General features: G+C 38.5%; 1 protein-coding gene across 1 annotated transcript; it reads right to left on the bottom strand.

Moving 5' to 3' along the window:
• Positions 1-10,655: 10,655 nt before the first annotated feature.
• On the bottom strand, positions 10,656-53,552 carry LOC139691286 (facilitated trehalose transporter Tret1-2 homolog). The gene is made up of 6 exons (XM_071589045.1): positions 52,980-53,552; positions 18,989-19,161; positions 17,213-17,577; positions 15,927-16,496; positions 13,608-13,832; positions 10,656-11,961 (listed from the first exon to the last, which is right to left on the bottom strand). Exons 2-6 carry the CDS (start codon positions 19,092-19,094, stop codon positions 11,794-11,796), a joined length of 1,434 nt encoding a protein of 477 aa, XP_071445146.1. The 5' UTR covers positions 19,095-19,161; positions 52,980-53,552; the 3' UTR covers positions 10,656-11,793.
• Between the last annotated feature and the right edge of the window lie 13,478 nt (positions 53,553-67,030).

The following is a 67,030-nucleotide window of genomic DNA, read 5'->3' on the forward strand; positions in this document are numbered from 1 at the left end:
GTTATACAGGTTTTTCCTGGTGTTAATCTGTTGACTTTAACACTGAGAAATATGATATCGATCTTTTAACTTAAATATTTTTATACAATCAGGGGAAAAACTTAAAATAATTACTTTTAATCAGATGTGCACAATCGGCGTATCTATTTAGGAGGGCATATGGGATATATAAATTTAGTCTAACGCGAGCAATGTAGGAGTGCGTTCGCACGTATAACGACGATTACTTGAGGACACCTTGGGTTATCGTCCGGTACCTGAGAAGCCTGGGGATGTAGTTAACATATAGTTTTATGCTTCTTATCTTGACTCCAATGCATCAGTAATTTTGAAAGTTATTTTTATTTAACAGGTACATTGCGTTGAATTATTTTATCTACAAAAGCACTCGCAGTCGTGAGATTTGCAGGGTTTTTGGAATTATCAATATTGTTAATGAATGGACCAGCATATCGCGGCCTTTAAATTATACGTTGAAATGTCATTTTTAATATTCTACAGGTCATTTACAACCAGGTTGTCAAAAAGAAACCTCATTACAATAATTATCTTGCATTATATGAGGTCCAGATGGGTGTAAGCTTATAAACAGAAAAGTAAAATATAAAACAAACAAATGAAAAGCTTGTGCTCCAGCATACGTTTAAGTATTACCGTAACAGTACAAGGTCCTGGAAAAAGAAAGAAACTACTACCACAGAAAAAATATGCGACTGCTCCCGATTACATCACTGTTGATTATTCATTATTAAATTAGGATATTTAAAACCCCCGAAAGAAGACACCAATGCTTAACATAATCGTGTTTTATGTTCGGGCGCAAAGATTAGTAAAAAGAATTAGTTATTAAATATAAACGGTATATACGAAACTCCTTTCACATCCTATACGACCGTAACCCGTAATTGGCATGTATTTCCCCGTTCGAGTTATGGTACCAAATGACGAAATACTGCACCTAACACTGCTTTCCAAACGCTGGTGAGAGACTCATTAGAAAACATAGTACATTAAAAGAACTTTGGCATTGGGTTCAAAATTACTCCCACATGAGGGAACAAATGGCCGAACGTTACAATAAAACTTGTCATTGGGTATGTTTTTACCTATTACGCCAATGTTTTATTCTTCTCGAATAAAATGAACATGCTAATGCGCACATTTCTTTCAACTAAACATAGTTTGACGGTGGGAATATTGACGATCCCATTGAAAAAACCAAAAAAATCTATAAATGAAAGTACCCACAAGTCGGGTCATCTTAAAAAAAACCGCAAGGTTCGTTGTCATTTTAACTTTTTGTGCCACCCTTAGAGGTAACTCGTAATTTTGTTCGATAATTATACAAATATCGTATATTGACTCGCAATTACGGCTAATATTTTTGAGGAAGTCCAGTGTACAAAAACATCGGAGATAGAGACTCTCTGAACGCAGGCGAGAGCTTCGGAAGCGCTCTAACCAGCTTAAAATGGGATTTACTAACAGGCCCGTATAACGTGCTAAGAGGTGTTCTCGCAGAAGGTATCCATGTAGAACGTTCCACTTGACTTCTCCTCCTCCAGCAGCCACGGATAACAGTTTCCTCTCCTCAAGACTTCGAAGTCGTACGTCATTGGTCGAAGCATCCAGTGGGAGGAGCAACGTAAGTAAAATTAAACCCCTTAAGCCCCGCCCCTCTGGGAGAAGTCAAGTAGGACCTTCTCCAAGAATACCTTATGGCTTCATACCTCCTCACAGGTTATGCGCGCCGGATACCATCCACCGAAAAACTCGGATTTTTAGCTTTCTGGAACGCGTCGCGCTACTGTCACCGGCGGGGTGTGTGATTACGCGTCTGTTTTTGTTCAATTTGTTCGTTATACAGGTTTTTCCTGGTGTTAATCTGTTGACTTTAACACTGAGAAATATGATATCGATCTTTTAACTTAAATATTTTTATACAATCACGGGAAAAACTTAAAATAATTACTTGTAATCAGATGTGCACAATCGGCGTATCTATTTAGGAGGGCATATGGGATATATAAATTTAGTCTAACGCGAGCAATGTAGGAGTGCGATCGCACGTATAACGACGATTACTTGAGGACACCTTGGGTTATCGTCCGGTACCTGAGAAGCCTGGGGATGTAGTTAACATATAGTTTTATGCTTCTTATCTTGACTCCAATGCATTAGTTATTTTGAAAGTTATTTTTATTTAACAGGTACATTGCGTTGAATTATTTTATCTACAAAAGTACTCGCAGTCGTGAGATTTGCAGGGATTTTTGGAATCATCAACATTGTTAATGAATGGACCAGCATATCGCGGCCTTTAAATTATACGTTGAAATGTCATTTTTAATATTCTACAGGTCATTTACAACCAGGTTGTCAAAAAGAAACCTCATTACAATAATTATCTTGCATTATATGAGGTCCAGTCGGGTGTAAGCTTATAAACAGAAAAGTAAAATATAAAACAAACAAATGAAAAGCTTGTGCTCCAGCATACGTTTAAGTATTATCGTAACAGTACAAGGTCCTGGAAAAAGAAAGAAACTACTACCACAGAAAAAATATGCGACTGCTCCCGATTACATCACTGTTGATTATTCATTATTAAATTAGGATATTTAAAACCCCCGAAAGAAGACACCAATGCTTAACATAATCGTGTTTTGTTTCCGGGCGCAAAGATTAGTAAAAAGAATTAGTTATTAAATATAAACGGTATATACGAAACTCCTTTCACATCCTATACGACCGTAACCCGTAATTGGCATGTATTTCCCCGTTCGAGTTATGGTACCAAATGACGAAATACTGCACCTAACACTGCTTTCCAAACGCTGGTGAGAGACTCATTAGAAAACATAGTACATTTAAAGAACTTTGGCATTGGGTTCAAAATTACTCCCACATGAGGGAACAAATGGCCGAACGTTACAATAAAACTTGTCATTGGGTACGTTTTTACCTATTACGCCAATGTTTTATTCTTCTCGAATAAAATGTACATGCTAATGCGCACATTTCTTTCAACTAAACATAGTTTGACGGTGGGAATATTGACGATCCCATTGAAAAAAGCAAAAAAATCTATAAATGAAAGTACCCACAAGTCGGGTCATCTTAAAAAAAACCGCAAGGTTCGTTGTCATTTTAACTTTTTGTGCCACCCTTAGAGGTAACTCGTAATTTTGTTCGATAATTATACAAATATCGTATATTGACTCGCAATTACGGCTAATATTTTTGAGGAAGTCCAGTGTACAAAAACATCGGAGATAGTGACTCTCTGAACGCAGGCGAGAGCTTCGGAAGCGCTCTAACCAGCTTAAAATGGGATTTACTAACAGGCCCGTATAACGTGCTAAGAGGTGTTCTCGCAGAAGGTATCCATGTAGAACGTTCCACTTGACTTCTCCTCCTCCAGCAGCCGCGGATAACAGTTTCCTCTCCTCAAGACTTCGAAGTCGTACGTCATTGGTCGAGGCATCCAGTGGGAGGAGCAAGGTAAGTAAAATTAAACCCCTTAAGCCCCGCCCCTCTGGGAGAAGTCAAGTAGGACCTTCTCCAAGAATACCTCCTGGCTTCATACCTTCTCACAGGTTATGCGCGCCGGATACCATCCACCGAAAAACTCGGATTTTTAGCTTTCTGGAACGCGTCGCGCTACTGTCACCGGCGGGATGTGTGATTACGCGTCTGTTTTTGTTCAATTTGTTCGTTATACAGGTTTTTCCTGGTGTTAATCTGTTGACTTTAACACTGAGAAATATGATATCGATCTTTTAACTTAAATATTTTTATACAATCAGGGGAAAAACTTAAAATAATTACTTGTAATCAGATGTGCACAATCGGCGTATCTATTTAGGAGGGCAGATGGGATATATAAATTTAGTCTAACGCGAGCAATGTAGGAGTGCGTTCGCACGTATAACGACGATTACTTGAGGACACCTTGGGTTATCGTCCGGTACCTGAGAAGCCTGGGGATGTAGTTAACATATAGTTTTATGCTTCTTATCTTGACTCCAATGCATCAGTAATTTTGAAAGTTATTTTTATTTAACAGGTACATTGCGTTGAATTATTTTATCTACAAAATCACTCGCAGTCGTGAGATTTGCAGGGCTTTTTGGAATCATCAACATTGTTAATGAATGGACCAGCATATCACGGCCTTTAAATTATACGTTGAAATGTCATTTTTAATATTCTACAGGTCATTTACAACCAGGTTGTCAAAAAGAAACCTCATTACAATAATTATCTTGCATTATATGAGGTCCAGATGGGTGTAAGCTTATAAACAGAAAAGTAAAATATAAAACAAACAAATGAAAAGCTTGTGCTCCAGCATACGTTTAAGTATTATCGTAACAGTACAAGGTCCTGGAAAAAGAAAGAAACTACTACCACAGAAAAAATATGCGACTGCTCCCGATTACATCACTGTTGATTATTCATTATTAAATTAGGATATTTAAAACCCCCGAAAGAAGACACCAATGCTTAACATAATCGTGTTTTGTTTCCGGGCGCAAAGATTAGTAAAAAGAATTAGTTATTAAATATAAACGGTATATACGAAACTCCTTTCACATCCTATACGACCGTAACCCGTAATTGGCATGTATTTCCCCGTTCGAGTTATGGTACCAAATGACGAAATACTGCACCTAACACTGCTTTCCAAACGCTGGTGAGAGACTCATTAGAAAACATAGTACATTAAAAGAACTTTGGCATTGGGTTCAAAATTACTCCCACATGAGGGAACAAATGGCCGAACGTTACAATAAAACTTGTCATTGGGTATGTTTTTACCTATTACGCCAATGTTTTATTCTTCTCGAATAAAATGTACATGCTAATGCGCACATTTCTTTCAACTAAACATAGTTTGACGGTGGGAATATTGACGATCCCATTGAAAAAAGCAAAAAAATCTATAAATGAAAGTACCCACAAGTCGGGTCATCTTAAAAAAAACCGCAAGGTTCGTTGTCATTTTAACTTTTTGTGCCACCCTTAGAGGTAACTCGTAATTTTGTTCGATAATTATACAAATATCGTATATTGACTCGCAATTTCGGCTAATATTTTTGAGGAAGTCCAGTGTACAAAAACATCGGAGATAGTGACTCTCTGAACGCAGGCGAGAGCTTCGGAAGCGTTCTAACCAGCTTCAAATGGGATTTACTAACAGGCCCGTATAACGTGCTAAGAGGTGTTCTCGCAGAAGGTATCCATGTAGAACGTTCCACTTGACTTCTCCTCCTCCAGCAGCCGCGGATAACAGTTTCCTCTCCTCAAGACTTCGAAGTCGTACGTCATTGGTCGAGGCATCCAGTGGGAGGAGCAAGGTAAGTAAAATTAAACCCCTTAAGCCCCGCCCCTCTGGGAGAGGTCAAGTAGGACCTTCTCCAAGAATACCTCCTGGCTTCATACCTCCTCACAGGTTATGCGCGCCGGATACCATCCACCGAAAAACTCGGATTTTTAGCTTTCTGGAACGCGTCGCGCTACTGTCACCGGCGGGGTGTGTGATTACGCGTCTGTTTTTGTTCAATTTGTTCGTTATACAGGTTTTTCCTGGTGTTAATCTGTTGACTTTAACACTGAGAAATATGATATCGATCTTTTAACTTAAATATTTTTATACAATCAGGGGAAAAACTTAAAATAATTACTTGTAATCAGATGTGCACAATCGGCGTATCTATTTAGGAGGGCATATGGGATATATAAATTTAGTCTAACGCGAGCAATGTAGGAGTGCGATCGCACGTATAACGACGATTACTTGAGGACACCTTGGGTTATCGTCCGGTACCTGAGAAGCCTGGGGATGTAGTTAACATATAGTTTTATGCTTCTTATCTTGACTCCAATGCATTAGTTATTTTGAAAGTTATTTTTATTTAACAGGTACATTGCGTTGAATTATTTTATCTACAAAAGTACTCGCAGTCGTGAGATTTGCAGGGATTTTTGGAATCATCAACATTGTTAATGAATGGACCAGCATATCGCGGCCTTTAAATTATACGTTGAAATGTCATTTTTAATATTCTACAGGTCATTTACAACCAGGTTGTCAAAAAGAAACCTCATTACAATAATTATCTTGCATTATATGAGGTCCAGTCGGGTGTAAGCTTATAAACAGAAAAGTAAAATATAAAACAAACAAATGAAAAGCTTGTGCTCCAGCATACGTTTAAGTATTATCGTAACAGTACAAGGTCCTGGAAAAAGAAAGAAACTACTACCACAGAAAAAATATGCGACTGCTCCCGATTACATCACTGTTGATTATTCATTATTAAATTAGGATATTTAAAACCCCCGAAAGAAGACACCAATGCTTAACATAATCGTGTTTTGTTTCCGGGCGCAAAGATTAGTAAAAAGAATTAGTTATTAAATATAAACGGTATATACGAAACTCCTTTCACATCCTATACGACCGTAACCCGTAATTGGCATGTATTTCCCCGTTCGAGTTATGGTACCAAATGACGAAATACTGCACCTAACACTGCTTTCCAAACGCTGGTGAGAGACTCATTAGAAAACATAGTACATTTAAAGAACTTTGGCATTGGGTTCAAAATTACTCCCACATGAGGGAACAAATGGCCGAACGTTACAATAAAACTTGTCATTGGGTACGTTTTTACCTATTACGCCAATGTTTTATTCTTCTCGAATAAAATGTACATGCTAATGCGCACATTTCTTTCAACTAAACATAGTTTGACGGTGGGAATATTGACGATCCCATTGAAAAAAGCAAAAAAATCTATAAATGAAAGTACCCACAAGTCGGGTCATCTTAAAAAAAACCGCAAGGTTCGTTGTCATTTTAACTTTTTGTGCCACCCTTAGAGGTAACTCGTAATTTTGTTCGATAATTATACAAATATCGTATATTGACTCGCAATTACGGCTAATATTTTTGAGGAAGTCCAGTGTACAAAAACATCGGAGATAGTGACTCTCTGAACGCAGGCGAGAGCTTCGGAAGCGCTCTAACCAGCTTAAAATGGGATTTACAAACAGGCCCGTATAACGTGCTAAGAGGTGTTCTCGCAGAAGGTATCCATGTAGAACGTTCCACTTGACTTCTCCTCCTCCAGCAGCCGCGGATAACAGTTTCCTCTCCTCAAGACTTCGAAGTCGTACGTCATTGGTCGAGGCATCCAGTGGGAGGAGCAAGGTAAGTAAAATTAAACCCCTTAAGCCCCGCCCCTCTGGGAGAAGTCAAGTAGGACCTTCTCCAAGAGTACCTCCTGGCTTCATACCTTCTCACAGGTTATGCGCGCCGGATACCATCCACCGAAAAACTCGGATTTTTAGCTTTCTGGAACGCGTCGCGCTACTGTCACCGGCGGGATGTGTGATTACGCGTCTGTTTTTGTTCAATTTGTTCGTTATACAGGTTTTTCCTGGTGTTAATCTGTTGACTTTAACACTGAGAAATATGATATCGATCTTTTAACTTAAATATTTTTATACAATCAGGGGAAAAACTTAAAATAATTACTTGTAATCAGATGTGCACAATCGGCGTATCTATTTAGGAGGGCAGATGGGATATATAAATTTAGTCTAACGCGAGCAATGTAGGAGTGCGTTCGCACGTATAACGACGATTACTTGAGGACACCATGTGTTATCGTCCGGTACCTGAGAAGCCTGGGGATGTAGTTAACATATAGTTTTATGCTTCTTATCTTGACTCCAATGCATCAGTAATTTTGAAAGTTATTTTTATTTAACAGGTACATTGCGTTGAATTATTTTATCTACAAAATCACTCGCAGTCGTGAGATTTGCAGGGCTTTTTGGAATCATCAACATTGTTAATGAATGGACCAGCATATCACGGCCTTTAAATTATACGTTGATATGTCATTTTTAATATTCTACAGGTCATTTACAACCAGGTTGTCAAAAAGAAACCTCATTACAATAATTATCTTGCATTATATGAGGTCCAGATGGGTGTAAGCTTATAAACAGAAAAGTAAAATATAAAACAAACAAATGAAAAGCTTGTGCTCCAGCATACGTTTAAGTATTATCCTAACAGTACAAGGTCCTGGAAAAAGAAAGAAACTACTACCACAGAAAAAATATGCGACTGCTCCCGATTACATCACTGTTGATTATTCATTATTAAATTAGGATATTTAAAACCCCCGAAAGAAGACACCAATGCTTAACATAGTCATGTTTTATATTCGGGCGCAAAGATTGGTAAAAAGAATTAACTATTTAATATAAACGGTGTATACGAAACTCCTTTTACATCCTTAACGACCATAATCTCTAATTGGCATGTTATTCTCCTTTCTAGTTATGGTACCAAATGACGAAATACTGCACCTAATACTGCTTTCCAAACGCTGGTGGAAGACACATTAGAAAACATAGTACATTTAAAGAACATTGGCATATGGGCTGAAAATTACTTCCACATGAGGGAATAAATGCCCGAACGTTTCATTAAAACGTCTCATTGGCATCTTTTACCTACGACGCCATTGTTTAATTCTTCTCCAATAAAATGAAAATGCAAATGTCAATATTTCCTTCAACCTTACTATAGGAAATAAGGTTTTTTAAAAGAAAAGAAATTGTTCTCCAGCATCCGTTTAATTTTTATTGTAATACTACAAATTCCTGGAGATAAGGAAGAAAATATTGAATTTAATTTTGGCTAAACGAAATGCAGAATAATGGTATTGCACAACACCACCTCACAGTTGCCGGATGCATTTCAAAATAAGGCATTTAAAACGCAACCGAATGAAGAGTAAAAAGCTAGTAAAATTTATCATTTTTGTGCTTCTAGCTCTGGCATAGAGATCAGTACATATTGTATGTCAATAAATATCAACGTGCCAAATGTTAAAAGATCATTTTCGACACTAATTTTTTATTGGACATATTTCTCGTGTCGCGTTAATTGTCCAATAATCGAAGTTCTTCCTCTCAAACACTACTTTCCACCCCTTGCGTGGCAAGTATTAGAAAAAATAATACATCGAAATAACAATGGTAGATAGGTGCGAGAATACTGTGGAAAAGTTCAAGTTTTCTTTTTAGAATCCATTGAAAGTGTTACTCATTAAATTCTTACCTGAAAATCCTACTGCCATATATGGTCCTCTCCTGTACCAGAAAATTACGTATTTTATGGTGAAATTTAATATATTTTACCAGTGTTAATGATGGGGTGGGCATGATATTTCACTGCTTAAGATGATATTTTGAAGATTTAATCAATTAGTTGAGAAAAATAATGAGAATATGCCACCATTCATTTTTAACCTTGAATTCACAGCATCTGCAAAGCATTCAATACATACTTGTACATATATTTATGCAAAAAATTGTGGAAATGAATTTTTTTAATTGAAACTGATATTCCTGTGCTTAATTTTAAAATGATAGTTGCCCAAGTTGACACCATGCATGCTCTTCTTATGCCGTGGTGTTTTGGTACTGAAAGTTGTACTGAAAATTAACTAAAATATACACAAATATAACAATTAATTTGTGAATCCAAAATCCCATGATCCTATCCCATGATCAAAGGTACAAAGAAGACAAAAAATTTTAGATTTCTAAGATACAGGAGCATTTATGAAAAAAATGCATAAATGCAGTATGGAGGAAAGAGATAGGGAATGAGAAATGGAAGGATAGGGAAAGTGAAGAATATTACTAAAAATAAGTTAATCAAAGTCATAAACTAAAATCATGAGTTATTCTTACTGAGTCTTTCCTGAATGGGAAGGTTTTCATGAATAATTTGTCTGGAAAGTAACATCCACCCCAAGTAATTGTACTGAATTGGTGAAAAATGGTTATAACCAATATACTTAGCCCAAAGTTCATATTGACAGAGAGGGTGGAATTAATGAAATTCATACATTTAGGATAGGGGATTACTCATTACCTAGTGCTTATCCTATTCTGACCATACGTTCCAAGAAATCAAACCATCGGTTTGGCTGATTTAATTATAGAATTGTTATGACTGGCAAAAATTACAGAGTGCTTTTCAAAAGAAAAATATTCTCTACTTCAAGTACTTTTCTATTCTGGAATCTCATTGTAGCCCTCATGTTTATTTTTTTACTATTTTTCAGGCAAAGAGTGCTTTCCAAATGCAAAAACATCTGTGACAATGCTCATTTTTCGAATCAGTTGGTCATCCATGGACATTGACTGGGAATATAAATTTTTCTTATGCTCACAAATTAAGTGATTCAAAACTATCATGAATTATCTCCTGGGAATTAAAATATTTTTTTACTATTTCTCAATGGCCAGGTAGTTAAATGTTTATCATATGATCACTATTGCTTCCCATACTGAGATTACCCATTGTAGAAAAGGTAACAATAACAAATCTCAGGATTCAGCTTTGATGTATCATGGAAGGAAGCATGGTTTCAGAAATCATACTTTGTTGATTACCATACTTAAAACTGTAAATGATAATGATAGCAGTTTTTTTTTACTAATTACATTTAAAATAATAACTCATGTGTTTTTGTAATGGAAATCCATTATTGCCCTCCAAATCATCTTATTTGATGATGCTCCTGATTTTTCTCCACAGTTAGTCTTTAAAAAAAAGTGTTCAAAGGTGAGAGAAGATTTGCTACTTTTTGTTGCTGTTTTAAAATACCACACAATTTTCTCATAGCTTCTAAGTCTTTTCCATGAAAAAAGCATAGTGAGTTAGGATGTGCATACATCAAATTAGAAAATGTTAATTTTATGGTGTACCCTTGACTTTTCATGAAAGTTAATAGAAATTCCTAGAATTTTTCCAGCACCCTTCCATGCTATGTAAAATACTATGAAAAATGGCATCATCCGATCCCAATGCAAGAAACAGCATGAAAGGGAATATGAATATATGAACAGAAAAATGAGCAATGAAGAAAAATGAGAGAAAATATTTAAACAATTCGTATCTAAGACTTTAAAATTACTTTAAATATTTTTTTCTTTAAACAGGTGTTTTCTTTATCCCAATATTGTGAAAAAAATAGAAAAAGTGTAAAACAATAGAAAATACTACATAGCATTCCAAACATCCTACTCCTCAATATCCTCAGCCAACCCAAAACTGTATGCACACACCTGTAAGTACGTAGGTAGATACCCACTTTTAGCAAACATGGTATGTCGCTGTTTTAACAAGATCTTTCACTGGGTACAGACAAAAATACTTTTACAAGCCCTCACAGAATCTTACACTAAGCTTTAAATAAAATTGACACCAGTAGGAATAGTTTAAAATAGCTAGAAAATTAGTATGTTTTATTCAACATGGAAAATTCCCCTATTAATGCCCCAACTACTGGAGAGCCATGAGCATAATAAAACTCATTGAAGGTGGAGTTACATACTTACCTAATCAATCATCTGCAACAATATATGATTTGAATGCCCCTTTTAAGCCTCCTCTTGGTCCCAGAAATACTCCATTCTGATAAATGGAGAAAGATATGCACCAACAATGACTAAAAAATCTTAATCTCCTTGCATACCAATAACAACTTGGTCCCAAAAATACAGTCATAGCTAAATTCAGTCAGGAATGGGTTCTTTAAGCCTTGAAGGTTTTCTTGATAAATGTGCATAGGACTTTAGTGATTGGCACTTTATAAATATTTTAGCATTGTCTTCCCATTGGATTTAACAAAATAGTCCACATATCATCAAATAAGAACACAATTGGTGAGGTGTCTTCCTTTTTTGTCAACTTGAGGATCTGACTCGAAATCCCAATGCAAGTTGGCTCTGTATCTGCTCAAGAGATTTCCCTTTAGTCTCTGGTAGGAGGAAGAATACAAACACTGCCCCAAGAAAACTGAAGCCAGCAAAGAGGAAAAATGCAGCGGCGGTTCCCAAAGCTTCAACAAGGTCCTGCAAGGAGACAATCCAGGCAATATTAAACCGCATATTCTAAATTGAAATCATCAAAATAAAATTACATTTGAAGTAACTATTCCAGAAGGCCTATTTACATGGGAGGATCTCATAAAGACTTGAATAAATATCTCCCTAAATAAAAATATCTCGTATATATATTGTACTATTGTAGCTGCCATGTCAAAAATCATGGAAAGGTTTATGGCAGACAAATTACTGAATTTCGTGTATAAGAATGAAACAATATCAAAATTTCAATTTGGTTTCTAAAGAAATAAAGGAGCCACACAAGCCTTTGTATCAGAGATGGAATGGATCTTTTGTAGATCTTAGTATAGCTTTTGACACTGTAGATCACAATTTATTGTTAAAAAATTATACTGTATTGGAGTTCGTGGATCCAGCTATCATTTCTGCAAGTTGATATTGTATGCTGATGAGGTAGTACTCATATCGAAGCATATGGAACTAAAAACAGCTATTCAGGGCATGAAACTTGACTTAAATAATATCAATAAATGGGCATATGATAATAATCTTGTTATCCATGACATTTTTCTCATTGATAACAAGTCATGTTTGTGAAACACAAAACCTCTGACATCATAAACATTCAATTACAGATTCATTCACATTACTGCCTACATTACCCCACCAATAACTGTAAATGCCCAATGATAGAACAAGCAAATAAATATTATTATTTTGGGGTACTCATTGACCAAAATATTAACTTTGGTGAACATATTTAAAAAATAAATGATGAATTAAAGTACATCCATTGTCAAGTTCACTACATTTCTAGTTTTGTAAGTTTGAATGCCATAAAAAAAGTGTATTTTGCACTGGTAGTAATAGTATTTAGGGGAGGCGACCGACAGCTGAGGTCATTTGCGTTGCACTGGTTGATAGTATTTTAAGATAATCATAACTGTCTTGAGGATTTACTCATTCTACAAAAATTAATATACTAAAAAATAAACAGCAAAAAATCCTAGAGAAAATGTCTGAGGGTAGATAAAAAAAATACGAATATTCTAGATGGAAGAAATATCTTTCAAAAATTAGGAATTCTGCCTGTAGACAGGCTGTATAGATATGCCATCATAATAGGAAACTATTTCAGTAAACGCTGTGAATGGGAGAATAAAAAACTAACAATTATACAGAAAGGATGAGGGCTTGGAACAAAACGCGACAAAATATATGTAGCTTATAATTGCATAAACTTTAAGCTCTCATTTTTGTTTACATGGCACCTGCTGTCAAGCAAGAACTGACTGGCCTAGCAGGATCGGAATAATAGTATTTAATATTTTTAATATATACTACTCTTATACATTATGAAGATCATATCACTATAGTATGTGATAAAGATTGTCTGTAATTGTAAGTTGTATTGATGGTCTGAATTCTTTGTATATCATAGATAGTGAAAATTTTACCACAATTGTACATTGTACATAAATAGCAATAAAAAAACTTTGTGCTTAAAAAGAAACAGGTTATCCAAATGACGGCAGACTAAAAATTTCAACTTTTTTAAAAATTCACTTAGAACTCTAGAAACTATTTAATTAGATGGTCGAATTCATTTTAGTAGTATCAGATACAAAAGAGAAGATAAGTTTTTGTCTTACCTGGAAGCACTTGGTGGCAATAAAGGACAATATCCAGCATGCCGATGCCACTATAGCCCCTGCAGGTCCCTTTGCAGTAGGTGGCAACACTTCAGCCATCACAGCCCATGGAAGGGGACCAAAGCCAAGAAGGTATGCACACAGATATGCAATGACAGTTGTGAGTGGAAGCCAAGTAAGAGAGGCTAAATGGTCATTGCCCTCAGAAGGAGGCGACTCCTTGGCCTATAAAATAATGAGGGAACAATCAATCCAAATTTCCTTTGTTACGATTTAGTCGAGTTTGATATTTACTTCATGTTGTGCAATACCATTTCATATTCCAAGCTAATTCATATAATGTATTAATTTGAAAAAGCAATGTTTACTTTCATTCTCTTGATAATTCATGAATTATAACACTGCTATGAGTAAGAAGTCAATATAGAGTATGTTAATCTCCACTAAATTAAATTACTTATTTATCAGCTAGCTATATGCATTTCTTTCATCAAAATAATGACCAAGAGTCAAATAAAATAGAGGAAGGATGTTTTTTTCTTTCCCTATGACCTCTAAGGCATGCTTTGCAGTGGAATTTTCTTTTACGATATAATCTTATCACAGTGTATTTTCATGCAAAGTGGAGTTACCATAGTCTACATACAATCACAGCAGGATGCGTACTGAGTGTAGGGACGTTTAAACACCAAGATGGTGGCTCTTGCCCCACGAGGCCAAAAGTAAGTTACTTTCTTGACAGCCCTCGTATACTTGTGCAAATGAGCATCACAAGACCATCGTTGACCATTGTTGGCAGAGCCACTGAAGCTACTGGTTGTTTGCTATTGTTGGTAGAGCTACTGGAGGCTACTGATCGGTGAGCCCAGGTTCATTGTGATTGACTTTATGCAACCTCAACTTCAACCAAGCTATGTGATTTTTTTGGTGTACTATAATTTCCTGGGAAATGTCATGTTGTACATAGTAAGGACCTGAGCCCCTACCCTGAATGTGCAAATGTGCCATTTTAGCACAAGATGAGCTTTCTCCCTAGATGAGCAAAAAAGCAATGAGAGGTGTTCGGGTAATCTTGGAGGGGAAAGTAAGGTGCTCACAGCTAGGATGGCCAACAGTGCCTGACTTAAGTTTTATTTGTTCATCTATTGACAAGTGTCATGGGCTTGAAAGGAATTTTCAAGAATGCAAATCCATTATAATGAGCTATGACGTATCCAAAATAGGGACATTTTCTATGACTTTAGCATTGACGATGAAATCATGCTGAACATGTGCTCCACATTCCAAAAAACCCCACTGACAAATGCAGGAAGTGCCCATTTTTAGAAAGGATTTGAAGACTTTAAAATGATTGAAAATATTTTTCCTTTTTTCCAAATGTTTAGCAAAACAATTAAAATGTGACAGAAATTACAAATTTAATCTTGAACATTTTTGGCACATACCAGTTAGATGGGAATTGATAAAGTCAAAAATGATTAATATGAAAAAACTAAAAGAACCCTACTAGAAGTACATCAAGGATAAATATAGTATGCATCCAGTATAAACAAATACAACACATAAACTGAGTTAATAATTCATTTCTATATATTTATGAAAAATGTCATAAAATCAGGAAGCACAAATTCTTTAACTGATAATACCTTGATCAATGTTTGAGATTCTCCCTTTCTTCATATAATCTCCATTTTGAAAAAAATTAAGGCAGTACAATGTCAAATATCACATAAATATTAATATTTTCCTGTTTTCTTTCATTTCAATACTTATGTTTGTATTTTGATATTTACTTTGCTTCATTTACAATGTTGATTTTGTCTGAATTCTTTTTTAAAATTTGTATGTTCTTAATTTTTATATTTATCTTGTACCAATTGATTTGATGAAATTTTGACACAAAAAGTGTTTCACTTAATATATTTAATAATTACTATGGAATCACATTCAATTTTTTTTATTTTGCCCCATAGATTTTCCCTGTAGATTGTGGGGTTTCTATTGTAAAAAAATAGTGGCTCGCATGCAAAATATAATTGGCCAGACCGCAATTACCCTGTTCTAGACTTACAACATGAGTTTTCATTTTACAGGAAAGGAAGAACTACTAAATCAGATCTGAATATTATGGTAACTGAAATTTCTAGCAGGTTTGATGGATAATGTATTTCTCCTAAACTCAACTTTGATGATCCTAAATATAACTACCAGCTAAATGAAATCAATCCTCATATCAGGAATTTAAAAACATAAAAGCTCTGAGACAGATTATTATGTACATCAGACCTCCATCAGGTTAAATTTAAGTGATAGTTTTACCTGAAAATAACCTCCAAGGGATGCCAGAGAAATTGACATGGCAATGGCTGAAGTCAAGAGAAGGATCCTTCTTCCAGCCTTATCAGATAAGGGTGCAGCAATCTGTGAAAACAGCAACATCACCACGGCCACCACTATGGAGCATGTAGATGGGGTCATGGAGCTGCCAGCATCTTTGAATATGCGTTGTGTGTAGAGGAACACTACATTGATCCCCGACAGCTGCTGAATGACCACAAGTCCAATGGAAATGATGAGAGCCCTCTTCATGGCTGGCATTGAGACAAGTTCCCGGAAGGATGATGCCCTCTGCTCCTCTCTCTCCCTTTCTACAACTTCAGTCATATTTGCCAATTCCTGTGTGACCTGTGGAGTTCCCCTCAGCCACTGGAGTGACAGCTGGGCCTCATCCAGCTTGCCACGGGCAAGCAGGCACCTTGGACTCTCCGGCATGAGCAAAATGAGACCCAAGGCAGCAACAGCGAGAGCAGCTGATGACCAAGCGAGGGCTGCATAGTTTTTAGCTGCACCTACTGCATTGGCAAAGAGGATTCCCACGTTGAACATGACCTACAGAATGGGTGGGTATGGTGATTAGTTTCTTTTAGTTTTTCTATATAAGTGAGTCAAATGGTCATTAATAGCAACATGGAGAATATCAATTGAAATTTCTTCCAAGTAGCGAAACAAAATATAACTCAAAGAATATGACTTATTCTATCATTCTTATGGTCTCTTCATCTACCCCAAATAACTAATCCTGAATTTACTTATAAAATGCTGTCCACCAGATTATTAAAATAATTCTGAGTCACTTTGCAAGGAGAAAATTCCTATTGAAAGAATTACGATGCATAAAACTATTTAAACTTAAACCATGGTAGATTTCCACAAAAATTTAAATTTGCAAAAAAAGGCCTACTTGTCATTAGTTTTAACTTTTTTAAGAGAAATAATCCTTCCGTCTTAGAAGCATTTGAGCTTTTTTGCTAATGTGCTGTAGGTTACAGTAATTTTGCAATGCTTACACAATGGAGAAAACCAAAATATTATAGTATATCATCTATTCAGGTTTGTATTACATATGTCACTTAGAATGATAGAGGGAACAGAAAGCATTGCATGCTTTCTACAAATCATTCCTACCATTGTTTACCTCTGATGGTGATGAGCTGGATTAACTGGAACGGTGGAAGAATTCTTTCCATCACAATAATCACACTGCTGGCAATGTCATGCTGATGCATGGATTGGGTCCCTCAAGAATGAAATTTGGGTATAGCTACCTGCAGTATTGATCCTAATGTCCCCCTGACAGAGTCTTCAGCTATCTCAGCCACGTAAATTGGCACAGCAACCACAACACCACCGAGGGCAAGGCCTGCTATGATACGGGCTGCATAGATAGCCCACAGATCTTGCACGGAGGCAATGATGATGTATGAGATGAGAAAGGGGACCGCAAGCGCTGCAATGGCTGGTTTAGGGCCGATGGCATGCGTCAGTGTGCCAGCCATGGCGGCCCCTGGGATTGCTCCCAGTGACAAGAGTGACCCCACCCACGAGCCCTGCTGGTTGTTGAATGGGAGCATGGGCAAGGCCGGTGAGGTCCATGCAAGACACGTCCCACCAACTGCAGCCGAAAGAGTGGCTGAAAAAAGGGGATGAGATTGATTCATGACCCACATTTTAAGTAGCTCAGTAATAAAAAAGGCACAATATTGATTGAACCAAAAGTCATTTGGTAAATAAAGAGTATACCAGGATTGCAAATAGATGATCAATGTCAGCAAATGATGGCGTATTGAAGATTTCTCAGTGTATTTGATAGTTTGTCAATTATTTTGACATACATATCCCTGAAATTCTTGCAATAAGCTGTAGCATTTTAATATTAAGTTAAAAATGGTTATTTGTGGAAATAGTTGTCTCTATTAATGCTGAGGGTAAAAAGAAACTTAACATTTCCACCAAAAAGATTTAATATTTCACGACCATGGTTTCGATACTGTGCATCATTGAAACCATGGTCGTGAAATATTAAATCTTTTTGGTGGAAATGTTAAGTTTATTTTTACCCTCATAATGAAGGAATTCCACAAAGTTAAACCTGAAACTGTTTTGTCTATTAATGTTGTATCTTGTACATCTTATGTGGATATATAGTGTATTTTAAACATTTTTGTCATATTAAAATACATTGTCATTTACCTATTTCATATTTTCAATTTAATATGATGACTGTGGTAAACATGTTAATCTTAAATAGAGAAATTAATGTTAAATGTATACAGCTAAATGAATATATGCAAAACTCTTTGTTGCATTCATGCAAGTTCATTTTAATGGTAGTTTCTGAATTGTTCAAGAGAATAGTGTATTTCAGTTTATGTTAAAGAATGACTTCTGCTAAGAATTACGAAGGCAAAATATGGCTAGTGTAATGCCACCACTGTCATTCAGACTACCTATAAAATATAAACCACCTTCAGGATTCAAACCTTTGAAAAGCATGAGAATTCAGCACAAAAACTACAGCACAAATATGTTTCATAATTTTACACGTAAAATTTCAAAGCAATTAACATATTTCCTTTTTCACATTGCTCAGTTGAGTTTATAATCACAGGGAAGCATACATTCTAACTGTTTATTCAACTTACTTGTACATTCTTGCTTCTGCTTATTAAGTCATTAGTTCTTTTGCTATGTAAAGATCAAAATTCCTGCACTTTTCTAATTTGCCATTATCTAGTTTTGTTTGAAAATTTTTTTCCTTCCATCAGTTTTGTTTTACATCACCTTACTCTGAGGTTCCCCTTTTCAAGAACATTTGTATTCCATAAAAAAAACCATCATCATAGCTATTGCCATCTTACTTCCAACTCTCATTGACTGACAATTAGTTGTAACTATAATTATTTATAACCCATCCACAGTGAACTTGAAATAATGCACTTCATAGCAAAGCCCCAAGGTTATCATATTTTGAGAATTAGTTTTTTCCGGAATTAGGTGAAAATCAACGCTAAGAGATAATTTAATATCACAATTTAACCTACCTGAGATGGCAGCAACATACTGAGGCCACTTCTTCCCTGGGTGTACTTGGGTATCCTCAGGGGCAAGAGCAGCTCTCTCAGTAGAAGGGTCAAAGTCCTTCTCCATGGCACGTGAAGTAAGTTAATTCAAATAAGCTGGCTGGTATTACGCCCAATGATCATTGACAGCATAACTGAAATCAGATTGAAGGAAAACATGGAATTACTCATCACTTGAGGGAGTTGGAAGATGGTAAGTTTTGGGTAATAAGAGTAATAATAATGATAAAACATCTTTAATTGGGTGAGATTGTTGGCATAAAAAAATTTTAGAATCATTACAAAAAAGTATTTATAATGATAGTAAAAAAAATAAGGAAGAGAAAAGAAAAACTAAAAATGCACTAGCATATTGAAGATAATTGGGTTCAAGAGAACAGAGATATATACATTTTTGGGGAAAACGTTGGGATTGTGGACTAATGATCTTAATGAAAATCCCACCTCAAGAAAACACTCATACTGGAAATATGGGTATGAAAAATTTGGGGAAATCTTACTGAGACATAGCCAAATGTGTGGATGTTTAATAATAATGCTAGTGCAATGTTAATAGATTACATTGGATAAAGCCTAGTAGATACAGAAAATATTGAACATAGAGGTAGTAAAAAGCAGAACATCGGAGGAAATTTCCATTATTATAGCAAAAATTTACACTCATGAACAAATAAAATATATAGTCAAAGGAATAATAATAAAAAATACATAAACATAGCATAAAAGATAAATTGGAATTAATAGATACAAATGCTTATGATTTATTTAAATATACACATTGAACTATTACAAATTTCAGTGCATACTTGTAAAAGAATGACCCTGAATAAGACAAAAGCTGTTGGATATGGGCAAAATTGATGATAATTGTTCAAGGTCAATGATGTTGATAAATGATTGATAACTGTGAATTGAGGATGAAATGGAAGATGCAAATTATTTGAAAAGTATTAGTCATTTAAGATTGCTTTTAATACTCATTCAATTCATTAATTTATTCATTCCAAAAACTTTCATCATCATTGTCTGAATAATTTTTAGAGTAAAATATATTCATGAATTTTATATCTTCATTCCTGATTCTTTACCATCCATTTCACATCTATTCAAAAGAGTGTAGAATGGAGCAGTTTATGAGTTACCCATTAAAAAATGATTAATCTAATTATGAGCAATGAAGGCAATAAAATTTGAAATACTGTAGAGTTTAAAAATTATCCTAAACTCTACAGACAATTTGGTTGAGCAATTGACATTTCAGAGAATCATCATAAAAGAAATGACATTATCGAAATTTTGACAATTCTTGTTCCTTCTAAGTCTTATTTTTATGACAGAGCATTAACTTCAGATTCTCTTAAGAAATAGGTGCAAAAGGAGAACAATACATGAGGAATACATATCACTCATTATTTCAATACTTAATGAAGATCTACTCCTACTCAGTGTTTGTTTTGTTATAAAAATAAGCACACAATCATAGGAAAATATTGTCTCATTTGCACACCTGTTACTCAAGATTGGAACTGATGGCATTTTAAAATCTACAAATACTTCGTAGATATAGACAATCTAAAAAAAAACTATTTATTAAATAAAGACCCGAGGCCTTTTTCCAGACCCCATCCCTGGTGCTAATTGTAAAATGTTACTCAACCAAAGACCATATTATAATAAAACAGGATTATACCACTAATACCCCAGTAAAATAGGTGTGCCACACAAAAATCATGCATTAATTTTCGAAATAATAGTTTGGGCTTCAGTTAGGGTGGAAAACAGATTTACATATTCTTCTGGCATAAGTTCCCCAATTTAATATGAATTACTGGTCAATAGATGAGTACTCGTTAGGCCACCATATAGTGAACTCAAATCAACATATTAAAAAATATTTAACTTTTAGAACTCTTAATTCCAAGAATGACAGATTGGTTGGCTGTGACTTTTTTATACAGGCACACCAGCTCACACTTAAGAGATTGCTGATACCTGACCATTAAGTAATATAGAAACGTCACTTTTAAGGACAACTGTTAACAGCATCATACTGCATTAGGGTAGGTTCTCAATGGCTGTGGCACTATGCACACATTACATACTCCTAGGCCCTGATTGATTGATTGCCTAATATGACAATATTTCATTAATACTTATATATTTGTAATAGCTCATCAATATCTCACATCAATTTGTTCTTTATCAGTGGATAAAGTATATCAAATAAGGTGAACCAATTAGAATAAGAATTAAAGATGGACTAAAAATCAGAAGAACCCTAATTCTAGATGAATATATCATAATTTATTTCGAATTCCAATCATCTAAAAAGGCAAAAACTATAAAGGGTGAATGAAACATCTCCTACGTACTGCTCCGTAGATCTGCCTAAGAACTTCAGACTCTCATAAGAAATATCTCAGTCTAGAATCTCAAGAATCAGATTCTCATAAGAGAGCCAGGCTGTCCGTCTTCAGAGATGAATACAACATCCAACTACGACATACTTTGCCATCAAAAAAGAAAGGTCCCTTACAAAAAAACAACGTTTGAGACAACCATTATTGAGGACCCTCCTATAGCTGGTCGGGGATTACGTGAGCCACCAAACTCTCTTCAGTTGCCGAAGTAAGGCCTATATTATAAATCGAAAACAGCCCATACCATTGGCGGCACATGATTTCCACGCGACCGTGGCGTCCGACAGAAAAAAACACAGATTTCGAAGCAAAGAAATTCTTTGGTGTGAAATGTACCGCTTTTTGAAGCCGGGAAAAAAGCAGTTCATGACCGGATAAGCATCCCTTCCCTCCATGGGAAGCGGCATCAGCCGGCCAATATCTGACCGGACGTGATTAGGGCCGTGCCGTCCACAGTTCTTCATCGCTTTCTGGCCAAATATTTAGAACGATTCTGGAATCTGTAACGTGAAGCTACAGGGTGCGTCAACATAACTTCCTTTTTTACAAATCAAAACCCCTTTAAAAAAAGGAAGTTATGTTGCTGCACCCTGTATTTGCCTTTAACTAAACTCCGCAATAACTCGCCAGTTGTAGTGGAAAATATCTCAGGTAAAGCAGGGGCTGCTACATCGAACCTCAAATACCCGTCGGAAAAATTGACTAAAAGAACCCGATGTCGTGTAAAATAATTATGACAATCAACACCTTACTGAGGTTAAAAGGATATATAGAGTATATTATGATTTGAATTGAATGTTTTTGTTGCCGACCAGTATATTTTTTCTGAGAGGTAAGTCATCAACCAACGAAAATACGCGTCTTTTTTTTACCGATGGTAAGAATAAAATTTTTCTAATGACTCTGTGCCTAAAATTTTAATCTTCCATCCCTCTCTCAACCCGCCTTCTCTGTAAGTAGCCCCTGAACTGTCATAATATTGAACTATTTTCTTTCAAAAATTGACTCATAGCCACAAAGCGGTCCCGTAAAATGAAATGAAAAAAGCTGGTCTACTTAGGAGCAACTAAAATACCTAAAGAGAGCTGGTGACTCAATAGTCAATAATAATCATCCCTTGATTGATTTAAACCCTTCCAAAATAATGTCAGGTTTGTTTTAGTCTTACCCTGAGTTTCCCCAGAGGCTTGTAGAAAGATTTCCTCAGAAAAAAATCAATCCTAGCAGGTAGATGAGTACAAACTCTATTTCACTTGTTACATTGAAATGATTTTAACAACAGTCATAGGGCAATGGGATCAGTTTTTTTTACGACGGAAAGTCATCTTTTGACCGTATCGATAACATGAATTGTTTTAAAGTGCATCTTCTCGACTTGAGCTCTTCGCATTTTTGTAATCCCGATCTGCTCGATGTAATTCAACGTTTTTACTTACAAAGAGACGGGAAATGCTTTCCAAATCCACTTTAAAGGTATCAGGCAATTGAGGATATACAGTAGGATTTTTATACTCATCTCGGGATTAAATTTTCACTGACATTTCTCTACACCTTAGATTTTTACAAGAGTAATTTTCTCCCAAGCCCATTTCAGCAAACGGGTATTTTTTTAAAGTAAAGTAACTATTTTTGTGAATTTATGTTTTCACGCTCTCATTTCTTCGTATATCTGCTCTGCTCTCTTGCATTCTTTAGAAACGATGGACTGAATGAAAACGGGGAGATCTGGCACGCTCAATTGCTTCCAAATTAATTAAACCTTCAGGTGCGTTTAGCCGCACTAACTTCGTTACAACCGTCATTATCATACCACGTCCATTGGCGTAGAGCGGTCAGACGATGCCACAAACATCTCCGATGAGTTCAGGGTGACGAACACCGCAGCCCAACGTTACGCGAGCCGTTTCAGGGCTGCGAGTGACACCTTTGAATGAGTCTGCTTTTCACGGAGTACGGAACGAACAGCCCAAGGCTGGGAGTGGATAATACGTTTAATGTGTTGTTTCCATCCTGCTCGGAAGCGATAAACATGTGATCGATAACAAATCCGCTCGTGCTCAACGCCGCCGTTCCTGACCGCGAGAGGAAAGGGAGAAGATAAAAGCGGAGAAAGAGATGGCGAGAGAGAGAGGAAGGAGGGTGGGGGAAGGGAATGATCATGCAATCGAGGGCGACTCATTAATCGGATCTCCATTCGCGAGTCGGTCAGTTGCCCTACACTGCTCGGCATGTATTACTTCATCTTTATGTGTTACGTTAGGTGAGGATGAAGTAGCGCACCGAGACCGGTCGTGGTTAAAATAAATATTAGTGGAAGAGTGCAACTATTTGTTCATCACTATGTTCGAAATTCCATAACATCACGCCTGAGACTAAGCAATTCGTGCGTTATTCTATTCTTTATTTTTTCATTTTATTTTTCAATAGTAATATTGTATATGACAACGTAGTGAATCGCTACCAATTCAATAAAACGCTAAAACGATTTATTTGTCATATTATTCTGTGTCTATAAAGATTTTAACATCTGTACATGATGGGAACTTTTCCGTGAAGGGAAATGCAATTTACAATTCAACTCGAGGCAGTTTTCATTGCACATCCATGACGTAGGAAGGAAAAACATACTTTTCTGCCAAGTTTTTTTGGCCCGACCGTTACACCCTGAAACGGAAACACCAATCATGGCATGTTGCACTGAGACGCGTCGTGCACATAAAAATTCTGACGGAACGCGTATTATATTCCTTTATATGTTGTGGAGTATTCTTTCTGGGTTATATTTATAATTTGCGTCCAGTTTAATGAAAATCCCTAAGCATTTTGATAATTCGCTTTCCGCGTTATCCGCACCGCCATGGCAATCTCATTCCTTAAGATTCTTGTGATTCTCTTCCACAGAAAAATTATTTAGCATCCAAATTCTTTTTCTACCATTAAATCAATCCCCTGCACTTTATATCACATCTTTCTGGAAACAATATAATTTTATTTTGTTATCTAACACTTAATCTTATCACAACAACAAAGATTTTTTTCATTCCTTCCACTTATTCCTCACACCATCATCCCGAACCTCTCCAGACAATTAAATTTTCTCTACCCTACTCAGCGGCCATTTATCTAAACATCCAAAATACTTTTTCCCCATGGTATGTTTCCGCATCTCGAAACGCTGCACGCTAACATAATAGCATTTTATATTCTACATTATCCTCCAGGCAATACGTGCCCACTCGTATTTGCTACCACGTCATTGCGTGACGTCTTAATTTTTGTTAATATAAATGGGAGGAAATTGTTGGCACTGAAATGATTAAAGAAATACGTCACCTGACAACAGAATCCGGTTTCCTAAACAGCTTTTTATTGCCGCTATGATGACTTTATTTCGAGCAGTGAACTGAAGAGAAAATATTCAAATTAAGACACGACTTTCATGAGTCGATTTTGTTTTTTAAATGAGGAATATTTTGCATGACGTTCTCACTTGGGTAGAGGTGTCTTTCTGGAAGTGGTACTCTTGCTAAATAACACATACGATTGAAAAAACAAACTGCTGAGGCCATGTGCGTGACTTGATGACACAGACTGATATTAACGACCCATTAATGCCGATATTTTTTGCATGCAGAGAGATAAGCGTACGTACATCAGACCATTTCCCAGCACAAGAATACTTTCAGGAAATTTATTCTAGAAATCTGTCGACAAAATAAATCTCCCTAGCCAAATGTCAGCAAATTAATTTATTTTGTTTTTCAATGTAAAAACAAAATAGCTATAGACCCCTGAGTGGACTTGAATTCCCGAAATAATAGTATTAATGACGTTTAATTACGGAAAAACATAAGGGCGGAACTTGGCCACACTTTCTATTACCTTAATATCTGCATTTCTATACAAATGTGGATCGCAATGTGATGATATTTTGTTTCCTCCCTACAGGTTTATTTATTTTAATCTTCATTTTTTGATGATTTTATCTCTTGTACTACATTCCTAAATAATTTCATGCAGTAAAGTGCGATAAAACAATGAAGAATGAATGTTCAAGAAAGACTGGGCTCACTGGATCTCTAATTAACTAAGTGGGACTTTACAACAGAACCATAGATGGACTGATACTGAGAGTCGCGTGAGTAAACCCTGGGGACGATTTTCCTGAGGATGGAGGGGCAATGCAAAAACGAATGCAACTCTGTAACGATGTCCATTCTTCCGGTGCCCATTAACTCGATCTTACATACAACTGCCGTCCACGAATGAAATAATAATTACCTATGTCAATATTTGATTTAGGTCCATGTGGTTTTGTAATATCGAAACATTTAGGAGTTCTCGGCAATTGGTAATAAGCGCCGCGACGGTCCTGGTCGTAGGAGTTCCATATTCAGCAATGGGGAATAACTGAGTAGAAGTGACTGATTACTTTTTAGGGTATTTTTTATTTGCAGTAGCTACGAAACGAAAAGGAAACGAAATTATTAATCCTATTTTGCTTGTGGTACTCGGATATTAATCATTAAATTTACGAGTAATTAATTAATCGACAATCCTTTTTATCCATACTAAAAAGAAAGACGTACTTTTCCACAGATTTAATCCGTGGAAAAGTACGGGTCTTTCTTTTTAGTATGGATATTAAATACTTCCACGAAGTGAAGCCTGAAACAATAGAATATATTGACAATCCTTTTTATTTATACCGCACGCTTCATTCAAATTCTGTTTGAGCACACCTCTTTTCTGCTTTTGGAGGTCTAGAACTATCTATACCGCGTTCAAAGCCAGCTTTCCTCAAAACCTTAAAGGACCATAACCTGTTTATTGCTAGTGAATAGTGCCTTAATTTGTGACCTTCTGCATGCATGCTTAATTTATCACTCAACAAAATTTTTGGTACTCCGCATTCGATTTAAATTAATCTCTTTTGAAATAGTTTTTGATGTGTAAAAATAGCAGAGCAGAGCAATGCCCTTCAGCATTACATTCATCACGTGTCCGATGTTAACATTTCACCGAAATTAACCGACCGTATTCCTATTGTAACTGCACCAGTAGTTAAAAAAGTGTAACTGATTCAAAGCCTAAGATGGAGTAAGATTAACAGACCCCAGTTACACCACTTCACAACTTGGACTATATCATTGTAAATCTTTCTCCTCCAACTGACAGGGACTGAAGAACCAGACGTAATTAACTTTATTAAACTCGGGATTATAATGAACACCGGTGATAACCTATAAAAGGTGAAACGGAGAACTTGTTTTCTTACATATGACACGTTTCTTCGTCACACTTGAGTGTTTAGACCGACCGATTGCTTCTCACAGCCGTTTTACATGATCGCGACACACGTGTTTTCATTCTTAAACGCTACTAATTCTCCATTAAACCCTGAACTGCGGTAGAACTTAGGGAAACCCCATGGTTGATAAAAGGCGGATCTAAGGTGAGTGAGTTCCCGGGACACACGCCACAGGCACAAAGATTTCACGAGAAACTGAGTCCAGAGTTCAAGACCGTGGAGGAGACACTCGATGAACCAAATCCAATATCTTTTTAATTCTCAGCCTGCGGACGCCACTCAACAGAAGAATTATCATACAATTATCAGTTTATTAATGAGTTGAAAGCCGGAAATAGTCAAATGTGTCAATTAAAAATGCTGTGATAAATATGTGCAAGGCGGAGTTACAGTATAAAGGTTTTCGGATGAGATGCTAACTTATCAAAATGAGTTGAAAGCCGGAAATAGTCCTACGTGTCAATTAAAAATTCTGTGACAAATATGTGGAAGGCATGTTAACAGTATAAAAGTTTTCGGATGAAATGCTAACTTATCAAACTGTCAACGTCTTCATTACTTTTGATGAAAACTAATGGAAATATTTTTACCCGCAATCGTGAATTTGAATTTTGCGAAGACCGTCAGTCTTCCGCAAAAGAGAAATGAGCTATATTCAAAGGCCAACGAAACGTTAACAACATTGACTCCGTAGTCACTAGTAAGATACGTTTATTTGCCGACGATGCAAAGTTTTACCGCGATGTCCGTAATCTTGAGGCACAGCAGCTTAATCAGATGACCTTAACACTATGCATTGCTGGCGTGACACTTGGAAATTAGAGTTAAACTTTAAAAAGTGCGCAGTGATGAATTTAAAAAAAAAGAGCAATTCCCTCCAGAACGCCTACTGCATCGGGAACACCGGAATAGAATGCGTAGATTCGATTAAATGCTTGGACATTACCCTCACTCACGACCTCTCCTGGGTGAAACACATTCGGGGAATTTGTGGACAAGCTAACAAAAATTTAGGATTTTTTAGAAAAGTACTGGGTAAATGCGATGAAAAGGTCAAGAAGAAATGTTATCTACCGCTGGTTAGGCCTCATTTAGAATATGCTGCCCATGAATATGGGATCCTCATGAAGTTGAATTGATTGCCAAATTGGATTGCGCACAGCATAGATGAGCTAGATTTGTGAAACATTTTTATGATAAACTTAGTAGCATATTAAAATTACTAGAGAAGCTAGGCTGGGAATCAATCACGGAGCGAAGGTTAAATAATAGATTGAAGCTGTTGCATAAATGGAAGGAGGTCTCTTTAGTAGTGATGTTGAAAATGTATCCCCCATATAGTACTCTGGTATGAGAGATCATATCAATAAAATTAGAGAGATTAAGTGTAGAACAGATAGTTTTAAGATGTCATTTTTTCTGCGAATGATATGGAATTAGAATAACATTGTCCGATCGCTGTAGGGGTCATATTCGGGTCACAATTAGTCTGGTGTGTATTCACCCCATGCCACACCCAAGCGGTGGCTTGCAGGGTACTAAAATATTTAAACGAGACTTTGCCAAGTTGTTTAACTCCCACCTCGTTAAATCAGCTCAACTAAGTGACGGACACCCGAAATTTTAATTGAAGCAGTTTCAAGAGTAGGCGATGCAATTCCAAGTTTTTATTGAGTAACAAGGAGTCAAAAGCATATCTAGGTATGAAAGCCGGAGGAAGCGAAAACATGAGAAAAGCTTTCATCACAGATAAAGGATTTTCAATACTTTTTAACTCTGAATATATATACACGTACGTACTAGCCAGAACGTCCGGATTTTAACAGAAAAAGGTTCATTCTTTGAGTTTCGCATATTCAACTCCATTGATACATAAGAATGCGAATCTGATCGGAACGTTACAAATCTCTAAAGGACAAGACTGAAATGTTTCGAGCGGAATAAATTTTTATTTGGAGAAATCGTTCATCAAATGCAAAAGCATTAAAATATCCATGGATTTAGTAATTAGGTAAGTGCACAAAACAGCCCTACTTATGCACACTAAATTAATATTGGACGTGCTATACATTTTATGAATTTAAAAGTAAAGTTGACGGTACAAAACCACCATTTTAGTCTGACGTTGTTTGGAAAATTTGGTTTAAAAATAAATAATTATTTATAAGTGTTTAACTTCATCGGGAGAAGAGTTACGTACGTCGGTGAAAGGAGTATTCGCAAAGAGAGAGGTAACTCATAATATGTACGCTAGGAAACATCTCATAGAAAAGGATATAAAAGACTTAAAATATGGGGCTTGGCAATGTATAGATCCGAAACCTAGGCTTTAAGAGAATGTGCATATACTAAATACTTCTAAGATGTAAGAATGAAGATGAATAGAGAAAATAAAGTAGACAAAGAGGAAGAGTAAAGAAGAAGTTTTAAATGCAATGCGAGAAGAAAGAAAGTCTGTCGCTAAAATTTGAATGCAAAAAATGTGGGCTAGCCATATCTTGAGGAGTAGAGAGACATGAAACTTCACCAGAGAAGGAAGAATCTTATGCAAGCAGGGACGAAGAAGGAAATATACGCTTTTTGGACACGTGAAAGCAGGAAGAAAGTATTATCAAAAGAAGAGGGAAATAATAGGAAAACATAAGGATGTCTACGCGAGAAATAATAATTAATTGCCTTACAAAACCGACCATCAATCGGTAATTACCATTGATGATAAGTATGTTACAACTTTAGTGAACAATAACGTTGCTCTTTTGATTTCTTTTTTTCGTGCCAATTTATCTATTGCATCTTCATACACTTTTGCTTTCAATTCTCACGACCAACAGTAGCTATTTTGTGAGAGTTTCCTGGATACTTGATCCATAGTATCCACGGTAGGCTACGGGAGAGACCCTTTCAAACCTTTCTCTGACTAGAAATGATGATTAGGTACTCGATACGAACACCTAACCAACATGTCAGTGGTTTGATGTCTGCTATTGATAGCAAGTGTCGATAAATTAATTAGCAGCATTACTTATGTTATCATTTAGCTTTCAAGTGAATTTATTGAACACATCAGCTTGGTAGAAAATAGGCTGAAAATTTTATCTGATATTTACGAGGGTCATCCGGAAAGTAGTACCCGTTCGTGAAATAAAGACACAAAAGTAAATATTAACAAACATAAAAAATTTTATTTGAAAGAGGATACTTTAAACTACTTCTCAACATAATCTCCAAGCAAATTAAGGCATTTGTCATAACGTGTGACAAGTTTCTGTATTCCTGCTGCATAGTCCTTCGCCGCCAGCTCATTGAGATACGCGAGGGACCCATCTTGCACAAATTTTTGCATAATGCAGATGGTGTTTAACAATTTCATGAACAATTGTTCGAGAAACATTGGGAAAATGCTCACAGATGTCATCAATTGTGACGCGCCGATCGTTCCTCACGAATTCGTCAACTGAGCTCACCAGTTGGTCTGTAATGACAGACGGTCTCTCCGAACGCTCATCGTCGTGTGTGTTCCCCCTCCCCATGTTGAAGTTGCGACACCACCGCCGAACAGACGACTCGTCCATTACATTGTCTCCATACACCTCCTTTAATTGGCGATGAATATCACATGGGCGAACGTTTCTTGCATTGAGGAATTTAATCACTGCCCTCACTTCACAACTGGCGGCGTTCTCAATTTTTTTAAACATTGTAAACAATCACAGAAACAACACAGGCAATGCTAGCGTCACGCAACTTGGCTCAGAGAAGGCAGACAAGCCACTGAAGCTATCTGACCTCGTCCAGCGGCTACTCGCGTCGTCAGCACTTCATGCGGCACGAACGGGTACTACTTTCCGGATGACCCTCGTATTTCTCCGCCATCGAGAGGTAAGATTCCATGATATTACATAGCACTCGCATACGATTCTCAATCATTGTGAACACTTCCCAAGAAATCACAAATACTTCGTTACAAATCCATGACCTTGCTGTTTCTTATAAGAATCAACAAAAAAAAAGGCTCATCAAGATGAGATAATTTTTTTAATTGACTTCGAAAATAAGTCAAGGGCATAATTAAAGTGAGAAACATTAAGTGAGATAAAGCAAAGACAAAATATGATGAGGAAAGATAAAAGGAATGAAATCAATGAAAAATTTCCAGGTATGCCGTGGAGGGATGAAAATCTTTACAGGTGAGCTGACGTCTTTTCATCCGAGTACATTCCGATTGGACGGGAACAAGGGGAGGGACAATTGATATGCGGTTGGCGCCGCGGCGAAGAGCTTTGGGCGACGCGCCGTCCTAAGTACTTCGCCGCGGGGTCGGCCAAAATCTTCATTTTTTTTGTTACTTAAAATGATTCAATTATTTTAAATTAGCTTTCAATTAAAATAAAACTCCATGGCGATAAAATATACATAGATGTAGATGTTCACACTGTGTTTTCGATTGACCGGCCATTGTTTCGATAAACAGTGTTAAAATTATGATAATAATGTGAATATTTAATATAATTAGTGAATAATGAATATTAAAAAAGTGACACTTGTAATTCATGTTACATCCACCACACAGGACAATTCATTTCGTTGACATGGATGCTGGAAATTTTCACCTAGTGTGCACGGACGTAGTATCTTACGTTACAAAATGGAATTTTACAAAAAGAGCCGGAGAAATAAGTTTCCAACGACTTTCGATTTGAGTTTTTCCACCTTTTGAGTCCCTAAAATAGTAGAATAAAGAGATTCCCCAAAACCCGTGACTCTTTTCACGAGAAATGCTTTTTTCCTCTTCCTCTCTCTGTAATGCAACGTTTGTCTTCTTTTTTTGCGTCTGCCATTTTCGTTTCTTTCGCCCAATCGCCAAATGACCTTAGCCGTCGGATCCCCGAGAAACCCACCTCTCAAATTCACTGTAAACATTTCATTGGTGTGACTAACTCTAATCATTATTTATTTCGTTTTCAACATTATTACCACTGTTATTTATCTATTTTAATATTATTTAATTTATCCTTCATCGTGGACTACAACCTTGATGAGGTGGAAGGGCTCATGTGTTCTGATGACTGCTAGAATTTCAGTGGCGGGAGTAATAATATTTGCTTCTGTTGGGGCCACCCGTCTCAGATAGGTCGAAGGACAGGAGTCAGATGAAAGGTGGTCAGCGCAGCGTCTGTTGGTAGGCGGCTGCAAAAGGTATCGGTCCCCAGTGGCGAGGCCACTTTAGTGATGTGATAGTTATGGGAAGAGAATCAATGTAAAAATGCGAAGGTTATGAGTTTTACGAGATGAAGGATAAGTTAACGTTAAAATTGGACGGCAAAAACTGGGGCAGGTAGGCTAGCAGTTTACCTATCTTGGAAGTGTTCTAGACTAAGATGTTCAAAGAAGTAAGGGCATAATAGGAAGAATTTCGTAAGGCAAAGATGTTTTCACAAGATGGAGGGAGTTGATGACAGGAATGTTGGGTGAGGATGCAAAGAAAAGATTAGTGAAAACTTCTTTGAGATGGAGGGTGATGTTGTACGGATCGGAAATTTGGTTATTGAAGCAAAAGAATAGGCATAGAATGGAGGCTTTTAAAATATGGGTGTGGAGAAGGATGGACCCCGAAAAATGGATAGAAAGGAAAATAAAAGAAGAGGTATCACGTAAGGTAGGGGGGGAGAGAAGATTGTTGGGAGAAATTCAAATGAGATAGGATGAGTGGGTGGGGAGCATTTTAATAGGCAATGGAATGTAAAAGACTAAGATAAAGAACGCTAGGCAGGCACGGTAGAGGGAGGAAAAAGATACACATTTAGGGCGAAATGAAGGGCTGTAGAATTAATGCGGAATTAAAGGACAGTTTCATGTAGCATGGGGTGTCAGGTTGTGTCTTGTCGGTCGATGCTTAAAAACGTAGCAATGTTAGATCTTAAACGGTAGACTGCCAAATTATAATAATTTAATTAATATATAATTTATATTTACTATTTGGGATAATGTAATTGGTTCTGTGCTGTAATTGGAAAACATTATTAATTAATTGATAAAATGCTTGTGATTTTCGTCCTCAACCACGTCTATAACCACGGGTAAAGAGCCAAGCATCGTAGATACAACTTGGCCAGATTTCACCTTCGTCACACCAGGCCGGCTAACCACTGAGGAAGGGTGAAGAAGGCGCAACGAAGATGGAATGCCTAGAGTTTTCACCCGCGCTGCTTGGACGCCGAAAGTGTTTTGTCAGCTTCACTCAGTGCTTACAAATGTTCATTGACTGCCCAAGCGGGCAAGTATAAGGCGTCACGGTGAGTGAAGTCCCACCTTTACCGGTCATTGTACATACGAAATGCATGGCATTGAAGAAAGAAACATGGCTGAGGTGGAAGTGTGGTTTGCGAGAAGGAGAAACTTAAAACTAGGAATAAAATATGAATTCTTAACCAAAAAAGAAAGGAAAGCCGACAGGGAACGGATTTTTACAAAAAAAGAACCAACTAGAGTAAGGCACGGTAGCCACATGGGAGGCGTGAACTTTTAATTTAATTTTAGCCCAACGCAACTTGAGGAGTTCATTTAAATTACGTATAAACGCAACGAAAATCCCAGGAACTTCATAGGAAATAAATGGTAATGGGTATGAACGGGAGACGCCCAAATTATTCTTGTTCTTGGCAAAACAATTTTTTGGAGCGCGCCAGAGCAAAACATGTATTCATATTCTCCACATGAGACAGACATCCTTGCTACCATAGTGGTGGAGATAGAGCATCAGGATCCTCTTACTCGGTTATGTGGTCAAGAAAAGCCCTCAGAAGCTCAGTAGGTCGGTTAGGTGTTTCTACGGCGATATTTTTCATATTCAGTGTTGACGAGTCAAAAGTACAAATCATTACGCATTCAAAAACAAAATGCGACAATTTTTGCGAAAGAAATAATAACCGTTTTTCCTTAACATTATATGAAGTTATCCATGGCCTCATCACAGATTTGTCTCTGGGTGGCGATTGATCTGAAAGAATATAATTGAATATTTAATTCAAAAGCACTCTCATGATTAATTAACGACTCAGACCAAACTTATCCTAAACCTACTCATGGGACTAGTAGTGAACCGTCCATGATCCAAGAACGATGCAGTTAGAGCAGTTCACTGGGAGGCATCGGTTCGAAAATATATCGTAGGTAGGCATAAGTCGCTAAAGTCTGGCATAAAAACTGCTATCCTTGAAAGCGCCGGCTAAAATTAGGGACTCCCATCGTTTAATTTTTACTCGCAAGCTATTGCTCGACCTTCAAAAGAGAGTACCTTTCATGAGAATGATTATAATTAAGATCTAATTTTGAACGGCCTAGTCCATAGATAAATAACATGCGGGAATCTCATTACGATGGTGTGCCGTCACCGCGATGGAATGTTTTCCTCCAGAAAAATGTTATTTGGGTTATTGTAAACAGAACCCTCGAGCAAAGGGGCAGACGTGAGGACCATGCGCGCCAACGTAGCGCAAACGAAGGCACGATCAAAATGAACCTGGATCCTGGGTCGATCGTAATGACTTCGATAGAAAAACAACAGGAAGTATTGCAAAGCACCAAACAGTTACTAAAATCCAATCCGAGCCCCGGAAGTTGCCTTCAATCCCAGACGACAGTGAACGAATAGGAGGGCACGACCTTCGACTTCAGACAAGAGGCGACTTCACCCGACGTCAGAGAGATATTCCTTGAACAAAAACTTGGCACGAACCCCTTCTGCAACTATTGCCGATTTATATTCATTTGAAGGCGCCGTGGTATGCCTGGTAGTGTCACCCATGCCACATTAGCTCTAAGAGTAGGGGGCAGACGAAACGAAGTCCGCGCAGCGTCTGTTCCTTAGTGAAGCGTCTCACCTAAGCCATTTAAATTCCAGTTAGGCCACTGAAAGTGATGGCGTCAAATAAAAAAACACTATTGAGGAGTTGAATTGAAAACCATTGCTCATGATAATACGAGCGCTATTAATTGGATATGTAGCTTAGGACCTTCCGTGACACATTTTTAATCGTTGTACGAGTTGTATTACCAATGATGAGGTGGCAGACGGGAAGATAGTGCGTTCCGTTTCCTCGAAATTATGAGTTTCAAACACTGTAGGACTTAATGAAATTTATAGTTTCACGCGTAACTTTGTGGAATCCCAAGCGAGTTGGAGTGTATCGGCAATCTGTCTAGAACCATTTTGGATTTCGACAACCTAACCTATTGGAAACCGACCTTTGGAATTAAGAACGTGATTAATATTATCTCGACATTTTTACTTAGTGATAGCGAGGAATCGCTGGGGTTTATCTTGACATTTTCACAGGTTACAAATGGGTTTATGCGATATAAACCGTTACATTTAGTCATAAAACATCAATGTTCCATAATTATTCATTATGTGAGCTCTAGCATCTCCGATCGAATTGACCGTTAGGATTACCTGTGGTATTGAGAACCAAATAATAACACTTTTAACTACAGTTATCCCCCCGAAGGTTGGTTCCATAGATGAGGCTAGGAGAGGATAGGAGAGCCCTTCCAATAATAAGCCGAACGGTGCGTGGAATTCACACATCATGGAAGGGGGGGGGGCAGTTCTTTCCCAGTGCCGCCTATGGTTTCCCAGGAAGATCTAGTTCCCGAAAAATCACAAAGCTTTGGATGAAGCCAAGGGTGTGCAGTGACTTATCCGGGAATTGAACCCGAGCCTAAATGTCAGTAGCCCAATGCACTGCCCATTACACTACCAATTCCATCCCAGAACTTCACCGCTAGTTAAAATTTATTGTCGACCAGGTTTCGACGAATTTCACCATCTTTAGGCGCTGCTTCAGCTTTAAGTCTGAAGATGAAGCAGTACCTCGAAAACTAGTCGATAATATATTTTTCACTGGAGGAAAAATGCCAAATTTGGTCATTATTATTCAATTCCATCATGTCAAACCGGAAACTGCGCAATTATTGGTGGTTTTTTGTCTGTTAAGGGATGTGGTAGGAAAGAAAAAAAAATAGAAATTTCAGATGGAACTAAGGAAGGCAGAAAGTATGTTGAGTATGTTAAGGAAGAAATAGTCATTGCAATATGTATTTACGGATATAAGGATATGTTTTGCCATGTAATTTAAGTATTAAGATTACAGTCGGGTGCAGCGCCAGAGTTCACGAAAAACCTATCATAACTCGGTAGACTACTACTAATGATAAATTTGAGGATCTCATGGCGGGTTACCAGCGGCAAAGACCATTCTGCCCATAATTACTTAAGGGAAGCAAGAATTCGGAGAGCAGAGAAATGATAGGGAGATGCACAGAGCAGGAATTTTTCTTCGACTACTTTGAGCGATTGACCCAATGAGTTTAAAGTTGAACGTCCTTTCCGGCAGACAGTGAAGTACTCTCCACACTTAAGGGATCTCCACGCTAATGATAAGAATGCTACAGAAAAATCATCACTGCCGGATTTCGAATCAGGACCCTCGACGTGGGAAGTCAGTGAAATGGCCACCGCACCATTTCAAACAGCCCCTCTCCCGCCGCCCATTCCCGTTGCACTCCTTCTTTAGGGGTGGCGGCCAGCGATGTTCATCCATTCACATGGACGTTCTCGTACCTGCACCGCATGCAGTTTTCCCGCGGCCTATTTGCGCTGCCGCCGCGCGATCTCACGCAGCGGGAGAAGAGCAAAGGCTCAGCGAATGGCACGTTGCCTGAACTGAGCATGACTTCTGAAAAAAAAGTCATGAGTCGACGACACCGCGATTGCAATCCATTCTCCGCAATTAGCTCCCCAAGAGAAGCTCAACGGTGGGACACGGGTCGCAAATGGGGCCCCATTGGATTGCGAGGAAACTCTCTCTTCCCGATTACGCTTTTTTCTTTAATTTAAAGGAAGCATTTTACAGTCGAAACTCATCCGTTTCACCACTGACATCATCCATTTAGGAGCGAAATAAATATTTAGAAAAACAAAAACAAAATTTCCGGCAAACTTCTCCCGAAACAGTGCGATTGGAAACATTGCGTAAAAAACGTTGCTCCTCTATTATTAGAATTTGGAAATGTCAAAGAGAAGAGATTGCTGCGGGGTTTTCTGACCGTGCTGCAATGTGCCCACCGCTGCCCTTCCCACAGTGCGTACGGCAACGGACACGCACATACTCTAATTATAACACTTCGGAGCGCATTCGAAACCCGCCATTGAAATCATTTATCTCGCGTCAGTAGGGACATCAATTGATAAATTCTGTTGGTAGAGGAATAATCAGTAAAGCGTAGAGATCGATTGGCAGAACCGATTGAGGAATAGGTAAAGAAAATATCAATAAAGACTTTAATACGAAGCTTAGAGCTGCCTGATTCAGAAATTTGATATAACAGGCAAGAGAATCAGCATACATTATATGCAAGTACTTTTTCGATTTGATTATAAAATTAACGAAGAGGAAAAAGAAACGACAATATTGGAGGGAGAGAGGAAATCAATAGGTGAAATTTGATGAAAAAAGAGTGAAATAGAGAGAGTTGCTGGTGATGAGAAGTGAGATGTTGAATAGAGAATTTTAGGCGAGTGGAGAAGAGAAAGGCAAAGAATATGGACTTTGGACAGAAAGAAAGCTGGTAATGACTTCGTTGGGAAAAGTATGTAGGGTAAACAGGTATTCAGGCAAGAATAAACAAGCGACGTCATATAGTTGTAGAGTTGTTAGGATCTGACTGAAACCTACCTCAAATCGATAGACTACTTATGCTGATGTCACTCACGGAGTATGGCCAGCGGGTTCATATCCCGGCGGTGTTGAATATTTTTCAGAGGTATCTCGGTCCCTACTTGAGGTGTTTTGTGGAGAGCACTTTGAGTGTATACGCCGCCCGTCGGATGGGACGTTAACCTGCGGACCCCTTGGCGCCTTTCGTAAAGAGTAGGCTAATACCGACGCCGGGTTTCTCTCCACCCTTCATTCTTTCCTGTCCTTCCCCTATTGCGCAAATGACCTCAACAGTCGGTCGCCTCCCCTGAAAACTACTACGAGTATGGCCAATGACCCACTAACGATCGCCTTAATGAACGGGATACGTCCGGCGAAGACTCTAGCGGTTTAGCACAAGCTTCGTCTCAATGCCCCATGGATGCAAAGTCCGCCAGCGGTGATCGGAAAGGTAATTAGAATAAAAGCAATTGGGATAGGGTGGAAATTGTCCGCTATAATAGCACAAGTAATGATAAATACTGGGAGAAACATTACATTGAGACCGACCACACATAAAACAATCAATTTTATTTGCAATTTATCGGTTAAAAGCACAGAAATGTAATAGATTATAATAATATAAAAAGTGATCAATAAAATTCCTATTAACGAGTAAATCCACCAGGAGTAACAAAATTAATTTGCGTAGCCGTCTTTCATTTTTAACTACTGTGATATTTTGGTCGTATATTAAAGTGGGTGTAACTGCACGAAAGGAGTCATACTATAAAAGTTTACTTTTTGTGAGAATTAAACCTTTAAATAAACAAAAACTGCCCTGAAAACTTACTGGGGGCATTAAAACTGGTATCTATATAACGTAGTAATCTGTATTCCCATTTCAATTATTTTGGTTAAAGATTAGAAGGGAATGGTAGTCCAGTGGGTTGAGCCCTGGGTGCCTGACCGAAGGTACTAGATTCGATTCCACGTGAAGCCTTTGAGCTTCCTCAGCTTCATCCAAGCAGTGTGATTTTTTGGGAACCATATCTTCCTGGAAAACCACGGGCAGCACAGGGACAGAAACTGCTCCAAAACCCTGACGTGTAAATTCCACACACCGTTTGGCTTACAAGTAACATTAGGTGAACTATATCCCAACCTATCAAACCAGCTTCCAGGTTGATAATGTGGCAAAATATCACAAGCAGGAAAAGTAACGATCAAGAGTTAACAGTTCTGTGAACGACAAGTGATAATCACCCAAAATCGACCTTGAAAACAGTTCAGGTTTAGAACGCATGTTTCATCGTCACACCTTCGTCCAAAAGGGAATCGAAAGCGCGTTTTCACGTCTGTAACCTCATCCCTCTGCTTTGCTTCTTCGATTCAAAACTGGCGCTCCAACTAGTGATCTGCGAATGCGCGCGCGCATGGGAAATGAACCGCTGCAGTAGGCAGACGGTGACGCGCCCTTGGCCGCGCCACACGTGGGTTCCCCGCAGCAGCAGCGTCTGTCGGTCAATGCGGACGCGGTGGGGGGAAGGGGGGGAAAGGGAAAGGGGTTGGCGGGGAACAGGGGAAGGACGCTCATTAATGGGTCAGGAAGCCAGGCCCACATGCACGAACACTCCACTGAAGCGACGCGGTGGGTGTGGAAAAACGTGTGGCAGACGAGGAGAAAATGAAAGTTACCCAGTTCTCCTTTTCCCTCTTTCGATATCCACCCCAGTCGATTTACCTCCCGTCTTGGTTTTAAAATGCACTTGACCTTGACTGCTGTTGTTATCGGGGACTCCCTACAAAACTGGAGTATCGCGTGCTTCTACCATTTCCCGGCCGGCCACAGTTAGTTACGATATATTGGAGGCGACTGACAGCTGAGATCATTTGCACCCTGGGGGATATGTGATTGACTCTTGGTTCCTGAGCATGTAGGGATTGGGAAAAGGGTGAAGGGAATCCCGGCGGCGATAGTAGATCTCCTGTTCTTAACGAAAGGCGCCAAGGAGCCCGAAGTTCAACGACCGCTCAATTAATGCACTAGAAGTTCACGCCACACGCTACCCCAGGAGCGGGGTTCGGGATTCACGTACATCGGTGACGCGACGGGTCGAAACCATGACACGGTAAAGGCTTCTTGTGCACAGTATTCAAAGAACAGATATTTACACATGCAGTAAATGATTTGAGCACTAGAAGTATTTCTTTTTGTGTGTTTACTAATTTTAAAGGGGGAATCGGTTTTCCAGATCGTCACTATGGCGTGCCTATTATTGACCATACTGGTAATTATATTCCCCAATTAATACTATCACGTTAAGTCCTGGTTTTATGATGTTTCATCAAATTTTATGTAAACTCCAGTTAACCGCGTCAAACGCCTGACGGGGTTATATCTTCAGGTTAGCCGAGCTCGACGACGCTCTGACTCGGCACACAGATTCAAGCCAAAAACCATTTTATTATCGCTAATTAAACTCAAAGCCGGTTGTTAAAGGGTTCGTTGACTTAAAGATGGAGTTGCTACGGTAAAAATGTTTACGTATATAACAAAACGTTTGAATTGTTTACAAAATCGGACTTGTCGGTGACCTTCACATTAGGATGATCTGGGGTTACTCCTGATTTAGGGATCGGAGATATGGCGGGTCCACGTTAACTGGAGTTACTGAATAACTGGATTTAAAGATGCATCATAAAATTTTTCCATTTTTTTATCGAAAAATTTAAGTCCAAACCTTTGTTTCCCATTTAATTTAATCATTTATCTTATTTCTTCCATTTCGTTACTTTTCTTAAGAAAGGTGTACAGCACATATAACCAGTGTATAGAGGCCGCATATAATCATTTTTCAGAAAAAAAACTTTGCCAAAAGTAAAGTGCTTATATTTGAGGGATAGCTTCAATTTAGTATACATTCAATTAAATTGCTTAAAATATATAAATTGAATGAGACACATATTATTCAGACTCCTAAATTGCCATTATTATCTAAATCCCATCTTACGTGCTCTATCATTACGTATTTCAAAGGAGGATTCGCGACAGCGATTTTCCCAGGGAGTCAACATTGGAAATGTGTGTACCTATCTACCTCTGCTACCTATAAGTAACTATAGGTGTGTACCTATGTACCTCTGGTATCTATGTTTACCTGTATGTACCTCTGGATAGGTATGTACCAAGTGATTGCTGACATATCTATAGAATGCCTTTCAAAAATTGACCAGCGTCTCGAATTAAATTCCGAAAGTGAGCCATGGAACGGAATATCAGCACACCAGCCTCGTATCAATCTAAATCCAATTTTTCTCTCCGTCGATCTGAATCATTCTAGGTGGGACTTCAAAATCTAATTTTCGAATTCTAAGATTTGTAAAATTCTAAATCTTAAGATTTCGAATTAAAATCGAAAGAAAATGGAGGAAAGTGTCGCTGACATATCTGGAGCGAATTGAAGGAAACCTCGGTCATATCAAAGGCTGAGAGCAGTGGTCTGATCTTATAGAGATTTCGAGCGGCTTAAAACCCAATGCCCTGTGTCATTTGTAATTGGTATCACCCGTCGCACAGGTGGCGGATATCTGACGCTGGAGACTCGCGCAAGTTACTTTTGAAAGTGGGTACACATCTGTACGTCGCGCAAAATTTTAATTGGTCCAGATCACTGAATTTTGATGCTGTCTGCTCTTGTTGGAACCATGCGATGCTGTTTCCTAAGGAAAATACCAGCCGTAGATCTGAGAGTGTAGTATCTACATAACTTGTACCTACAACCCAGAACTTTAGACAAGTTTTCAAAGTCCATTTTCAAAAATCTTGAGGTATGTATTATGAACACCTATGATTCCATACCCTACGAGATACCCGACGATGTATAGCAGGGGATGCAATCACCAATGGGGAGGAATAGCGAATTTCAATGGACCTCAAAGAGTCCCATTTTGATTGGAAACCTTAAATGTATTTCTATCGCCTACTGTTCGTGAGGAAACGGTTACTTCAAACCTATTAGCTCGATCTTCTATTCCTCTAATTATACATTTGTGATTTCATAGGGAGATGTAATTGACTAGCTAACCATTGACTACATGTCCTCTCGGTGTGAACCATTCTCCCCTCAGAATGTTTCCAATACTTTCCATCTGGCATTAAATTAAATATTCCATTTCATAACGAGCCTCAACCCAATTCTGCACGCAGTTTGCTATACTAACAGCTCATAGCAAGTTCTCTTTCGATTTTGTCTTTATTATTTTCACCGATGATTTCCTTATTATCCTTCATACAAAACAGTCTACACAAATATTTTCCAGTTTTCACCCGATTCCGAAAAAGGAAAAAAAACATGAAAACGTTGACGTGGATAATTCTTGTCTTTGGGTGTCATTCCTGAGCGTTGAGTTCGAAATCCCTAGGAATGCGGTTACATGGAACGAGGCATATTTTCCCTCTCCACAGTTGTGCAGGTATTTTGTGCGTAGAATCCCACTGACCTCGACCGACCTCAAAACCTTGACCGCCGAGTCAAAACAGCGTGGCAAAGGCGCCGACCTTTTCAAAATACGTAACACGCACCCAAGTGCATGACTTCCATATAAACCAGACTGCTACCACCACACGATTAACATGGAAGGGAATGTCAAGGACGAATACTTTCGCTTAGGAAGCGATTATGCCGTTGGCTCCGAACCCATCGACAAATGCCTCTTTGATCGGACTGGCTTGTTTGCGCCGCGCATGGATTTTTTTAACGCTCCTGGCGACGAGTGCCAGTAACATTTAAAAAATCGACTTGAAGTGTTATTCGCAACTGATGATGGAATAAGGCTTCACCTCTTCAGAGTACATAGTTTGGCCAGTGGTCCCTGCGACAGCTATCTCAGTTGATAGGCAATGGGATATCCTGGAGTATTAAGAAGGTGTCCTCGTAATATGTATTGCATTAGGCCAATGCGTTCCAAACTCCTCCCCAAAACACGCCATCCATGTAGTGCATAAAATAATATGTCACCTCGCGTCTACATCGATGGAATTGTGCGTGATCTTCTTAAGTTTCCACGAAAGTACTCTCTGATTCGTGAGAACAGGGTATACTGCGTACTCACAGCGACGTCACGTGGGGAAACACGAATTCTAAGAGGGTTGTACTCACCTCGTGCTAAGGGCGTTTGAAAAATAACCATATTGAGGCCAGAGGGGGAATATTTAAAAAAACTGACACTTGAGATTTTCCAGATCTGAGTCCTGGCACGAAAATTAAACATCCCGAGTTTCGCTGTGGGCGCCCACATCACCCGAATTCGCGCAAGATTTCACCCAACTTGCGAGGGCTTTAATCTCTAGGACAACATTTCTCACTCTCTTTTAGTCGAGGGCCCTTTCTGAAGTTTTCGGAGTTACCCGCAGATCTACGCCGTGGTTATCGGGATAGTGCGAGCACAGAAGCAGAACTTTTCGCATAAGTTGATTCGGCCGTTTGGAGAGGGAAGGGACCATTTTTTTAAACGGAATATCAATTCCGTTTCAACATTTTCTGCTAATTCTTAGATGCGACGGGCCACTACGCCGTTGAAAAGTGGCATGCTTGGCATAATACCCTGAGGTGAATCTTTACCCAACAACCATTCGGCCAGGTCGACTGTACACGGTTTAATTTCACCAATGATGCATGCTTCACTGTTTTTCATTTGCAAGTTGACACATTTAATATTTTCTTTTTCTCTGAAGTTCCGCCGGTAAACACTGACTGACAACCAAATCGATGAACGGTGTGATAAATTGCAAAAAATAATTTAAAATGCCAAGACAAAAATCGGGAACCTCCAGGTGGTCCGCGGATCCCAGTTGGAGAAATGCTATTTTAAGCATCTAGTCAATGAAAACAATGAAATAAACTCTGCGGATTCATGTTTATAACGAAACCCTGAAGCGTGGGATTTTTGCTGAAGTTAACTGAATTCCATTTTATTCAAAACCAAGTGATAACGGCATTAATAACAAAATCTGCCAAGAAAAACCGCATCTTACAAACATTTAATGATTGTGTCAACTATTGCATAGTGCATATATGCAATATATGCGCTATGCAATAATTGCACTATGCCTATATAGCGTGCATGCGTGTAGGTGTACTAGTTTTTGTGTAAATTAGCTAATACAGGTATTAGCTAATGCATTCAAATGCATGAATAAACTGATAGTTCAAGATGTACGGCAGATGCCCTACCACCCGCCTGCCACACGTCGTTGGAGCAGCCGACGGAGCATTGTGTAGAATCAACGTAGGGGTATCGATGGAAAAGATTTCAACCGGCGTCAAAGGTAAGGACATGTTCACGGTGATGTGTTCACGGGTGACCTTCAATAATGTACGGACGATAAATGCTGACACAGTCGTGAGGCACACCACGCCGAGAAAACAAATCTGCCAATGTCAACAACTTAATCTTCAGCACTATTTTTATTTACAGGAGGACAATTTGAGTGGAGCTGTACATATTTTTCCAGTGGAGTCCATCGGCCTCTCGTCCACAAAAATGTTGGACATAACTCTCTTTGACCACCTCAGTTCGCGTTCGCATTCGAGCATTTACATAGGTGTGTGCATAGAATCTTTATCACGGCAGAAAGTGAGTATCGCATTGGGAAAATAAAACTAGGAAGGTAATTTCACAAAAGGGAAAGGCGAAAGGGTAAAAGAACTTGAAGTGTTTTGAAACTTGGCGAGAGATTAATTGCCAGGGAGATAAATAATCCGGTGAGATATTAACACCATAGCAAGGGTAAACCTAATTACTAGCTGCTTGGTGAAAATGGAATACCAAAGCATACCCATCCAGCTGAGTAATTCGAAGCAATTGTTTTCCTTCAGCATTCGTTCATGTTTTTCACGGAACAGAATGACGGGGTCTCGCAATGAAAACGACACCGGATGCAAGAGAGAGAGAGAATAGAATTCCTTAGTAGTCCGAACTTGAGTTATTTCTCTGAGATGAGTAATGATTTCAAAACTGATTATTGTTTGATACTTCATTTTTAGTAATAGATTAGGTCGTCCCTTTAATTTTAGAATGTAAAAGTTTGCAAAGAAAACGACGTCATTTTGGGCATATAGGGTAGGTAAAATTAATCAATACGGACCGATCAGATTTTTATTTTAGGAGCATTTCCTGTAGAAGGCACTTAAGTTACGTATAAGGGTAGGTTTGAGGGCATTTCCATGGTTATAAAACAAAGTTTTCCCGTTTAGGAGGAGGAAAAATGGTTTTGGACGCGACATGCCATCGGCATGATATATTTAGATTTGACATTGAACACCCCCATTTCATTTTCCCTAAGGTCAACAAACCGGAAAACAGAACTCCAGCTCTGGTATCCCGTATACCTAACTCTCAAGTCGATACCAACTGCTTGAGCAAGCATTTGTAAAATAAATATAGGTTTTTCTATATTTATATTTTGGTCCCGTCACAGAATGTCACGGGCCAAAAGGTCGCTATTGGTAAAAAAAATTCGGTGAATTACTCTGCGATTCAGCTCGATCAAAAATGATCGCCAAGCCAACAAATTTTCGGGCAGAATGAGATAGATCAGTCATGAAGCAAGACGAAAACAGGTTATGAGGGAGTTTTTACACATTATTTTTAGGGCAGTGGATATGTAACTGCGGCTATACGTCGAGCTAGGGAGACGTACGTTTGGATATAATCCACAACGTAAGCTATGCCCCGGTGAATAAGACAAAACATTTCGATTGGTATAAGATTCTACTCCTCACTTTCTCAGAATGTTACACGACCATTATGTTAAGTTTATGGTGCTCTAAATAAGTACAAAATAAGTGTAGCTACCGATTTATCATGTCGAGCAAGCCATTTATAATCTGGCTTTGAAATTATATTGACATGAGTTATCTAAATATCTTTAGCTTAACAAAATTTGTACAAACCACAACAAATATATTTTATTTCGGCTTAAATTTTATGCTTGGACTGATGTAAGATTTCCATGCACAAAATACTAAAGCAAAAATGTAGAAAGACTGCATGAGAAAATGGAACGCCATAAAAAGTGTAGGCATCACTACACAGTAAGCTTTTCTTTGATCTAAGGTAATCCAAAACACAGCTAACAAAGAAAGAGGTGATTCGAAGCCAACATCACAAATATTGATCGACGGAAAAAAATAATGGCTGAGAACAACAGCTCTCCGGAATCTAATCATGAATAAATATCATTTTTAGAGGCCATATGTATCATTAAAAAAAACAAAATAAACATCACATTTACGTTCTTCTTCAGTAAACACATCAAAATTCTTCTGTAAATGCACAATCAGCAATATTAACGTCAGCGATCATGATTAGTCCTAGATCCTGTCGCTATTCTTCGTTTTAATCCTACAGGTATAATCCCACATATTGGGTCAACATATAGTTTTTTAGATCAAAATAGGCCATGATCTCTAGCAAATATTGCCCAAAATATCTTCCTTGTCTTCATTTCAATAATTAAAAAGCGCTTCATATTGAATTAAATTTTTTTTTCGTTTTCTATCTCAGATTGTGGTGTCAGAGAATGTCAACACGCTATGACAAGCGTGGTCGGAAAATATGTCAAATGCCGGGTCATTATGAATTACGTACTGGGCGACCACTTTCTTAAAATAATATCGACTCTTAAATTTGAGCATAAAGAAGCATAGGAATGGTGATAAAGTTTTAAAACCTAGACGCATGGTCAATTTTGTCCTAAAAAAATAACGCTAATCAATGACATTACAGTTCCAATTTTATGCTTCTGCAATATTTTCCCTTTTTGCGACCACGTGGGTTGGCTAAGCCGTTGATGAAAGATTGACTCAAAGCACGCGGAAGAATTAGGACCGACTGGTTCATCATATGAGACATTCTGATATTTACGACTACTGATAGACTCCCAGAGCTGATATTAAATTATCAATAAGGACTAATGGAAATTTATTAATGGTGCTATGATTTTTAGGACAAATTTGGACTCGCCTTCGCTTAGCTCTCTGCGAAATCATGTGACTGTTAACTTTTATTGTGACAGCAGCGTTGCCTGCGACGTGCTGAAGATTTAAGCAACGACCGCAAAACGTCGCGTGATGGCAAAATTCCCTTTCCCTATCGAGTCCGACGCGATCTAGAGACACAAGTCTCCCATCCGCACTATTAAAACCGCGTGAATATTGGAGTGCCTCCGCAGGATCCGTCTATATTTTACAAACGGACGTAAGAGTTAGATTAGGCTCTATTGCATTGAGAAAGGTGCTGGTGTGACATTAGCTTGCGTATTAGACTGCCTAATACAGCAACCAACCCGAAGGTTGGTTTGATGGTTAAAGGAAGAGTTCACCCAGAACTAAGCCAAACGGCAGGTCGAAGTCATGCATCAGGGTAAGGGGACCAGTTTCTTTCCCACTGTTGGCTATGATTTCTCGGGAAGATCTAGCACCCGAAAAATCAAACATTTTGGGTGAAGCTGAGGGAGCCCTGAGAATTCATCTGAAACCATACCCGGACCCTACGGTAGGTAACCCAGCGCTGTACTCATATTACATGTACCACACATTTAACTACAACAATTCACTTCAATCCTCCACCAATTCACTGTTAACTAACCTTTGGAACTACGACTACGACGCTGACTTAATACACCCTCGACCATAATTTGCATTAATTTAATACATATACACCCATACTCAATTATTGAATGAAACTCGTCCATTGTCACCACAAACCGACTTCACCATAACTCCCGTAAACAGCATTTGCTTCCTGGGAACGAGGAAAAGCAACAGTGGGCGGGCGCCCACGGGCATCTTGCCAACTGCCAACTACAAAAATTGAAAATCCAACAAAAGCAAAATTAATGAAAATTAATCCTCCAGACCCCATTATTAATTAACAGTTCTTGTTTGAGTAAAATAATAAAGCTTCTGTGATTTTGTTCAAGTTTCAATTATTCCAATCTTTTGGAAGGCACGCCACAGGGAATAGTATTGTAAACCAAGTGGACAAATGGAGATATGATTGATTAAGTCCAGAACTATCGTCGGTGGCAGCCAGTCACGAGCTGCGAAACCAAGCAGGAAATATTATTGTTGATGGAGAGGTGCGCCTCGACGTTTTGCAGTCGTTGCCGTGTTTCCCTTCCCTTCGTCCCAGCATCCCCAATTACCCACGCTCGGTACAGATTTGAAAAATTATATTTGCGAGAAATATCACTGTGAAGGGCTGCCAGGGCTCTCCCTGTAATTTGGGAAAGGACGTGCGTCAGGGTTGACGACACCGGAAGTTTGCTTCACATCGAATTAACGAAGACACTCCCACACTGGTGGGTAACTCCATCAGCGCTTTGGCGCCAACGGAGGTTACCACGCGGATAATTATGATTAACGAGTCCTAACTGCCACAGCACTCATTTGAAACTCCTGTAATTGCCAAAACATTTGGGCGTACACCCTAACCCGTACGAGGAATCGTAATTCCCCCCCGGTGAGCCATTTACTTCGTACGGTAAGGAGGCAATGAGTAAATGAGTGTTCTATTGCAGTTACTAATCGCTTTGAAGGTGAGACTTCGGTCAAAGATGCTGTGCGTATCCTGGCGACGACGTGAGTTGGGCTGCGGATATTATTGGAAAAAACGGACGTGTTTCAAGTTAGCAGGCACATTTTTGTCCGGATTCCCCAGGGTAATGACCAATGAATTTCAACTGACGGAGTCAGCATGAAAATTTTCGAGTCGGCAGGTGAAATGACACCGTGGAGAGTGGTTCATCCATCACGACAATGCATCAACTCATCTAGCGCTCCCCGTTCGCGAATGTTTCGCCCAAAATACAATGATACCCATCAAACACTTGCTGTTTACGGTTCTCATTTGTTCTCATCTGGTTTTCTTTTCGCAGCATCCCAAGAAATAAGATCCGGTTAAAACGGGAGAGATTCGATATCACTGACGTAATTTAGTAGAAATCGTAGGATGTTTTGGTGACGCTCCAGAAAAAGGATTTTAAAAATAATGTTTCCAGCTCTGGAGGAACCGCTGTAACAGATGCACCTACGCACGAGGGAACTGTTTCTAAGGTTATGGGAGATGCGTGCACATTTTCGATATTGGTAGGGGCATTTCCTTCAACTTACCGATCGAAAATTAGTACCCGGCACCTGTCAGTGAATTCCACGTTATCGCCCGAAGCATGAAGTGTGTGTGGATACAAGCTTCATCCAAGGCGGAGGAGAGGGGTAATTTTTGCGAGAGAAAGAGGATTCACTTTTACAAATGGATATCATCATAAATTACCTATTAAGCGGCACTCTGGACTGATTCTTATAATTTATTCTTCAACACCTCTGCAATATCAGCAACGTATACACGAAATTATCATAATAGTGAAAAATATAATCTACGTGAATAACCGATCGTAGCACTTTTCCACTAGATAACATTTATTTACGGTAGGGTTTCGATGTATTACATCATCATCGGGTCTGTACTACATCGAAATCCGGTCGTTAATAATTTCTATCAAGTGGAAAAGTGCTACGATCAGTTATTCATTTTGTTCGACTTCCACAACATCACGCCTGAAGCTACTCAATTTGAATATAATCAGCATTTCATTCAATTAATATACGTTTTTATTAAAAATGACACCCCTACAACACGAGATTTATGTTGGTTTCTGATACCATACCAGTATATACTGTACGATACTATACCAAAGATATTAATTGCATCTCGTATTCCCCATTTGAATCTGCCCAAGGGTTTGGGGTCACTATGACGGATGCTGGGAAACGTGTGCATAGTCCTGGATTTTTTTTCCCAACGAGTAGTCTTACTTGGAATAGGAATGAAGTTATCGACAGTGGGCAGGTGGTACAGAAGAGGTAAAATAGAAGCATAAGGTTACAAGAAGACCATAAAGCGACAGCCGAGCTCATACCCGACCACGAGCGAATACTTGGCATTCGTAACTATTCGAGACTGGTGTGGGACCAGAACATCATTGCGTCTCACAGATAATTGATGACGAATGTTTGGCGATGACAGCCCTTTTAATTGGCAAACACACAAAAGAAATTAACCGTTTACACTGGACGCCTCCTTCGAATTCAGTCGGAAGAAAATAACGAGGATAAGTGAGATGCTTCATTTTTCCTTACGGGTGACCTTTAGAAATGATGAAAATAAAATGGATAGAAATAGTAACAAATTAATAAGTAAAGTTAAGAGAGTTGGCTACAGACGACACAAGAATCGATGGGAAACCCATCGGACACAATCGGAAGAGTGATTCAATCTTCAAATAATGAAGACCATAATTCGATGAACCATACGCGGGAAGAGGTACAGAAGAAGGCCTTGGGTGAATTTTGGAGAGACGTTAGAAACCAATTCCGCGTGTTTTTTGAATCCTAATGGGATACTTTAGGCACGCCGTCAGGTTATCCAGGAGTCAAGCCATCAAAACAAAAACATTTCACTCCAACCTGCGACACTTCTGCTCCTCCTCCTACAAAATACCATGGAGTGCTAGCAGGCAAAGGCATCGGCAGCTAAGCGAAAACTTCATGCGATATGTAGAATTCATCTCGTATAATCATCACATCATAATATATATGTCACCAGCCTGAACGGATTGACCTTCTTAGAATTAAGAAGAGTTCCAAAACGTTCGATTGTTTCCATTCGACCAATTCCATTTGACCCTGATAATTTTATTTTTACCTGACGTAACCTCATTCTTTTAATCTATCTCCATTTAATCAAACTTAACGCCCTTGACGCGGTTATAATGCACCGGTTTTGCTTGAACTAGGAGCGGGTAATATTAATATTTACGCAAGCGGGTGAGTTAATGAACTACTTGGAATATTTTGCTTTAAACATTTTTCCTTGTAGTGAAACATCCGCATCGTCGGAAGAATTGGCAAACGGTAATTACCAATGATAATTATTGACAGTGAAATATTATACAATAGTTTTATTCAAATTCCAAATTTGAACCAAACTACCATGATATTTCAGAATTTTGAGGATGAGTAATATGGATGGCTGTGAAGGAACGGAGAAGAACATGTGCAGTGCAGTAATGAAGGCGCAATAGCTCCATGAATGCAATAAACATTCATTGCCAAATAAAAAATATAGTATCTTTGGGCCTATTCGTGGACAATTAATATCGCTTCGTGGCAAAAAATGGGAAAACAACTGAAGTGCTCTCACAAAAGATTGAAAAGGATGGGACGGATCGGACAAAATAAATCTGAGACATAATAAGCAATGAGAGGGCTTCCGTTATAGGTTTAATAAGGGAGCAGAGAGAACTGGCAATGAAAAGTACGGTCTACTAGCACCGTCTCGATAATTCATCGCGGCATGCGAAAGGTGTGCTTTCACATTCGCTCGTCAGCCAATTTCCCGATCAAGCATCCCCAGGGTCTGAATTTGAGCCAGTAATGCTTCAGTAATTTTAGTTTGCGAGGTTAGTAATGCTAAGGGATTCAATAGACCATCGCATTATCTATAAAATGTCTGCGCACTTAGCGAATTTTGGAGGCCAGCAGGTAGAGCAAACGCTTTCCTCCACATCTGGCTGTCATGTTATCACCCATTTTTCAAAGGTAGATAGCAGTCCCAAATGTTTTTTTAAAGAACAATAGCAGTCCGAAACTGTGGGAAAACTCCCACAACATCCATTGGTTATTTGGCATGAAAGAATCGGTCTTTCACTTGATAAATTTTGTTTGAAAATAGCGTACGGTCAGAACTTTGTCAGAATGATTCAATTGATAATTAATATTTAACATTGACACCAAAAGACGAACAACTTATCAGTTCGATATTTGCTTATTTCTCTATTTGCCAAGGGTGAATAAAATAGGCTATTTAGCAAAAAGACGAATTAATACAGTACATAAAATTTTGATTGTATCTGCATTCCGATCTGATTTAAAATTTGAAGTAAATAAATATAATACGTTAGAAATTATTTAACTTTTCTAAGTTGGCAATCCCCTAATTTATGTCCTCCATCCTCTAAAATGTTCAAATATGACAGTGCTAGTTGTCAGCATGACATATAATGTACATATATTAAGTTATTGTTCCTGCGATATATGACTTGCCACCGAGTCGGTCCTAGCGTGACCACGCGACCATGGCGGCCTACGGCACCCAAGCCTCAACAGATTAAGAAGGTCGATACAATACCCTTCTCTCATGGAAATTTTGAATGAATCACACCATTTGATCCGATTTGAATTGCCATGACACGCCACAAAGGGCTCTAAGAGAGAATGAGCCATGAACGATCTCTTTTGAGAGGCATTTGAGTCGTACTGCACTTTGCCTTGAGGATGCATCCTCCATTGTCTGGATACAAAATCCACTTTACTCTGAACTGTAGCCGCGCCAGTTTCATACAGAAAATGGTATTCCAGCTGTAACAATTTAGCCAGAAAAATTGAATGAAAGACATTTTAATATAATTTGTTGCTAATTAACAATCCATATTTTGTGTGTATAGTTAATTTAATATAGTTGACGCGTGTATAGTTAGTTAAATATGATAGCCCAAGACATGAAAATTTGTTGAAATTTACTAATTATCATTTTAAAACATTTTTTCTACCAGATGGGGTCCCATAGAGTCCCATAAATAAATAAAATCGCGGAATGAAAACAAATATTTTTTTTCATTTTAGAAAATAAATCGAAAACTACGATGGTCTTGATACTTGGATAACTCTTCAACTTAATTCTAAGCACATGGGGCTAAACTTAAAAAATATGACCATTCAGTGTTTAGTGTTTTAGTTATTATAGCAGAGGTACTGTTTATTCACTCCGATAATCATTTTTTTATTTGCCGTTCATGTAAACAACTGAATTCAGAGGCTCAGCAAGCTTCAAACACCCCGCTTACTAACCAGTCCCAATCGAGGTTTGACTGAATATACACCACCACCTCATTCCGCAAAGAAAGGATTGATTCAATGTCTTTTTTACTAGCTTCCAATGTTTTTTCTCCATTCGAATTCTTCCCAATAATCTTCGGAGGCGTTTTATTTCAACTTGGTTGTCGACGGAATAATGTGACACTCAGCCGGAAAGACTGTTTACCTTTCCGCGGCTGTAGTATGAGCCGATGCCAGGTCTCCACCCATTCTTCATTCACTCCCTACAAAAGCCACCGCCAACAAAATCATCGACATATCCAAATCCTGGCAAAAATGAATTCGGCTGTCGTTTGCCTCCCATTTAACTATCTGCATAACGCGCTTCACGTTGCTCATGCTCACTCTTTTGATTTGTGGAAGGCCACAGATGTGTGGCATGGTGAGATAAGCCAAATTTAGATAAGACCGAGAAGAAACGTTAAAGCAAAATGGGAAAAGTAGTTTTCCCATAGTCCACTCTACCACCCCCTCCCGCTTCCAGCGAAACTGAAAAACAAATACTTTCGTAGAGTTACTCACACTTTGGCTGCTTCGAAGAAGATAATCAGCGCTCCTTCCAACACCAGCAGGCAAGAGTATCACTTCCCCGAAGTCATAGGGTTGAAGCTGACACGCCGGCTGTGAACCCTTTGACGGATGGGGCCTCACCAGAACCCCCGGTGGAACCTGGTTCTTGATCTAGTCCTCAATGCACCCGGGGGAAACTCAAGAATTCCTCTCCCACACTCCCGGACCACCTCCCGGGACCACAGCCGTCGCGTCTCCCGCAGCAAACTACGAGGAGATGGGGAGGACGGACGGGTTCGACAACCAGGCGATCGCCACTTTACGACACCCCGACTTCCTCTTCGATTATCTTCCTCTTCTCTCGTCTGCGAGTTTCGTGCCGAGCTCTTTCGTCTCCTTTCTCTTGTATTTCGCACTCCCGCCGCTCTTATTCTCCCCCACCCCCGAAAGCCACGCCGCTATCGCTGCGGCATCTTTTACTCCGGCGGAAATATTGGTCGACGGAACTGCAACTCCCTCGCTCGTCTATTCCACGTTCTTCTCGCGGTGTTTTAGTTCGACTCGCCGCCGCAGCATGGCCGAAGTCGTGGTGGGTTGTACGGCGGCCAAGAATGAAAGGTCGGGCGGAGCGCACTGTTGACGTCGGCCCGTTGTCTCTTCTCCCTCTCTATCTTTTTTTCCCCTTACTGCCTTCCCACGACAACATTTCTGGCCAGCGCAAACGATGCTTCAGGAACCCCCCCCCCATGTTTGCCCCTCTCGCCCCTTTGTAGTCGGAACAACTTTCCGTATCCCCCCCATTTTTTTCCGTTCTCGAGACGGGTGAACCGTTCCTCACCCCTCCGTGAGAAGACTCAAATGAGCAACAGACATAGTCCTATCGTCATGCTGCTGGCGAGCCGTTCGTCCTCTAGGCGTGAACGGATCGATCGAACCGTTTCGGCAAATGTTCTCGTATTCCAAAAGGTTTGTCATGCGGTTGCTCTCCCGTCTCGGTGGCTTGCTGCCTGAGCAATTGGCATTTGAGAGCAGTGGGATTGGTATTTCTTTGGAAACATTATGAGCCAGTGCGATTCATGAGCAAAGAGGGCTGCGGACATTTTTAAATACACAAATGCAACCTGAGCATTTATCTTCTAGTCATTCCCCCATTACGTATAAACAGATGTTATCCAATGGAATTTTAAGAGATTTCTTTATTCATCTCATGGTTATTATGTTCTGCTGACTCAGTATTTTCAATATCTGCAAACTAATTTTATATACGTATAGTTTAACATCGCAGCTATTAGGCGTGTGAATACAAGTTTCCCTCTAAATCCTTTCGTACTCTGCAATTATTAATTTAATTTTGTTAATTTCATTACATGGTGCTTACGATCTTAATGCAGTTTACGCCGTGGAAATTCAATAGTGCCATTATTTACTTGATAGTGATAGAAGAAATGTACAATTAATCAACTGATGAAACAAGTTTAGCAGCCTCCTTGCCATCCTTTCAGGACAAACCAGGGAATGAAAATCTTTGTACTTGTATTTTTATTTTGCTGAACAGTAACTACTAATGCATTTCATAAAAGTTCTCAAACGCCGAAATGGTCATTCGACAAGTGTAACTTTGACTTTATTCTACAATTACTTTTAATCCGGAAAAAAGAAGTTAGGAATTCACACAAAATGCAATTCTCACATCACTGAATCAGTGGTTTCACCAATGAAATAAGACAGTTAATAGAAAAAAAATATTACTGAAATTATGTAATTGTGATGGAAATTAAAGATGAACGTTAGGGTAAACAATGTCGAAACGTTTCGAAAGCATTTGCACTATATTCTCTTCGGAAATAATCTAACAATATCATTCCTCTCCCCACTAGAAAAATCAAAAATAAATGTGTTCAGTTATCTTTATTAGATTTGATTAATTCGAACATTTTTTAGCACATTGTCGCACATAATTCTCGATTACATGTAATCATTCCTTGATGAAGCCTCGATTATAGCTTTTAGAGTGTCCTTAAGCGATATATTTATTGGGCAGAGTGGAGGGCAACCATGCGTACTAGTTTGGTACACTGAAACTATTTCATCCTTGGGGTGAGCGACATTTTAAGCGCTAACGACGGATATACTCTTCATTGAAGCACGTTCCGGTATTGGGTGCGCCAGACTGCGGTCATCTTTAGGCATGCATACACACATCCATACATACATATCCGCAAATAAATACATAACCATATTATTATTTTTTTTAAAGTAATCTACCGGTAAAGGTAGGTTTTGGATGGAAACAACTACCGAATAAATATTTTGTGACTCCTACCAATAGGGGTAAAAAAGGGGTAGTCCATCTCAAAAAAATCCCATTTCTTCCTTCTCTGCAACTTACTCGCGGAAAATGGAATGTGCATTAATTAATGGTTCCAAACTTAATCATTGAGCAGAGGAGAAAAGCATGGATCGGAGTCTTTTAAGATGTGAGCACAGAGACTTTGAGAGGGAATTGAAATTCAAGGAGAGCAGAACAAACGAAGAAGTGCTGGTTCATGGCAGGTGAAGTGAGAATGTGGTCTGAGGCAACCCGAAGAAAATTGGGAATGTGGATTGACATACTTATTACGAGAGGTAGCGGGAAGTTGAAGACTGTAATAAAGGAGTGATTTGGGGGAGAGAGGAATAGAATAGGCGTTTTGGATGTGCGAAGGGAAGGAGGAAGTATGTGGATGGGAATATTGGTGAATTTCAATATAAGCCGTTAGAGTATTTACTATTATAGCACCCGGACACATTGCAGAAATGTCACATGGGCAAGACTTTCTTGATTTGCATTTCCTCAAGCCATGTGGATCTTCTTAAAACAAGTTTTTAAAGTTAAAGCGTCAGCCGATACCAATACTGGTTCTGTTCTCAAAAATTGGGAAGCACTTAACTTGGGGAAAGGATTTCTTCGATTCGGTTTCATTGGGTATATTTTGGATTACTATCAGACTAGTACGAAGGTTGAGTCATACATAATGTTAAACATGTACGCAGATTTACAAAATGACCTTCAATTTGGTATAACACCTGTACTCGTGCTTAAGTGCTTCCCAATTTTTTGTGAACAAAACCAGTATTGGTATCGGCTGACGCTTGAACTTTAAAAACTTGTTTTTAGAGGACCCACATGGCTTGAGGAAATTCAAATCAAGAAAATCTTGCCCATGTGACATTTCTGCATTGTATCCGGTTGCTTGACTCAGCTACCAATCAGACGTTTACGGTGAATTTACCCTTAGTGGGAAAGGCATCAGGGACATGTGGGGGAGGAACAACCTCGTAAATATGATTCACAGGTGTGTGGTTGTCAGTCAGGAAGGATGAGAAGGTAGAAAAAATGCTAAAAAGCGCGTGTCGCTTAACAGTTTTCAACTCTTTTGCTCACTCTTTGTAATGCACCAACATCGAATTGAAATACGCCATAATTATAGGATAGATCAATGAAATTGGGCCAACGGAAATATTTATTAGTAGTATTCGATTTAATATCTCTCCGTGAGATTGACCATTGCTCTTACTATTATTATTAACCATTTTCTTGATGCACTGAATTTTCCCATTTAAATGGTGATTCGTGTGAAATATTGAAAGATGACTTTGTAATTTAGAAGTGCACGTGGGAAATTCCCATAAATTGAATTCTAGGAAACAAGGCTTTCATCACTATGAGTTTTCAATCCGAGGATTGGTTGGCAAGCGATTGTTCAAACCACCCCATTTCCTGTCAATCTGTTATACTCTCACCGATATCTTCTGTTGCCAGCAACTTTTGATTCATCTTTGCGATTTATAATCCCCCCCCCCAGAGCTTACGGTATTCTGCTTCATTTTGTGCACAGTTAGTTCCCCTTAACTTTTTGCAAGCATCTTTCACTGTCTTGTCTTGGTAAGTGCATCAAAGAGCCCTTGAGTTTTTACTCTCAGTATGTCCATTTTATTTTCATTAATTTTCAATGAATAAGTCAAAGTTAAATTTGTAAGATCTTCTCTATTGCTGTTGGTATTTTTGCCCATTAAGGAACACTATATAAGTATTATTATCCAAATTATTGTCGCTCGGACGACATCTGATGGCAAGTTTGGCCTTGATCGAAGTTTTTCGGCGGGTCTTGTCCCGTCAAATGTTTTCATTTTCATTTCATCCTTGCCTCCATAAATGGCATTTGTTATTATTACGAGTAGCTGAAGGTGTCCATCGTCCGGTGCAACCGCCAACTTCCATGGTTTCCACTATGGAGAATACGTAGGACGATTGAGGCCCTTGTGTGGAGTGACCCCACTCCACAGGCGGTCGGAGAAGGAAATCAATAGCTTATGCGGCATTATTCTCTCAATTTTTATTATTATAGTTTTTAAACCAACCTAGAGTACCTCTAATATCCTTAAAGGACCCACTCAATCATTGGAATAGCCGCGTAAAAATGCACCATTTCAATTCAATGCCTCTATTAAAAAACGCTTCACAGATGAAGAGGATTTCTTAATCCCGTCCGTGGTTTAGTTTCGTCCACAATGTTTGATTTACCAGTGTTGTCGGAGATTCAATTACCAGGCAGGGTAATACCTTATCTGTTATCCAATGATACCAAATGTGCGTGGTAGCATTGCCGTCCATTTCAGATGCAGGGGACGCATGAGTATACATCGTCCTTAATTTCATCCCAAAGGTTGGATAGTTCCTCTTAATTTTCCCTGGCTGCGGCACGCTGGAAGTAAACTTCACACTCCACTTACTTCATCACCCTGAACTCTAATATCCATTACGTGTTTTTATTAGGAATCATCATTGCGACGTTTATTATTTCTTTATTTGTTTCAGCACGATGCCTCTGGGCTAATTTTTTTCTACTATAGTCTCCTCATTGCCTAATATAATTGCCCTTTATCTATCACTGATGCTCCAGGATAGTAGTGTAGTTAATAATTATTTTGCTATCTTAATTAACTGTCATTTTACGATAGAGCAGTGAATGATAACTTATGGTCGACGACCTGGACGTAAGTTGAATGAAAAACCCTTAAAATAGCAAAGGCGTTAGTCATTGGCAAGCCAAATTAATCTGGCCTATCCCTATGTACCGTACTTCTTATCATCCTTGTAATTCATTTTTAAATAAAAATGAAACTCCTGAACCACTTTTCCCTGCTTTTGGGGCTTTTGGGATAAGGATTGATTAGATTCATTTTATCCCTAAAATTATTCCGCCACCCAATTTTGGTGGCAAAGAATTGTTGATGAAGTATGTGAATAAAACATTTAGCATAAAAATGTATAATAGTAAATGTAGCATTATTTAATGTTTGAATACATAATGTAAGTTATAACAGCACCCACAGAAAAATATCGCAAAAAATGCACCTGAGAATGCATTCATACTCTTCTTAAACCTTAGATTTCCTTCCTTTAAAGGGGAAAAATATCACAAAAGCCTCATAGGAAACTTAATCCCGTTCACAAATTTCTTCCATGCCAGTCGATCTTCCCTCCGTCACGATACAGTACAAGAAAACTCTTCGGTATAGTCATAATTGAGTCTCATATTGGTACTGCCAATAATAATATTCTACCGTGTTCCCACGGTAGGATACGTACACTCAATTCACGTGTTTGCATATTTTGTACAGGTAATAAAAATTAAGTAAAACTGAGACAACTGTTTGGATAAATACTACATGTTTGTTGGTCAATTCCTTACTGTTGCACGTGATATCCTAAACAACCAGTTACAAGGTACGTTTGAAACTGGCACGAGCTCTTGCGCCGCAATGTGCCAATAAGCCGATAGCAAAACCATTTTCGCACAAGCGGTTGATGAAGTTTCCAAGGGGAACTCACCACGTGTAATCGGAGCTCTATGTATTGCTCTTGTGAATTTCATATTGGATCGATAACATATGTGATTGGAATACGCGCTGGTGTGGTAGATGAATCGACTTGCAAAGGCCCCTCTCAACATATAAATTGAATGAAGTAAAAAATAATTATTCACCGGTGTCATCTACTCGTATACTGTTTGTTGTTTGTTTGAATCATATGAACTGATGCGAATACCGTAGAAGTGGAAGTTTCTGAATATTTTAAGCGAACAGCAGAGGGAGCGTATTGGAGGGAGGCGTAGGTGATGGGCTCTGATCTAATCGATACACAACAGTTTTCCGTCATTTAAAAAGGATTTTAGAGCAGGATTATTGTCAAAACAAGAAGAAACTCTTCGAAAAAGGCTACAATCCCCTGCTACTCAATAATGGCCGACAGCACGTACAGTTTTAGTAAACCTTTGGGGTACTCAAAAATTTTGCCCCCTTTGAAAATGTTTGAAAATTGGTGCCACGCTGCAGAATGTGGTCAAGCTAAGGGACGCATTTCATCACATGAAAATGTATGATTCCACTTGATCTCACGCTTCGCTGATTCCTACTATTAAATCTAGTATTATAAATGAGACATGATTAACCACACACCCGCAAACAGAATTTTCGTGGAAGTGCATCAAATATAAGATTTTTTTAAGACCCAAAAGGTTCACTTCGCTCTTAACCTTAGAATATTAGATCACAGAAGGAAACCCGAAAAAATTTCAAAACATTGACCACAGAAACCATGCACATTAAATTTTCCATTAAATCATTATAAAATGCAGATGATAAAAGAATAGGCGTAGTCGGTCGTTATCTATTTCAGCGACCTTAACGGTATCGCAGACCTCAGGGTAATTCCTACTTTGTTTCACAAAGAAATTATTTCCTTGTGCAAAGGAACTCAGATAGACGGTATGTTGAGAAAAGGCATTTCGTAATGCCACAGGAGCTATCTTGTTTCAAGAGCGAATGAGGCATCGTCAAGTCCAATTAACTTCGTTAATTAGGTATAGAAAAACAACATGGTGTTGCAGCAAGACTGCTGGCGGTTTGTATATAATTGTGGCCGGGAAAATAAACTATTTAATCGTTAGATAATTTAACTCCCTGGTGGAAAAGCAATCACAACCACGAACTGCGACTTGAGGATGTCCATATAAATCTAACAGATAAAGAAAACATTTATTTTGAATATCCCAACCAACGTGCTTCGCAAGACTGGGAGAAAACAGTTAACGATAAAGTAAAACCAGAATAAGAAAAAATTAAAATAGAGGAATAAGCACCGTCTTCATAACCCAATACAATGACGTTGAGTCACCTGTTTGGAAAAACCATCACTATTCGATCAGTAAATGGTGATGAATACGAGTACACTCTCTTGCTTCCGTGAAATATATAATGCCTTGACAAACAGCAATTGTGTTCGTTAATAACTTACAATTGTTACCCGCCCATCTCGTAATAGGTCTTCATGCCAAATGCTAACTTATTCTCCCCTTTCCCCGTGATTGCAGCAAATATTTAGATCCCATCGTGAATATGACTAGATAATTTCCTACCCCCCTGAGATGGAATCACTTCTGAATCAAAAGATATGCTTAATTCGCCATGACATTTCGAAAAGCTAAGTCATTTTGGGTGAGCAGGAATCATCGCAAGGATGTAGGAAAAGATAGAAGTCGCGATGCGCACGTTGAATGCATGACCTGGAACACTGTGAAATACAAATCGAATGAGATTCATACTGACACCGAGGTAACCTTTTTAAACCTAAATTCAACGTGTAGGGCTAGACACACATCAAGGAAGACTGGAGGTCAGATGCAGGGGAGAATGGCCGTACCCCACCCCTTATGGGAATATATAATGGTTTAAATAAAATTCAAAATGAGTGGAGTTGCAAAAAATGTAGAAAATTGTTACAAAAATATGAAAGAGAGTTGAAAAATATTATTACACATATCATAATCATGTGCCTGACACTCACAACTTTTGAATGTCTGTTTCCCCCTGACCTTATGATGGATACAAGGTAGAATATGAATCCTGGGAACCACGAATCCCGACCCGTTTGACCGTTGGCTGTGTCCGGAAGCGAAAGAGGCAAGATTCCGCCTTCGTCTTCCCACTAAATATTGATGAAGTAGAACTGATAGTAGCGGCAGAGAAGAAGATCTCGAAGAGGATCGAAACAGTCAAAATAAGGACATGGAATTTTATGGCCATCTTGAGGCAAGAAAAATAGAAAATATATAGCAGGAGACGGGGAGAAGAAATATAGATATATTAGAGCTGTGTGGGGTGAGGCAGAAAGAGAGCAGGTATTATTCGTAGTAAACAGGATGTAATCACAACGAACACCTGGTTTAATAACCAAGTAGACGCAAATATACAAGGAAACTGCCCGGAGATTTAGAGATATATTGGCTTGATTTTCTTATGGTCGGGCACATTCTTAGAAACAACGTGATTAATTCGCACAGTTTCCCAGGGACGGATGTGAATTTAGATCATAATTTAGCAAAAATGAATTGTAGCATCATATTAGAAAGGTTAAAGCAGGGAAGACGATTTAAAAAATGAAATGGAGAAGCTTTTACTGGAACGGCAACGAAGGAGTGCAGGCTGTAGAGAAAGTTACAGATGAGGACAGGGAGGTGGGTACCATAGAAGAAAAATGGAAACAAATAAAAAAGGGCTCTCAAAGGCCGCAAACAAAGCTACAATAATAGTTAATGGTAAACGGATACCTATGAATTATATACCAAATATAAAGTAGGTTAATGATTGGAGGACATGGAAAAATTTAAACACAATGCTAGGCAGAAGAAACTGCATAGAATTGGATAACTAACTTTGTTGGGAAACTAATAAGTTGAAAAGAGTGTGTCATTCGCCAGATTTAGCCCCCTCGGATTATTTTCTGTTTGCAAACTTGAAAAAATGGCTCGGTGGCTAACGATTTTCCAACCGCCAAGGAGTGATGCCGGCAGTTAATAGTTATTTTGAGGAGCAAGACAGTTCCTACTATAAAAAGGGTATCGAACTTATTGAACATCGCTGGGAAAAGCGTACCGAGCTGAAAGGAGATTATGTTGAAAAATAAATACATATTTATCCAAAATTTTTGTGTGCTCTTTTTTGGGTCGGGTACTTCTGGGATAGCACTCGTACTTTACCGCCGAGTGTTTGGTTTCTGTATAAAAGACAGCAAAGATGCATGTGCAGACCTCTGGCACAAACTCCCTACGCACCATTTTTACGAATTCGCGCACGCGTGATACATTTATTGAATTTATATATGAAATGTACAATATTTATATAAAATAAATAAACTGCATTAATCTTGGAAGTGTTTTGTACCAAGATGGTCACAGCAGCAAGGATACAAGGAGAAGAGTTGCGTTAGGGAAAGAAGGTATCGAAATAAGGGGGAAATTGATGATAGGTGCGTTAAATGCGGATATTAAAGAAACGGGAGTGAAAACTTTGATAGAGGGCATTTTTTTCTACACTAAAACTTGGCCGTTGAGCCAAGGTGATAGGCGTATGACGGACGCCTTTGTAAGTGGATGTGGAGATATAGAGAGGAAAATGAGTAACTATGTAGAAGGTAACTAAGATGGATGCAGAGATTTTGATGGGCGACAGAATGCTGAAGACTGTGAAAGGGGATAGGACTTTAAGGCAGCGAGATAGGGGCAGGAAGAGGGTAGGGATATTGAACGAAATGACTGGAGGTAGTATTTACGTGGAATAGAAGGACAGTAGCATGTGGCGATGGGTGTCAGGTTGTTTCCAGTTAGTCAATACTCGAAATATCCAATTTGGTTTCAAATATACGAACCACCACGTCATACGCTCCTCAGCTGGCTTTCTGGGTACATGAGCATGTGGAATCATATAATTTTTTTCAAATTTGTAGATAAAAATATCCTGTTTAGTTTTATCACGACAAACACATTTCATGTCTTTCATTTAAATTAAATACTCGTATAATAAAACTTGACTCCCGGGACTAATTTATGACCCTATATCCGCTTGAATGTTAATTTAGATACCGTTGTTACAAAAATGTGAATAAAAATACATTTGTCGCATACCTCTCTCGAAATTAATGACGCTATACCAGCCATTCAAATAAAACTTAAATTTCCGTGTTCCTGATGTGTTTATTCATAGTAAAAACATACCGCTTGAAAAATACTTGTGATAATGTTAAATGAATAATTGCCTTTAATACTGAGCTGCGAGAATGCAGTTAGGGTTTAATATACCGCAAATATTACTCAGGTGTATGTAGGTGGTTCTCGTAAACCCCCATACAGTTTAATTCCGGGAATTGCATCCGTCTAGAAAGTTGATATGAGCGATTCATGACAAAGAATTGATTCCAATTAATTGGCTGAGATCGTATCCTTGAATTGATCCATACAAGTTATCAATTCAGATAACATAGATCTGATTCCCTGTAGATCAAATACATCAACCGATCATATTCACTCGACAGCTTTGAGATCGCTAGAGCATCCATTGAAGGGAAAGAATGCGGAGCCAGGGAAACAGGCCACATATGCATAGTCTTTCATTCATTTCTCTTTGAATACAAATCAGATAATCGCTTCCGCGTAATATAAAAATTATTTATTTTATTTCTCAATTCATTATCTTTGCAAAATTGTCGTTGTGTTAGACTTGCATGCCTCCGAATTTAAGCTCAAGGACCCCCCCAGTGGTTCACGTTGGAGAAACACTGGATTATGGACATTCTTTTCATGTTATTCTTCTCTAATTTGGATAGTTTTACAAAGAATTGTATCGTTATCAGCAATGTGGAGCGGACGAAGTAATTTGGTATTTTGGAATACGAGGAAGTTGAAAATCCCTAAACTATATTTTTGGAATGTTTGCGTGTGCATTTTGTAACCTTCTTTACTCTTAACCTTTCTGAATATAATTTCGATGTAAACCTGATCTACACTTTTCGTTTTGCAGTGTAACTATGTAACATATGACAAATTGAGTTCTCAGAGGATTTATTTACCGTGCTTGAAAAAAGCAGAGGCTACAAGAAAAATGCATTTACGCCTAATACAGGCGTTAATGCATTTTTCGTGTAGCCTCTGCTTTTTTATGTATGTAAACATTCATCTCATACAAATTCTGAGTCTTTTAGTAAGTAAGAAGGTGAGCCACTAATTTCGTTTATAAATATGGTTTCAACCCTCATACTTATTGCCGAAGAAAGGCTCAGCTAAATCATAGAAATTTTATTATCAGAATTTGACGTCAAAATATTCCTTAATAATATATGCCCAATTATCCATTTCTATATTTATTGCACACCACAAAACACTACCTTTGGTGAAATGGTACAATTATATGCATGAATTTCTCTTTGTTTGATGAATTTGTATGATTTAGAATAATAGTTACGTAATGTAACCTTCTTTCATAATTTTATCCGAGCTTTGAGATCTCTGGCGCTTATGTGATAGGTGGCCATTGGTTCCATTTAACTACTTCTTGGGTAGTTATTAGCATATTTCTCTCCACCTGTCAATAAAAGCTTTGCATTTAGCTAATACATTATCTACATTATCGAGCTTCCGCCAAATTCTCCCGGTAGATCTGGAGAGAGAAACGTGACAACGGCAGCAGATGCAGCTGTCACACGTCTTTGGAAAAAAAGAATTCTTAGGTGAACGACACCTTCGACGCAAGAATACCGAGAGAAACAGCGCGTCAACATCCACGGGCGTCGTCGATCGAGAGTAGGGTGGGGGCGGAGAAACTTGGGGAGAGAAGCCCTTCGTAGCAAATCATTCTGCTTCGGTGAGATCCTTCGAAAACAATCATGGGCGTCACAGGTGACCTTCGGCTACTTCAAAGAACGAAGGTACAGCACGAGAATACACTTTATTAAAGCACTCATACAAACGCTCTCAACTTCCCTGAAGTTCGCCATTTTTAGGTGATGTTTTGTTTTTTCCTTCCTTTGGGTTACAGAGAAGAATTATGGCTTCTCACATGCTCATCCTTCAATTCTGTTTTACATGTCATCTCAGCTGATTTGCTTACCTGTAAAGGAGTAAAAAATACTTTAAAAGGCACCGTTAAATAAAAAAAATATAATCTTTGGGAAAAGTTGTTATTGACGATTTTAGTTGCATACAACCCTACTTCACTTTTCTACATAATTATCGTCCACTTCTGCAAGTGGACGATAATTCTTGTATGTATTTTTCGTAACGCTGCACTTGCATCTTTAAGCGTTCAGCGAAGAGGTTTGCCACCTGGGAATTGAACCAGTTGACAACCACCGTCTTGTGTTCCTCGTCGTCTTCAAACTGTTGCCCACCAAGCCACTGTAACAAGTCCAAGAAGAGGAAATAGTCGCTAGGTGTAAGGTGAAGTAATTTCCGTCACTTCAATAGTGGTCCGAAAACGCTCGTCCGACAAGAGGAAATTTATCAGCCAGAGCACTTGTCAATCGCCGATCCGATCCCAGTTCTTGGTCCACTTTTTGAACGATTTTAACCTTTTGGATACTTGGTCTGCCACTCCGCTCTTCACTACGCACATTTGTGTGGTCATTTTTGAAGTCTCAGCACCATTGTCTAGCATTTCCCTTATTCATTACCGTAGGCTCTTAACTAGACATAACTCCCGATGAATTTGGGCAGCTGATGATCTTTTCGCATACAAAAATTGAAGCACAGCACGCACTTCGCAACTGGCGGGTGCAAAGATTTTCGCGGGCATTGTTATCTGTATTCACTGGTAGGCAAACAAATACTAAATCAAAAAAATGAACTCAGTGACTTCGGAAACAATTCATATATGGCGCTGCATGCGTACAAGTTTTTTCTGACCTGCCATTTCAAAGTACGAACAAAAGGCCATCACTTGTCGAACACGCCCGGTAAAATCCAATCGCTTGTAATTCTTCTATTCGGAAATTTCCAAACGTTTTTTAAGCATCGGCATTATAATTTCTTGTTTTGCAAACTTCCACTAATGTAACCAATCCGAAATGTTGTTTGTTCGATAGGTTAGGGTAGATATCACCTAATACTTAGCCTCATACTGAATTGGAAATCAACATATCAACATAGGGGAGCAGGAATATTCCCTGTGCCGTCTGTGGGTTCCCAGGAAGATTTTGTTACCCCAGCTTGGGTGAATTTGAGTGCGCCATCCGGGATCGAAACCGCGCCCTCTGGTCAGAAGTCAATTCACTCACACACTGATCGATCACGACCACATTTCCTGCAAACATTTTACAAATTCATGGTTCACATACAATGATGTCATGTCGAGGTAATTTACAAAAATCGAGGGCGTAGTTCGAAATTATTATCAGTAGTAATCCACCGGCTTAGGGTAGGTTTCTGGTGGACCCCGGGACAACACAATATTATAATCCTAAGTTCTGATTAGCACGGCAAAAAATATCCATAGACCTCATACTGTATATTACAATAACTCGTTCTTAAGCTCGTCATACTTTCTACCTCCCTTAATTCCATCTAATACGCTTATTTGTTTCCTCCCTGAAAATAGGCGTTCATGTTGACTTGCGCCTTATAATACTGAAGCAGCTTACATGCCAACACCCAAGTGACCATTGTATCTTTCAAAAATGGCCTATCAGAAACCAAGTGACTGAACAATTTGAAATGATTTTGTACTTGTACCTCGTAAACTTTACCAATTTCTCATTCATTCCATTAAATTAAGTCAATAAATTAATAAAATCCCTCAGAACAATATATTTTTTACACTTTATTAGATTTCTGTATTGAGATGGGATTATATAAAAGAGATTCACAGGATTACACTTCCACACGTGAAAGTCTAGTGGATTATGGGGTCAGAAATTATGAAATATTTTTGAAATTTGAAAAAGATTTTGACAAATTAATTAATTTATTCGAATATATGGAATCCTTATAACCACAATTGTGCTTCTTTCAAAGAATCTGGGATCTGATAAGTAACAATTACGCGTAAATGGGCGCTGACCCCACTTCCGTTGAAGACAGATTGAACACCATCATTTCTAAAAGCGGCCATTGTTCAAGGAGAGTTTGTTTTATAGTTTAGAGTTCCTATCTGATAAGATTACTGAAAGAGTCCTAGGTAAGCAAACAGTTCTA

This window comes from Hetaerina americana, unplaced genomic scaffold, assembly GCF_022747635.1.
Source record: "Hetaerina americana unplaced genomic scaffold, ioHetAmer1.1.p SCAF_32, whole genome shotgun sequence".
NCBI classification, from domain to species: Eukaryota; Metazoa; Arthropoda; class Insecta; order Odonata; family Calopterygidae; genus Hetaerina; species Hetaerina americana.

Bases quoted from the DNA above. Each gene is read 5' to 3' on its own strand.
- LOC139691286 (XM_071589045.1), bottom strand. From the start codon at position 19,094: ATGGAGAAGGACTTTGACCCTTCTACTGAGAGAGCTGCTCTTGCCCCT. The intron at 17,578-18,988 runs GTAGGTTAAATT...CCCTTTTTTCAG, and splicing joins GTATGTTGCTGCCATCTCAG to CCACTCTTTCGGCTGCAGTT. The intron at 11,962-13,607 runs GTAAGACAAAAA...GTCTCCTTGCAG, and splicing joins TTGCCACCAAGTGCTTCCAG to GACCTTGTTGAAGCTTTGGG.